Raw genomic sequence first — 72089 nt, forward strand, 5'->3', positions numbered from 1 at the left:
CTGACAGGGCTAGGGGCCAGGACTCTACTATTCGGGTTCTTGGGGTATGTTGCTAACTCTGGGTCCGATAACAGGCACCACACCCGCAGTAGATGTGCTCGGTGTGAGGTCTTGCAGCAAGCTATCAAATACGGTGCATTTCTCGGCTTTTAAAAAAACGCTATGCATCGCCAGGTGTTTCATCAGATTCGAGGTGTTACCTCCTTTGCACAGTATCACCTTAAAGCACTTGTTGCAGGCTGCTGAGTTTGCATCTTTTGCTGTGAAGTACAGCAAGACTTTTGATCGCTTGGCCTTGGGCATTTTTAATCTGTAGCTCTGCTCTAAAAGAACGTACGTACCTGGGCCCGCCTACTATCCTTGGAAAGGTAAAACGATTGGCTAGAATCCAAAGTGTATGACATCTCAAGAAAAAAAAAGCACCGAAATAAAGCACTGAAATGTGCGCTGCTTTTTGTTACTACCGTTTATGTCAGAACCAATACCGGTACCCATCTCTAGTCTTATTTTATCATTTCCACATCTGGGTTTGTTCTGCACCGGCACGTTTTCAACTACTGAGAGCACACTTGTTGCCACTTGTTGCAGTGGTCTGATTGGTCATATCTGCATGTGAAAAATAAAGCTTGACCCAAAAAAAGCTGCTGAGCCACTGCCGAACTGCTAGCTCGGTAGCGCCGTAGCGGTATCCTTTGCTGCGACTGGTTCTAACTTTGGTTGCTCACATTGTAATTGCGAATCATTTAACTTGCCCATCGTCTTCTCAATGTTGATGATTGTTTTGGTTAAAATCCCTTTTTAACAGTAACCCTGCATGTTCAGAAGAAATGCTTGTCCAGTGTTTAAATGTGACACCAATGGATTTTTTTAAATTTTTTACAAGCATCCATATGTGATGAGTTGGGAATGAGACCTATTTCAGTATTGCCATCACTTGGCATGCCAAAAACATCAGTTAAATGAGGCAGCAGTGGCTTTTACAAAATGCACTATTAGGGAATCAGTACAGGCTGTCATCTCTGTTTAAAGATGGTCCAACATAAATGTCTCATTTGATGTCTGTGATGACTTTAACCCATTTTCAGGCAGGCCTCTAATATGAGACATTAAGAGTAAAAGTTCTGGACCTCACTAATTTCTAAACCCTGGTTAAAGGTGTAGGACCTGTTCTCCTGCAGTGAATAGAAAAGGCTACACTTCTGAAGAGACTGAGTTTTAATTTAATACAATCAAATAGAGAAATTTTGAAAACTGTAAAGGACTTTAAAATTCACTCTTTTGTCGGATCAACTGTGTATCTAGAAATATGGTAGATGTATGTTGTTAAAGATGGGGTTAAAAAAAGTAATCTATTAAACTTTACTCATTACTAAGTAATGCAGTAATACATACTGATCAGAGAAAGAAATTTGTTACACTACTTATTGGATTACTTTCACATTACTATGTAAAATAACCTGAAATGCATTGTCACATAATCAGCGAACTATATAAACCTATTATTACTACTACTCATTGGAAGGTTGGAGGTTTGATTGCTGACTGCTTCAGTCTGCAGTTATCCTTTGGCAAGATGCTAACCCCAAGTTTCTCTCCAACGCTTCCATTGGAGTGTGAATGTTAGATAGAAAGCACTTCAGCACAGAAAAGGTGCTGGTATGAATGAGTAAATGAGGCAAGTTGTATAAAGTGCTTTGAATGCTCAGGTAGAGTATAAAAGAGCTATTTAAGAACCATTTCATATATATATATATATATATATATATATATATATATATATATATATATATATATATATATATATATATATATATATATATATAACACAAAACTGACAACAAAAAGTAAAGATCAAAACCAGCACAAAAGGAGTTTAAGGCGATGATTACTCCAATTCTGCTCATTATTTCCTGTTGAAGTTCATGTTTATGGGTTCTTCGTTAGCGTTAGCATGCTGTCTGTGCAGATGTTTGCTGAGAGCCGAAGTTGCGTTAGCAGCATAATGGACGCAGCTTGTCCTTTGTGCAATAAAAATAAAAGTAATGTCCATATCTCCACTCCATAAAAGCTGGAGCCCCCTCCACCATTTCCCTTCTCCTGGTATGCAGACATTTGAAGAATCTTTGTAGTACAAGTAACGATTTTATTTTAACAGTGATGTAATTACTGAATTTTATAGAGCAATGTGTTACATTAGCACATTACTAGAAAATGCAATTTGATGACAGTAACACATTCCAAACATTGCTTGTGTTTATAAAAAAATGAAACAAAGCAACACCATCCATCCATTCTGCTTATCCGAGACTGGTTTGCATGGGTGGGTCCCCAGTCACCGAATACAGGTTATCCAAGGCGTTCCTGAACCTCTTTCTAGTAGGACATGCCAAGAACACCTCACTCAGGACACTAAGGAAGCAGATCCCCCAAACCACCTCAACTGGCTCCTTTCATATGGTGGAGAAGTGGCTCTACTCCGATTTCCTCTCAAATGACTGAACTCCTCATCCTATTTCTAAAGGAGAGGCCAGCCACCCTTCAAAAAAAGCTAATTTCTGCTGCTAGTATCCTCAATCTCATTCTTTTTGTCACTACCCAAAGCTTGTGACCATAGCTCATGGTATGAGGACTTAGGTCGACTAGTAAATTGATAATTTCGCGTTTATGCCCTCTCCACAAATTGCTACCTTACATGGAATATGGCCCCGCCCACCTGGAGGAGGCGCTATAGGCGATGCAATGAGTGTGAGGCGCTGCTCTCAGACTGTCCAGGCCCCAGTTATCCGGAACAAAATTAAACACCACAGAATTATTCTTTAGTGTTATTCTTTACTACTGTTGTCACCATAGTGACCTCATAGCTGGTTATGGCCATGTTTCCAGGGAAAGTGATTGACATATTTAAATGAACTGTTTCTTCTCCTGGATTTATAAGCAGGGGTGCACATAAGTGGTCCGCAGGTATGCATTTGCTGTCAAAATAAAAGACGCGCACCAGATAAGAAGTTGCAACACGTTTGCGTACATAAGATTTTCTGGAGGAGGACAGACATTTCTTTAGAACTCTTAAAGATGTCGAAGAAGCTCCTTTAAGCAATTACTTTGGTGTTCCTCCACCTCCAAAGAAATGTCAGAAGGAGTCCGAACCGCAAAAGAAGCGCGTATTCTCGGAAAAGTGGTTGCAGGAGGTGAGCTGGCTTCAAACAAATGATGAACGCACAGAGATGTGGTGCAGAATATGCCATGAAAATCCCACTCTAGCGGACAAACACAGTGCCTTTTATATGTACGCAAACGCACGTTGCAACTTCTTATCTGGTGCGCGTCTTTTATTTTGACAGCGAATGCGCACCTGCGGACCACTTATGTGCAGCCCTGTTTATAAGTGCCTGCTTGCTCCACACGTCGTGTCGTTCTCATGTCCATGTCCTACTGTGCTGCCAGGCCTGGCCTGTCATGAAACTGCAGCCTTGGACCCAGCTGTTGCTTTATATCAATAAACATTGTTCGTTCCCATTTAAGGTGGTCCTTCTTATTGGAAGAGAAAGGATGGTACTTATATCTTTATACTTCCTTTATTTAGATACATCTGGAAAGCTTTTTAGTAAACTTAAATAAATATGGAAACAATAAAAACTAAAAATCCACACGTTAAACTAATATTTTGTCAATCTTTTTTATTTATTTTCTTTATTGCATTCAGAGGGACACACACAGTTTCCTGTTATTGCACAGAAAATCTAGAAACGCTCTAAATACATTCTGCTTGGGAACATTGACGTCCAATATTTAGCCCCAGGGAGCTTCACTGGTGTCGGTTGTCACTGTAGGGACAGAAGCTGCAGCCAGCATCTGGTTTTCTTTGCAAAGCATCGAGATTCAATGCAGGATTAGCCTTGCTGTCCGTGATAATGAAATCGGTGCAACAACCCTCCAAAGATCAATACTAACACTTCATTTTTCAAATATTTTTGCACAGCCCTCTGTTGTAGAAGGGGATAATTATGGTTATTTAAACAGTGGACACAGCTAGTGTATGCAGTATATTGTGTGAAACAATGACCACCGGTGCTGTCATTGTTTATTCACACAAACAAAAAGTCACCTGTCAGGAAAATATAACCATGAGTCATTTTAAACATTTGAACAAACCAAAGCTGCTGTTGTTCTAATGAGGACTTTGACTTTATGTACAAAAGCGCGCACACAAACACACACACTGGTTAAACAAACAAACAAACAGTGTGCCAATCGAGCCTGATTCCCTGCACACTCGCTTAGATCAGAATAGAGCCATGCTCACACCTACAGACACCCTGCGTTACTGTGTGCTATCAAAGCGATGACGAATGGCGTGTATGATAGCAACACGCTCTCCTCTCTGTCTAACCTTTCTGAAATACTCGTGACATTCTCCCTGCGGCGCACCTTGTCTGCCTCCCTCACAGGCATTGTGCTGAATTAGCCAGCCATGGAAAACGGCTAGTCTGTTGTCAAATGATTCACACGAATGAGCTGCAAAAAAACAAAAGTCTGGGCTAATTGGTATTCAAGAAGACACCGTGCTACCTGTTTCAGAGAGTCTTCCTGTTTGAGAGGCTCACAGTGCCTCCGGGGAAAGTTTGAATGCAGTTGCAGCTGATGAATAGCTAATAACTTCTATTAGCTCATTTAATTACCTCTTTGCTTTTATCACAAGGCTGATTTATTTTCTCAACGCACACACGGGCTGCAGCAATTGCGCATCATTTTAAAGGTGCAGCACACGACCCTGTAAGAGATTTTGGAAGATTAAATGTGTAAATGCCTTCGGAAGCGAGGGTTTAACGCGGATGTTCGACTCTGAGCTCGCGAAGAGACAACCAAACTGATCTTGTCAGTTGAAAAGGGGCTTTTCTTTCTAAACAAAAATCAAAGCAAAAGACGGAGCGAGAGAGACACGCAGGGAACAGGCCAGTTAAAAGTGGGTCTGATAACTCCAGCTGTGCAGCATCACACATTTGAAGCACAGCAGGAGGCACCAAAAAGAGGTTTTCTTCTCCCTGTCTCGTCTAACCTTGCACACTAATTAACAAACTATTATAGTGACAGAAACGTCTGCTGAGCGCATTCTATGAAAATGTCTAAAAACAGTTGACTGGCAGCTCCAATCACCACTCATCTCCCACTGTTTTTTCCTCTCTCTATTGTTTAGTGTACACAAATTAGGAGAAAATCACAGTGGTACCATTTTGGGGGAAAAGTGCAGCAGGAAAGAACGTTTTAAATGAAAGACTCTCTGCCAGATAAATGGATCCCACTGAGCGAGCCTGTTCACACAGTCACTTAGTCACCCAGTCAGTCAATCAGTCAAATGAACATGCAGATTGTTCAACACCTACCGGAATGAAGAGAACATCCACGTACTGAAGCAACAGCCCAGAACACACACCAGATGGGGGAACCTATTAATTTATCAAATATTTATAAGATGCAAATGTGGGGGGGGGGGAAATGATGCCGTCGTTGTCCCTGAACACCTGTTTCCCTGCCGGCTTACTGAGCTCTTGTTTACCACCTGTCTTTGTACATACTTCCTCCCTTCCTGAGCACCAGCAGGCCTGTGACTTTACCTCATGTCTCATTGCTTAAAGATTCTACAGCTTGTTGGCTAGCAGTGTAGTGCGCTACAATTATCCAGTAAACAGGCATGTTTACCCTTTCCTTTACCATCTGTATTCATTTAATCGCCTACATATTACATCCCTGTTCACTGCTCCGTGTCTTTTTGCATACCTTGGTACACTAATGTCAAAAGATTATGATCTAATTGGCTTTTTGTATGCTAATGGCTATAATGGACTGTATATAACAGTGAACATAGGCTCGCCTTTAGCATGTGGACTGACCGTATTTGCATGACAAGTTGGAGCGCTACATTTTCATCTACATACATGTGACAGGAAACAATAACGTTAATCGCTAATTAGTGCTAAGAAACAATAAAATACAAAAGAAAATTGAATTTCCCTGAGCAAAGATCTGTGCTGCACAGCATTGTTAGATAATCCAAAACAAACATGCTAAAAGGTCCAGTTTGGGGACTTGGAATCTTGTCAGATGCCTGAAATTGCTGTTACAGGCAACTGAGCTCCTCACTCCATCTCAAAAGGCGAGCCCAGACACCTCATTTCTGTTCCTGTATCCACCCAGAGCTGGTGGCCGTAGGTGAGGGCAGGAACGTAAATGAACCAATAAATCGACAGCTTCACTTTCACGCTCTACCACAACAGGCCGGTACAGCATGCGCACTACTGCAATCCATCCGTCAATCTCCCACTCCATTCTCAGTGGGCACTCTACCTTTCCAGTGGGAGAAGTTAGCGTTTACATCATAGTGCAGTGGCAACTACTGTACTGCAGAGATCGCTTGAAGTATTTTCATAGGTGTTTGTATGTCTGTGAACAGATTTTGTCAATAACGTCACAGCTGGTGGATTTTGTGCAGCCCAGTTTTGCAGCAAAACGTGACACAGTCACAAAAAAGTCTATTAGATTGAGTACATGGACACAAATGTCCCGTTTTTTCTTATTTTCGGTACAAATCTCATCTTAAAACATATTTCTGCTTCCACCTCTAATGTCATTTGTAAGGATGCCTAACCTGAAGTGAAAAGCAATACCAAAATTATTGTAAATTATTGCTATTTAGGACACAATACTTTGTGTACATGAACAGAAATAAGTAGTTTTCATGAAAACGTGGTAATAATAAGAGAATGTGTTTGTGGTCATTTTACAGAGAAACACGAAAATGATGCAACAAATTACTTTCTCCTTTGAATTTAAGTAACATACCGCATCACTCTTAGGAACATTTTCCTGTGTAAAATATGTAATATAAGTACACTTTTAAAAAAAAAATTAATGACCCCAACACTGATCACAGCAAAGTGCGGAAATACCTCCACAAACACTTGACCACACAGCCTGCAGTTATTATTGCACTTGCTTAGCGATGTGACTCTTAGGCAGAGCCAATGAGAACCCAGTGAGACTCGATAAGAGAACTGATAAGTGATATCGATAATGGAATTGTTAAAAAATTATCAGTTTCCATCTCCAATCATGTGAGACTGTGTTGCTTGGTATGAATAGCTTCTATTCGCAGAGTATGTCATGATATTTCTTTTTTAAAAATTCTTTCCACACAAAAGCAAAACAGGTGTAGTCGATGGAGTTCTGACAAATGCCTCACTGCCTGGATATCTGAGAATCCTGATCTGTAATGTATGGAAAATGTAAATGAAGGAAAAACAAGGCTTTTGAGCACTTGAATTTGCAGAAAAATAATGAGCTCAGTCTGTGTTTCTAACTTGTCGCTATCAGAGAAAATGTCAGTGTACATGTTGAGTGTCACGTAAGCCGTGTGCTTAAGGTTTCCTTGAAGCAGGAAGTCATATAACATAAATGAAAGTGCACCGGCTCATCCACAGGGGATCGGTGTCAGAGGTGGGGATACGCTTCACAGCTTCATGACAGAAGGGCACAAAGAAGGAGCAGGAGTTCGTTGTTCTTGTCTTTAAAGGGTTAGCGCAGCTGAGGGAGGCTGACAGGAGTGCCAAAACTCGCAAGTGTCTTTTCTTAAAGAACAAAAGCACAAGTATGAAAGGTTTTTGAATTGCGCCAGAGGAGGCTTTGTTAGCAATCAAAAGGATTTTAACTGAGATTTCCAACCCTTTTCTTTTAATAACTTTTTGTGCTTTGAGGGGAAAAAAACAATAAAAATGCTCTTGACATGTTGGTGCCTGGTGGTTAATTTATTCTTTGTTGCAGACAAAGATTTAGAACCTGTGATTCAATGATTCACTGCTTTAATAACTACATGAACCTTTTCTTTTAGACAACAGAAATTAATTATATTAGTGGAAAGTTTTTTAGAAAGAGATATAGAGCTGTAGATGGCAAATTAAATTAAACAGGAATACCGAAGCAAGAAATAGAGATGGAGCTACAAACACCAGCAGGACAAAAGCCTGGCTGTAAGCAATGAAAGGAAAAGAACGTCTTTGATTACTGCAGCTGCCACTAAATGTTAGGTGGCACAATTGTACATCATGTGTTCTTGGGTGATACACCACGTTTGGTGTCAAGATGATAGTTTCTGACATTGCTGCTGATTTGATTGGTTGTAACAGACAAAGACTACGTAGGAGGGGAAATACCTTCATGGAGGTTCTACAAGACTTGGTCTGAGAGAGCTTGACACTGGGGACCTACCACAGGACTGCAAGGCTGAAGGCGGTGTGCATGTTTGAATACAGCAGTGATACCAAGTGTTTAAGTGCCTATTTATTTATTTGTGCTTCCTGAAAAAGGGCTCGCGAGCCTCTGGGCTGGGCATCCTCTGTCCTCTATTCTTCATTCATCCAGAAATCAATCACAGTAAGCCAACTAGAAGGATGTCATGATCCTCTCTTCTGAAGATGTGCTTTAGGAAGAAGAGGGAAAAGCCTGATGAAGGAACTATAGGATATTGTATTATTATCGTCCTGCTATCTGGAAACCTTTCTGCAGCCATTGGTATAGGTTTAATTTGAGCTGCGGAAGAGTGGAACTTAGATGATCATTACATGGGAAATCTTGACTAGTAACCACTTTAATTCAGACCTTTTCAGTCCCCTTTTTTTGTTGGTCTCACTTTAGATGTGAGAGCTTGATTTTAGACTGCTTTTGTGTATCTTTTAAATTTTTTTAACTTGGAATAGCAACTTGATTAAATGTTCCTGAAGTAAACTTTTCCGATCAGTTATTTTAATTCATAAGCTTGTGGTTTGACTGTTGCTCATTTGTGTTGCATTAATATTTCTCCTTTTTTGCTGTACTCATTCAAAAAGTCACAAATGTGTTTTGGAAAGATCTTTAGGATTCATGGATTTCTCAGCTGTGTTACTGAGTCTAACTGAAAACAAGAAGGTGGTTATTTCGCACTTTTTCGAAACCTAAGAATAAATAAAGTGAGTCACAACTTCGTTTTTGAGGAAATAACACTTGTTTAGTAGGGGAATGTCAAATGCATGTGTTCTAATTACTGGAGGACGGGCTCTGTATTAACCAACTCTAGTGTATCTTTAAACTGGCAAATTTAAGATTCTTCTTAGCGCCAGCTGTGAGACTCTCCGCTGTTAGACGGTTTGGCCACACACACACACACACACACACACACACACACACACACACACACACACACACACACACACACACACACACACACACACACACACACACACACACACACACACACACACACACACACACACACACACTCACTCCAAGAGTTCTTATTAACTTTGAAGGCTGGGTTTCATGCTGTTGCATGTAGTAGAATAAGAAAAGCTATATTTAGCAGGTACTGCTGCCTTTTGGGGTTTCCATTTGCATGTGTTGATTTCTATATGCGACAGTGTGCCTGAGTTATTAGTTTAATTCTCCCCCTTTAAGTGACTGTGAATGAGTGCTGTTTAAAAAGAAAAGCCCATTAAAAGTGCCTTTTTGTTGGGATTGTGAGTCCCAACACAAACACTTGTGAGTCCAGATAAGTTCTGACTCACTTTTAAAGTGGAGCGAGCTAAAGCAGAGGGACACATAGAAGTCCATCGGTCTGAAAACTGACCAGAGATCAGACACTCACTCACCCACACTCATCCAATGATCCACTTCAGCCAGCTTTGCAGACAATTCATTTGATTTCTTTTTCAAACTGTGGTAAAAAAAAACATTAAAGGGACTAATTTTCAAATGATACATCATTTCTAATAAATCAGTTTTGGAAAGCCTTTGCTGTGTGACATAGATAAGCATTTTTTTTTTTTTCCAAATCCAGTGATTATAAATCCAGTAATGGGACCAAAGTGTCTTTAAAAATCCCATTTGAGCAGTTTTCATGAAGGCATTGTGTTGTGAATTATTCATAGGGTCTCATTCCGGGTTGTTACTGATCAAAATTTCATGGTTAGCATCAAAAAATCAGGTTTAATAAAAGATATATACCTGTGTCATCCATCCGATTAGAGGCCATCCACAGGGATCGGTAACATTTACCTCCAGAAAAATGACGCATGAAGGGTAAATTTAAGGGCGTGAGATTTCCAATATATACAGGCATTAAAACACGAATTAATAGCATGCTAGTCTTTGCACTCCTCACTCCAGTAATGATTGTGGAATCATTTTCAAAATATTTTGCAGCATCCTTTTTTCCTCACAGCAGAAATATTGCATTAAACTAATGGAGTTTTTTTTTTTTACCTTGCACTTTCATCTTCTTGATAAATTATTTTTTAAAAATAACCTGCCATCTTTGTTGGCAGCTCAAAACTATCAGGATGGAAGTGCAGATATTTGGCTTTATTCAAACTCAAATTAGTCAAGGTTTTCTAAAGAAACATTTCAGCTGTGCTTTTTGACTGCTCGCTGTTTATTTATTGTTTACTGTTTGGAACGGGATACTAAATCATTTCAATGAAACTTGTTTTCTGGCAGACATTGAAAAAGTCATTCCGGGTTACTGCACGAGGTTTCAAATGTTCTGCATGTTTTCACAGTTTTCGCCTCATGGAGCGTTTGCATTAGTGGCATAGAGTATACAGAGATTCCTGAGCTGGCGAAGCTTATTGGCTCACCTGAAAATGATAAAATATCATTTTATCTCATTCAGTGGAGCAGTATTATATATGATTGAAGCTGCAAATAATTTCCAAATCTTATTGTGCAAAAGGAACCAGATTTCAAGAATAATAATAGAATTTTTTTTAAAAACTAATTTTTTTTGTAGGTTGTAGCTGTCTGTGAAGAAAAGCACTCAGAATATAGAATACAAAGCTTAGTCATAAGTCAAAAACTACGCATTATTATCTACTCTTAAAGAAAAAGTTTTGACAGGGGCAAATCCATCTTTGAAATAAACTGTAAGAACTCTTGCAAGTCACGAGAACATCATATTAGTATGCTGGTGGCACGACAGAGGGTGGATATTGAATACAGATTCATTAGGACAGTCCTGTTTGTGAGGTCTTGTGCAAGATTAATCATTTGCAAGAAACCATCTTGTGAGCAGTGTTGGGTGCAACATGTCTCACAGAAATGCATTATTGCAATCACATTACATTTTTGTTACTCAATATTATAATGCCTTAGTTTATAAATTCAATAGTCATATCACAATTATCTGCATGATGGGTGGATAAAAAAATGTGCTTGATTTTTGTGCACTTCCACAGTACTCAATAATATAAAAAAGGTAGAGGTATTACTTATATTTTATTGCACAAAGTATGGAGGCAAAGAGCAAACTGTTCCTAGAAAAATCACTCCATCAATGCAAACTTGTCTTTAAAGCTCTTCAAACAACCTGCTGATCTCTGTTAGCCACTCTGTGATGCCAAAATGAAACTAGCAGCAAAGGTTATACTGCAGTCACACAAATGTAATACATCACTTTGAAAAGGGAGTAAAGAATGTAAGTCATTAGTTATTTTTTAGAAAGAGTAATATGTACTATGTTACTATTTTTAAGTCAACACCCAGCTTGAAGTTTCACAGAAGTTTGCATCACGCTTGCTGTTCCCATCGTTTATATACAGTCTGTGGTTGATCCATGGCTGATAGCTAATAACACAAATGGTTTTCCTCTGTCCAGTCTCTTAGCAGCTGAAAGATAAAACTATATGTTTAAATAATATCTATAAAGTCTTTGTTCTCCTACATGATCATAAAAAAAGTAAACCATGACTTGTTCATATTCCTAAATTCATCCTATATCAAAGGATGAATAAATATTTCCCTAGATGTACTTTTGTTTTTGTCTCCTTTAGTCTGCCTTCTTACTTTTCTCTCTCGTATCATAGCACAGCAGTATTAGCATATGAGTCTGTACAAGTGGGGCAACACCTGCGCTAACATTTAGTCTCCATGCAAAAAGAACAGCGCAGAGAACGATGGCTCACTGACATGTCAGGTATCGTTTACCTCCAAATCTGCTCAGAGTGGCTTTGTAGATGTAGGGTGAAGCACCGTATGTGTGTCTGTTTAACCCCGGGACCCAAGCAGATGCTTCACTTAACACGCCGGTGAGCGCTGCTCCTTCCTTCATTATTTTTAAATGTCATGTTGTCTTTGTTTTTTTTTTTCCATACACAACACTGTACACCGCAAATGTCACAGTCTCAGCCCAGTGTCTGTCTTCTGTTATTCCCACCAGTGTTTATTTTATTTCTACACAAAACTCAATAGAAAATTCAGACAGGATGGTAAATGAGCGCCTTTGTCCCTAAGCAGGTACCGCTAGGGTGCCTCTAGTTGAGAGATTCAAGCCCTTATTTTTGCCACTAAGCTGTTAGAAAACTGAATTGTGCAGCTCGCTACTTTCAATCTAACCATGTGAAATTGATGCCTCACTGAAATTAGCATGAACCACATGTTTTATCCTCACTTTGGTTTTTGGTTCCCATGCACATCTCCTCACGTGCCCTACCAGTCAGTGGAGCATGTGTGTACAAAGTGCACCAGTCTTGTATACTTAAAGGGCATGTTGTGCTTCAGTTAATATAACCTCTGCAGGGAAAATGTCTTGAATGATTAAATTAGCAGCATGTGAGCTCAAGCACACATAATTTCACCACCTGAAGCTTAGTGACTAATTGATTGTTTTTGAGCAAGTAGCAGCAGCTGGTAATGGGTTCAAGGTGCACACAACCTTAACCTGTGATGGCATTATGTGACCTTGTTGGCCTCATTTCAAATCAAAAATAGTTTATAGTTTTTTTTATCATGAAGGAAGCAATTTAACTACATGGATATCCCCTTTATGTCCCGATAAACGTCCAAGGAAGACAGAAGTGTAAGGGCCAAGGGGTGCCACACTTTACACTCCTGTCCCTCATTCTTTCCTGAGGGCACTGCATATTATTTTAAGAACCAATGGGTTTTGCACCTGAGAATAAATTCTCACAGTTGGAAAGTTGTGCAGACAAAAAATAAATAGAAAAAAAAAAAATCCACCCACAAACATATCCCTATGCTATCATTGTAAATACCGTCCACTGAATGGGCCGCCATTATGATAAGACCACTGCTGTTTTCATCCTCTCCTCTGCTGTTTGTTGCACAGTGTGTGACCAGCCCCACCGGTAGTGACGAGCAGAAAAACACCTGAGGAGACTTGCACTGAGCTTAAACGAAACAAGTTTGAATGGCTCAATAAAATGAATGCACTCTTTTTAACTATTTGGATTTATGGGAACTGTTTGTACTGTGTACTCTCTGTGCAGCCAGTTCCAGCAAGTTAAAGTAGGATGTGAACAACAGCTCCGTTATTCAAGTGTTTAAAAATATTAAAAAAAACTTTGCTCTTTCACACTTCTCAATCAATCAATCATCATGTTGACTGACTGATTTGAAATCTACCGTGGTAGTGAGGTGAAACTGAAAAAAAAGCCTCTGTCTTGAATACACTACCCAAATCTTTCTCTTTCCTCCTTTCTTTACCATTCTTGTGACGAGAGGGGACAGCTGACTTATTGCTGCAATTTTAAATTTTGCATTATTGAACGGTGACTTTGTTTCAGTTTGACTTCTAAATCAAGCAAACCAATTTTAGAGAGAAATGTAATGTCACATTAATTTATTTTAAGCTTTTTTTTAATGTGTTGTTTCAGTAGTTTTAATCCCCATTTCAAATTTAATTACCAATACTGATAAGTAAAAATATCTTCTTGCAAACATTAGCCAGTCTTTAACCTGCCAGCTCCTTTCCAAAGCCTAGGTAATAACAGAGTGTGCTTTTGTGCGTTCAGAGCTACTGAGTGGGCGCGGGTACTGCCTCCTGCACACTCTATCCAGGCAGCTCCTTCGCATAAACCACTGTGTAATCCCAGGAGTGCAGAACTGTTCGACGTGGAACGCATCCTGCTGTGTGCTTCCCGTGAGAAAGTGGAACATATCCAAACCCGATTCTTTCAAAATTATCTGAGGTGTGATGGCTTCAGTTTTACAAGCTTCATTTTTTAATTTAATAAAGCAGAGTTTGATATTTCATTATTTTTACTGTCTGGTCTGTTACAGAGTTACAGCTTTTGATTTTCTACTGTTGCTATGTCTATTTTGGTGTATGGCATATGGCTAGTGGTTGGTAAAGATTGTGGTCACTAATGTATTGATGCGTACTCAATAATCCAGGTAAAGAAATCCCAGAAAGCTGATTCTGTTCATCTTCATTTTCAGTGGGAGACACCTTTTGTTACTCATCCAAGTGACTTCTTCAGTCTCAGGTGACTGCAGGTTTCCCCACCTATTACCAGTGGGTCATGAGAAGAGTTTCATGTTCATTAATATGCAATTTGTCATGACTGGTGATCAATGCCCATAAATATTATTCAAAGAGGTGGGGAATAGCTGCAATCACAGCATTGTAAGATGGTGAAAGATGAACCTTTAGGCCCCCTCCTCGATTTTCACCTAAATGGCCTCAAACCAGCGTGTGCCTCCATGTCCAGGATGTATACATTCACAGCAGTAAAGGAGTGGTCACTGGTCTGTAAATATAAAATGACAGTGGAGTTCTGCCCTGACGAGCTAGCTCTTCTGTGTTGAGCCATCTGCTTAGCCAGAGGTTGAGTTCCCTGATGTATAAATCACAACAATCATCCTGGTAATTAATAGGATACACTGTATCATTCTGTTTCTGCCAGGGGACCCAATCCTTAGGGTGGGCACATTTTTGGCTTAGTGTGTTTTGGGGTTTGAAATCCACAGAGATATGGTGTTTTGAGAATACTCGGATACTCCTGACACATAAGAGATCACTAAAAGTTTCAGTTTACAGTGACTGAAGCATTCTTGAGGTGCCTTAAATACATCTATAAATATCCTTCAAAACAAAACAAAACAAAACAGGGAGAGCTGCAAAATTGTGCTATTCAATACATCATTTTCAGTAATACAGTTATGGACCTTTTGCCTTTCTGTGCTACAAATGTGCTTCTGTTGGGAATAAAAGTGGCCTGAGAGAAAAAGTAAAATACTTTGTGCAAAACACAAGTTTCTTGGACAGTTTTAGGATTATTTTATGGTTTTACTGGTTTATTGCACTTTATAGAGTAACAGTAAGATTAGCATGAGAGTGTTTAAGACATGAGACATGAATCATGAGCTGCTGTCAGAGTCGTTCAGAGTTTTATAGTACTACAGGTTTCTAAGGATGCTGTGCCTCATGGGACAGTTTTATATCCTCATGAGACAGGCTTGTGCAAAACACTTCTCTTGATGCATTCATTTGGCATGAAACTGATGCTTAACCGTTACTCAGATTCTCTTTTTTCCTGCTTTAGTCTAAAGAGAAGTGAAGTACCTGGCAACTACTTGGAATGTATTCAGTGCATAATAAAATACATTTGGCCAATATTTGCATTTAGCAAACTCAAATGGTTTAAAAAAGTATAATATAATGTTTGATTGTAGCAGTTTTAGCAGCTCATTATACAGACTTAACATTATGGAATAGCGAAAGGAAGACATTTGCATTTGGTCTCAGGCTTAGCATGATTTGAGCGCGTTGTTTTCCTTCCCCAATTTTTTCTTTTTTTCTTTCCTTCACTTAACACCTCCTTTGTAGTCAGCATCCATAAGTTTGTCATAAGCAGCTGTGAACTGCAGACCTCAACGCAGGATGCTGAACACAAAAATTAAGCTAAAAATCAGCCTTAAATATTGTTTGCTTCAAAGCAGTAAACAAAGCCAAAAGATAGATATATATTCACATATATGCAATATTCAACAATCGTCAGTAATTGAATCGTTGGTGAACACAGAGCAAAAAGCCACACAGCAACAACAAAGTTTAGACAAAAACTGAGGGTTTAAATACACAAAGGCTGATTAGTGGAATGGGTAACAGGTGGGTAAACAACACAGGTACAACCAATCTAGGGAAACCAGATTAAGGAAGTAAAACTAAAAGCACGAGAGACTACCAAAATAAAACAGGAACATGAGAACAGCTAACATAAAACAGACTTAACAAGAAACACAAGGAAGCCAGGAACAGAGTCACACTCAAGTAATGCAATAAAAACAAAACTATACCCAGAAACTTGAGATTAAATACACTAAGGAAACAACACGAAGAAAATGTAAACATTAGTACCAATTATATTTATATTATATTACTATAGATAGATATAGATATATAAATATATATAAATATAATATAGATATATTTATATATCTATATCAATTATATATGGAGTGTTGCATACATTTCTGTTACAATGATCATTTTTAGACGCTTTTAAAATGTCATTAAGATTTTAATGAATCCACTGGTAATCATTAACCTAGTTAGCTACATAAACTTGGTGAATTTGTCAGTTGTTTATGTGTTTGACGGCATCTGGTGTTTAAAAATAAGATTAAATACATTTAATTCAACATAATTTCAACGAAACTCTGACAAATGTTAATGTCTGCTGAAACGCCATTGAAGTCGTGTTGATTTTTAGTTGTAATGTCATTTCTGTTTCAATATTAACCCAAGGGTAAATTTCTGGTTTAACACTTGGGTTGTACTAATGTTTTGACCTGCAGAAGACTAATGGCAGGGTTAACAAGCAGATGTGAATGGATCAGGAGTTTACAGGAGGTCAGTATCACTTTCAAGTTGAAGTCATTGCTCCTAAGGTATATGTAGTTTCACACATAGATAGTGTCCCTCCAGATGGTTCACAAGTAAGAGCGAATGGTCAACAGCTTTAGTATTATTGGAGTTAAATGATGCAGCAAGATGTTATAGCTGCTCTCCATTTTTAAAGGTGTGTTACAAGTCAGAGATGCTCATTTTATGGAACATTTAGTTCTGTACAGTTGCTCTAACTGTACTAACTGACCAGTGGATAGCTTGCATTTGCAGTATCACAGTATGCATAGTATTTAGGCATTTCTCAGACAGTCAAATGAAAAGTTAATAAAGAATTACAGTCTTGGACTAAAGTAAAATCTCTTTTTGGGCAAATGTGTAACTACAGTATCTAAATTTTTCTCATTCTTATGACATTTTAAATGAAAACGATGTGGCAAACACTAAAACATGCAGGTATGTGAGAGTCATCAAATAAACAAAAAGCTAAAGACATCAACATTTATTTAGTCTTATGTTAGCTAATATTAGCAACCATAACATTGTGACTTCACCAGACTGAGTGTCTGAGGAAGACAAAATGCATTTCGTCTCTTACTGATACTTTAAAATGGAAGAAGTGGAATGTGTTTCTTCTTAAAAAAAATGAGCACTTTAATATCTCAAAGAAACGTCTATAAAATGTTTTGCAAACTGTTCATAGGCAGCGCATAGCTTTATGATGGGATTTCACAGGCATTCTTTTTATGCCATTCAATCACAAGCATTTTGTTGGACTGACAGCTGAATTCCCTTTTAATCTCATCCCAGCTTTCTATCTAGCAGGAAGGCAGGCACAGTTCTGAAATGTGTTTGTTGCCAGCTAAAGAAACCAATAAAGTTACACTTTCCTGTGTATTCTGTTGCTTTCCTCGAGTGGGATAGCACTGATGGGATAACATTTATGTAATCATAGCATGCAAAATGGAAAATACCAAACATGCATGTACGTAAAATTGTGCATCCGTGAAAAGAATCTCCCGTAGTCTCAGGAAAATGTGCATCTTTAGCGTTTCAAAGGTTAGGCTTAGTTTTTATTGTTTTAAAATGAAACTAGAAAATTCATATAAGAACCCTTCTATGAGGAAAATTCTGTGGGAATGGTAGCAGTTGTCATTGTCTATACTAGAAAGAAAAGAAAGAAAAAGGCCCATTTACCTGGAAATAACTACAGTTAAGTCCTATCAGTGAATCCTGTTGCAGATCCAGTGGTTTGCCTGCAACTGGCCCTCAGATGGACCATCTGTCCACACAGACATACAGGTGGCCAGATGGTCTAACATATTTGCTGGCCCCTGGGCCCCACAGACAGAGACAAGAGAAAAATTGGAGGCTTTCCACATCTGCCTTCTGCAAAATAAAACATATAAACAGACTCTCTCTGTCACAGATGTGCACACAGAAGCGAGAACATAGAATGAAATGCGACTCTTTGACCACAAAGAGGTATCATCAAAAACAAATGCTTGAAAAGAAGTGTCTTCAGAAAAACCACACAGTGTATGTGTGTTTCAACAAATAGTTGTGACTGTAGACTGAATGATACTGTGAGTTTAGTCTGCATGAATTGAAAGAAAATGGTATGTAAGTTATTAGCAGGTGATTACTCCCCGAAACTGCACTGAGTGCTTACTTTTCTCTGGACAAGTGTGCTGTAATCCAGCTCAAAGGTAATCTAACGATTTCTACTCAGCATCTGAAAACAATCCAGAGCTTACAGGAACTGTAGTTTTGTACATTTGGTCGGGACCATGGAAGAGAAAATGATACGTTGACTACACATAGACAAAATATGTCTAATGAAGGAAAGGAAAAAACCCCAACAAAATTTAAATAAATAACAGGTGGCATTATGTTAATGAATCTTGAGGCAAATGACTAATAATTCTGTACTGCTGTTTAACCCAGTTCCAACAGAGGGCCTTCACTTATGTGTGCTATGACTGTCTCATTATTTATTATTAATGGATTCATGTATAAGATAATGTGTTAAATAAATAGCAAATATGAGCATCTTGGCCATCTTCCTAAAAGGTATTTATGTCTGAACTCACTGGTCAAAGGTATTAAAGGCATTTCTTTATATTTTGTTAGAAAAATGGAAAACATGTACAACAATTTATTGAAAAATATGAGCATATTCATGGAAATACTACTACCTTAATTCTTCAACACATCCTAAATTCTCAGCCAAGCTTTCGTATAATTTTTTTAAAAATAGGTCTTTTTGAATAGTTCTCCAGGCTTCTTGAAGGATATTCAAAGCTCTTCTTTGGATTTTGGCTGCCTTTTATTCTGTTCTCTGTCAAGATGATCCCACACTGCTTCAAAGACGTTGAGATCCGGGTTCTGGGGAGGCCAATCCATGACTGATAGTGCTCCATTGGTATTGCAGATGGTACTCCAGATGGTATTGCACAGTAGATAAAAATGGTGCAAGACTCTTGCACAGCACTATATATCCAGAAAGAAACAACAAAAAAACAGTATGGTTTAGAAAATGATTTGTGAAATGTGAAGCATCAGCAAATGTATAATAATGTATATAGTGAAGTATAAAAGCAGTATTGCATTGAAACTGATTTCATATGTTAACCCATTTTCTAGAAATAAAAGTCCAGAGCAAGCACTTTGGCTTGGTTTTAAAGTAGTATTGAAAAAATCGCCCCCCAAAAAATAGATTGTCTGAAGATTGCACTTGCACTAGAAAACCAATTTAACAGAACAATTTCATGTCTCATATTGTTTTGTGCTTTTGACATAGGCTCACTGCCTTACATCCCTCTGCTCAAGCCGGCCTCCTCTCAGTCCTCTGGCCTTTGCTCGGTCTGCTTCACTTTCTTTTTAAAGCTCCTGAACTCCACTCTACTTATCTCCCAAGTCATTTTACTTTCAGTGATTTTGTAATCAGCTCCTCATCATGACTGTCTGCAGCTTACTTCTAATAGGTTTTCCTGTGGCTAATATCAGCTCCTTGTCTCTGTATGCTATTAGCCTCTTTAATGAAAGCGTGACCCCTATCTGTGGCCCTGCCTCAGTCTGCCTCTCAGCCCATCCAGAGCTTTAGACGTTGCAACAGTGAAGTGATGGAAAATGTCACTTCTTGTCCATATTCAATTTGATCTTAGCTATTATGGCTCTGTGGGGCTCAAACACAGCTAAGGCTACAGCTCGAGGCTGAAAGGGGAGTCTGTTGGTTCTTTGTGATATTTGTCCACATGATGGGATCATTGTGGAAGCTCAACATAGCATGCAGAACCCAGATTTTGATCTCAGCAGCTGTTTCTGCAGCCATGTTCTTGAAGTGGTTGTACAACAAAGACAGACAAAGGAAATATGAACAGCAGAGAAAGCGCTTCTCACAGTAAGACAGACACATAAGACATTTCAGCGTATTTTCTAAATGCTGATTTTCTAAATATTGTTTTAAAAATATATAATGATTTGGAGTGGCTAGCTGATCCTTTTTGCCCTGTTAAATAGCACTTGGCTGTGACACTATATAATGAGTTTTAATGTTGTATATATAATTTATAAATTTAACCCTGTTTGCTTTTGAGAAAAGTATGGGTTAAAGGTGCCTACATGCTATGTGATTTGGCAATTACAAACTATTCTATATGACATGGACATAATAAACTTGGTAGGACCAAAGTTTTGATGCATGAGGACTATATGATGGTATCCTATTGAATTAGTGCACAACATGGCATGGTATTATTCTTCTGCCACAGGTTTACACAGGTTTACATGCCATGTCCTTCTTTGCTTTGCTGTCCAGCTTGTGTTGCACAATGCTGGAGGAAGGATACAGTTAATTCTTTCCTATTGGTCAGCTTTTCTTGGGGACAGTCCCACATTACACGGGGGGGGGGTATGTAAATCGTACAGATGTTTATGCAGAATATCAAAGTCCATTAAATCACCTTTCTCTTGTTTGAACTTCAGCAGGTTCTCTCAACAATGCCTACATGCCTAAATGCATTGACATGCATGCAATGTGATTATTTGATGAGATATTTGTGTTCGCAAGCACTTGAAAAGATGTCCCTATTGAAGTGGATGAATGTGGTACGTTCAGTATAAATGTGGCTTATAGTGTAGAATGTTGTCAGTTGTTTCTTGGACTAGAACAGTAACTATACAAATGCAGTCAATATGAGGAATGAGAAGAAAAATAGCAGAAACTCTGAATGAGGGAGAGGTGCAGACAGAACAGTGTGTTATATTAAAGTACATTGATAGACAGCATGTTGGACCAGTTTTCTTTCCACCTTACTCATAGTAATAACTGTGATAAGTGTGATATATCAGTAAACAACGACAAAAAAGCCAATACATTGCCAGCTGAGTATCTTTAAGAATCTAATTTTATTCATAAAACACCATTTTGCAACAACAATTTGTTTCAGGGTACCTGTTGTTATAAGGTAACCATCGCCTGTGAGCAGGATTTGCTGACAGTGAGGAAGAAGAACTCCCTTTGAACAGGAAGAGACCTCATGCAGAATAAGCAAAACACAGACTAACCAAACAAAAACAAAGGTTAATGCCAGGCACTTATAAAAATAGCAAAATAGCTATTAATCAAATTATAGGTTTAAATATCCACAAGCTAACAGGCTGAAATACACAAAGTGTAAGCCCTGACTGTGGTGGCTGTACAAATCTACCAAGAGGCAGCATAGCTATATGAGCAGGACCTTGGCAACTGTTAAAGGGAGTAAGATATGTCTGGGAGCTGCTGTTGTTAGCAGCTGAGCTATGTTAGGTTGTGTCAAGGGGACAGGTTTGCAGTATGTTAAACGATCTCAACAGAAAGAATGAAGGACAACCTGTTAGCTGCCGCATGCGCTGCTAAAGAGCAAGCTAAACTTTGTGAGGTTGTGATGCTTCCTTTTCTAAGGCTGGCAGTTTGTGTGATGTTACATAAATGCTGTGTAGGCAGGAGAAGGTGAGAGAGCTTTTGTCGGTGTCAGATTCAAGAGTGTGAAGCTGCGACTGCTTCCTAGAATCTTTGCAGACCCAAAATCAAAAACTGTGTAAGTTTTTCTTTTTTGCTGAAATCTCCATAAGAGACCTATGGTCACATTCCCATCTGAGCCGTTTGCATTGAAATTGCACTGCTGTTAAATCAAAGAAAGAACAAGAAATATGTGATATCTGCACGAAGCTCTTAAGGCACATTTGACCACTTCCTTGGAACCAGTAAGGTTTTATCCGAGTCAGGAAATTTTGCACATGTGATAAGACAAAGGCAGATTTTCTGCATATACACGAGTGCCCTGTTACTACTGAAGAGTCTTTTTTCCTCCCTTTAACAAAGAGGAAACGTTGAGTGGGCTATTGACATGAGAACAAACATGTTGGTTAGATTTTCATTCAGGTGGATCTTTGAATAATTGAACATACCTGCTTCAGTTTGGCTCCGGGGGTAGCTAGAAGTGAAGGATATGTAACTCATTTCATTACTGGTAATAAAACTGACAAGCCAGATGATGCTGTAAAAGCACAGCACTGTCAACACAGCCTCGACTTTTGGGATAATGTCGTCTAAAAATGGGAGGCAGTGGTATTAATGTTGACAGTAAATCAAATATCAGGATAAAGGTATCGCTGTGAATATATTTTGAAGAACGCGTTCCAAAAATAGATAGCATGCAGTAAAAGTTGTTCCTGAAACTGTGCTCAGTTCAGGCTTGATGAAGTCTGTAAAGCCATTTATTTGCTTGAAACCTGTCCTCCCAGCTGCATCATTACTTCCTTGTTCCTTCAGAGATGGAGTCAGGGGGACTTCAATAATTAATGACAAACTGTTCCTCAAAGTGCTGCTCTGGAACTTGGGTTCCACCCACATGACTTTATTACCAAATGTGGCCTACCCGCCACTTAAAAGAGCCCCGCCAGCAGTGGTTATTCCAATAAATGTGTAGTCGAAACACGTTCCTGGGAATTACACCTCTTCAACATGTCGCTCCTGTGGGTCTCTCCAGGTTTAGGATTAGCCTTTATCCTTTGTTTTCCTGCTCCAAAGAAGATTTTGCTACATTGTACCAAGTTTTTTCCCCTGCAGACCATTACTGAGCAGAATTTATTTATTGTGTGCACTCAGGGACCCCCAAAAACCTCAGGGGCTGAGGGAGCTGAGACATTATCCAATGGATTCATTTGTTTTTGCTGTTGTTAAAATAAATAAATAAATATAACTTCCTCAGTGTTGTTTTGAACTTTCTAAAAGACAAAAACATGGAGGCTCTTAATAAAGCAATCTTTCAGTGTCAGAGCTCCTCTGACACCCTGCACCCTCTCTCTCCCGACTCTTCCTGATCAGTGTGTCACACAGCTTCAATCCAGTTCCAGTCACTGATCTCCAGAAGACTTAACAGTGCTTGCCATAGATTTAAACTCTTTAGATATGGTAAAGGTTTCTGAAAAGTATGTCTATGCATGCATCAGTGGTGCCAGTACATCGCACTCCCATTTGATGGACCTCATGCTTAATTAATCAATACAGCTGTCACAGGCTGGTATTTTTGTACTTCTGTCTGTTTTGCTCCATTTTATTTTAGAAAGCCACAGCGTTTGTGAGCACTGCCAAAATGTGTGTGACGTGCAGCTAAAGCTGAAGCTGCTGACATGCTTCTTTCAGAAAACTTCCTCAGTAGACAGCGATGGCACGACGGTCTAACACTGTTAGACATGTAAATGTCAACATCCTAGTGTTTGAAGGACTCGTGATACTTTTACCTACACGTTTTCTGATTTATATGTTTGATGTCACAAGTTCTGTCATGACTAATGGAGAAAGCCTGATGGCAGATGGGCTTGTACTCATTCTCGCTTGGGCGTCTTAGTCATTGGTAATCACGCTCTCATTCCTGCCACCCTTTTTCTTTTTTTACTGTTCTTTGTTATTTAAACCCTCTCCTTTTCAACATGCTACTATCTGGGGAAACCTAAGGAGGGTTTAGTCCCAGTGGAGCCTTACAATGAACTCTGTCTACTGATAGAGCTCTGCAATGGGAAAAATGACAGGACAGAATGTGGAGAGGTGATGTGGGAGAGAGTTTAACGATCTCTGTCTCGATGACTATGCCTGCTGTTACGTGTTCACTCGTCCTTGATGAGTTCAATCCATGTTTTATACCATTTGCATGTCCCCTAAACATTTTTTCTGCATGGTCTCATCATAAATTTCATACCTCTGACTGAATATGCTGGCTGTAAGCATTGCTACAATATGAGTAACTGTAATGTAAAAGAATAATATTTCTGAAATGTTAAATGTTGTGAGCGTTTCATGTGTGCAGCTCTGCTGTGGCTCTAGAAATGAATTCTAATGTATGTTGTTCCATGACCAGGAAATGCTTATTATTATAGAGCGAGCAATGTACTCGCTCTAAAGAACATCAGGCAGTTAAAACACTAATGTTAATATACCTGCATTCCAGAAATGTTGATGTGAAATGCATTTTATGGTTGACAAACATCTGAATTATTATTTTTTAACATAGCACTTTTTTTATTCAATTTTTTAACATTGAATCCTTTACTTCAGTTTGTGTTGCATCAGATCACAACAAAAGCAACAGGACAGAAACGATAAAGAGTGACACCGACACAGCAGGTGGTCTTCATGTTAGTGTCCCCGAGAAACAAAAGTGAATTTGCTCTAACTCATCCCTTTATCTCACCACCCACATCAAAATGCACACCTTCCTTCATCCTCCTCCAATCCTGCCTTTCATCTTTTCCACTTTCTCTTCCTCCTTCCCTGCTGATCCTCATATGGCGCACTAATAATCAGCTCAGTAAATCAATATCCGAACCAATAACCATTACCTCAAATTAGAACTGCTTGCTCTAGTGAAGGAAAGCAGCTGACACCTTTGTAAAAGCACCCATCATTAGCGTCCATCGACCTGACCGAGCTAGCACAGAACCTGCGGGACGACTCGCACAGCATGAGGCAAAAACAACAGGAAGGAATAGAGAAAAGGGAAGACAGAGACTGGGTTTTCTTTCTCTAGCAGTCAAAGTTGTTTCCAGTAAATAAATCTCAGCCACAGATAAATTCACTCTGCCAGAATTTATCCTCCTTTAACAGATGGGATTTGGTTCACTGCTTCTGAGGCAGAATTACTCTGTGTGTGCTCGTTTTGAGGCAGAATGGGATTGGAGGATACATAAAATGGCAGCCTCCCTGTATCCCTCCTTCCATCTCTTTTCACTCCTCCTCGATCTGCTGGAAGCATCGATGTGGGTCACATGTAAATCAGTGCAGTGGGTCGAGCTGGTGCTACGGGATCCCCCAACTGAGACATCATACATCATCTCAGCTTGCTTATTGTAAGGCAGGCGCTCACACTGTTGGTTTATAGATCACTTATGTAAGCGAGGTGTTGGGGCGGTTTTTATTTATTTATTAATTTTGGGCTGGTGTTCACTCACTGGCCCACAGATGGCAGTGTGGGATAAACGATTTCAGCTGCCAGCGTTGGTCATCACTGTCCAGTCACCTGCTACCCTGAATCAGAAGAACAGGTAGATTCAGGTAAACATGCCAAACACACACACACACACACACACACACACACACACACTATATCACTCTCACTGTGTGTGCTCTCTCACCAGGTGTGAATGATGAATCTTATAGAAAAAAAATACTACAGACAAATAGTTGAATTGAGTTGGTGGGGAATTAATGATAAAACAGTAACACCAGAACAAAAGGTCCACATCACCTTTAAAGCACATGCTCTTGTCACAACCTCCTATTCTGCTAGTGAGAACTGTGATTCTCACTCATGGGTTAAATAGGCCTGTAAACACCACTGAAAAATAAAGCATTTAATCATAACCACAAATGACAAAATGGCAATAAATAGCAAAAAGTTAGGGATTGCAACTATATTTTATTTCCCTAAACCCCAGTCATAGGATTGTAAAAATAGATAGATCAAATTAAATAAAAAAAAACAAAAACATAATTGGAATACATTATTAAGAGCATCAGCCTGGTGATTTCGGAGGTTAACTCTTAAGAGTAAATGGAAATGTTCATTAACAAACTGGTAACGACAAAGTTCAGCTGATCATCAGAAGATATTAAATTGATCCACAATCTCTGATTCATCAGCAAGATGATCGACTGAGGATTGTCCTGTAGGCTGCTAGAATGTCCACAACAAATTATATGAAATCTTGCTAGTAGATATTCAGATATGGTGGAACTAAATTATCACTAAAGCTTATTTCAACATATTTTAGTTTAAGCAATCTGAGAAGAAACTGCACTTTTGTACATCCTTCTGATTCTGTTGTTGGGTTACATGCACTTATGTCAATTAGATGTCTTTTTGGAGGCAGGTTGCTACTATTAGCTAGTCTACTGTTTCAGATTTGAATTAACATCCCTTCAAATTTTGGATTAATCTATCCTGCAACAAGCAACAAGAACTGGCTAAACTGCCTTGCAACCCCATTCAATGGCTGTCCTCTAAGCCTTCAGCATAAGACATTGGTGTGCATCTTTCTGTCCTATGACTGCTTAGATCAAAAGTTTAAGATGTGTGATAAGTATGATATGAAATACATTGTAATGTGTACAGGTGATTCCTGCAGGTTACAGATTATGATACAGAGCTGCTTTTGAACTATAATCTTATGTCTTGACTGTATGTTATGCGTTTTATAGCATCTTAGTGATTGCTGGTCATTTTCCTTTAAGGATATGCACTAGGCATGGTTTCGATGTTCTCTTCCTCCCTGGCCACACACCGCCTTTAATGATCCAGGCCCAAGTGTGCATCACTTTGTCTCAGCATCTGTCTCTCTTTCATGTTCTTTTGAAAAGCACTCTTGCAGAGCACAGGTTTAATGATTTTATGTATTCTTGGGCTTAATTGGGGAAGGAGAGACAAACACAAATTGGTTCATTTCTAAAAGCAGTTTTTATGGAGGCAGCTGTGGTTGAGGAAGCACTGAAGACCTATAGTAATCACACTATATGCGTACCTTGCCCAAGTACAACCGAAACAAGCCTAGGCCTGCATTTTTAAGCGGGCCACAGTACGCAGCAATCACGTTATTCAAACTAACTGAACTCTGGGGATCAAATGCATCTGGGCACAGTACGAATCATGTGAGCACACCCCAACTGTTTGTCTTGATGATGTTGGAGACCGCTGGTGTTAGCAGTGACTGTCAGGCCCTAACTTTAAAGCACGCGCCCTTGTCACAGCCACATCTTCAGTAAGGGAGAATTCTGACTCCAAGGGTTAAACAGGCTGCAAACACCACAGAAAAGTGAAGCAGCGGTTAGTACTGTTCCTCACGATAAGAATGCTCTCAGTTCAAACAGCATGCTTGTTAGGTTAAATGGTGATTCTAATCTAGTCACATCTGAGAAGGCAGTGGGGAATAGCTGTATATCCTGCTTCTCACCAACAGACTTCCACCAACTATGAACCTGAACGGCAGGTAAGTAGGAGACAAATATGATGTGGTTCAACTCATGGCTAAAGCTGTTGCTGATTCATTTGAACATTTAAATTTAAGTAGTCAGAAACTTGACTCGCTGCTTATGTTACACACATGATTGTGACTTTTTTGGGAGTAGGCTGTATTTTCAGTTTTTTCCCCTGATTTTCCACATTCTGCATACTCTCGTTTTACAGCCTACCAGTAATGCGGTAAAAATGTGAATGACAGTGAGTTACACACTATGTGCCATAGTTATTTTAAAAGATTCAGTGAAAATAAAATCAAACATTGTTAACATGCACAATGCAATACATTCACTATCAGGTAATGCACAGAGTAAATGTTATGGTGAGAAAACTTTATTCTCCCATTTCAGGATTCATTTTTCTTGCCGTTCTTTATAACAGTGATTTAATACCAAATTTCACACTTGATTATTTCTAAGGCAGGGGAAAATGTGATTTGTTAAATAAGCCACTTTAGAAACAAAATACTGCAAATGAGCTAATTTTAAGGTGCATTAGAGATGTAAGAAGATATCCTTTATAATATCCCAGTTTCCCTCCGATTAGGCTGTAGGCTCAGATAAATGTGATTTCACTTCTCCAAGGTGAAATAAAACTGATTTAAAAAGGATACATGATGAAAGTATTGATAGCAGATCTTATTGTCGGTGCCCCAACGTACCATGTAATTCTTTGGCACCACTTTTCCGTCTGTATCAGGTTTTGATGAAATCAACGACTCCCAACAATTTGCACCTGCAGATAACACTGAACCGTATCAACGTGACAAAACCCATTAATTAACATTTTCTGCAATTACTTGGAAACTTGCAAAGCAGACTTTACTTGGTCAAACATTGTAAATACAAGTGTTGACAAAGAAGACAGACAGAGACAGGCTTTGGGCTTTGGCAGGCAAGCTAAAGCAAAAGAACACACACAGGCTGACAGGGAGGACAGAAATAGATGGAGAAACTTTAATCTGGCAAAGGGGCGAGTGCTGGTTGGTAGGTATATATACTGGGCAGATGACTAAACAGGAGCAGCTGTGTAAAGAGGAGGCTGACCAGTATGAAAGTGGTATGACTTATTTTGCTGAAGCTTCAGGGCTGAAAGACATGGTTCCTTGAAACAGTGTTCAACAGGCTTTGGGGTAAATTTCCTCTTTGTCAAAAGCTTGTATAACAAAAGAGGGTGTTTAACACACCACTCTTTCTGTTTAAATCAACACTTTCAGCACAGCCCAGGTGACAGAGAAACAAAGGACAACTGGTGGGCAGGTGCAGAATGGCAAAATCTGAAGTGATTGGATCCCACTGGGCACAGCTGTGTTACATTCAAGATCTGACATATCTGCCAGAGCTGATTGTCACCACTCAAGACACTGCAGATTATTGGCAACACATCTGTTAGAATCTGGTGGTTAAAATTCAACCATCCACACTCTGAGTCAAGTTTATTCTTGAATAAAAGCTGCAGATGAATGAGACAGGACGTCAGACACAGGAATGGCATAGAGCCTCCAGCCAATTTTCAAAACAAAAGACAGTGTTTCGACTCACGGCTCTGCTGCTGAAACTCTCCCAGAGTGATTTGAAGCCACGAGAAAGATGAAAGAAAATCTGAGATACAATGTCATCAAAAGCTAATGTCTTAAATGAATATATGATAAAAAATGCATGTCTGCTTTCTTCCTGAGAGTGAGATGTGAAGATCATTGCAAAAACGAGGACGTGACCTGCTTAGTGTAGTCTAAAAGTATATTCTCAGACAGATATTACTAGCTTAGCTGTGCCTAAGTACCCAATAACACAGGTGACCCACAACAAGCTGACCTGTTGTGGCGAGCTCTTTTATCATGAGCTGTGGTGTAGCCAAAGCAAGGGCAACCTCAAGCTGACCAAACTAAATAAAAACTGCAAATTATTTCATTTAGGAAATAGGTTAAAACTGTGGTCAAAAGTAGAGTAGCAAAGCCAGGTCAACCAATATGCACTGACCTGTTTGCACAGACAGCAAATCTGCTTTTTCTTCCCATTTTCAAAGCATATACACCATCATTTATCCCCTTGTATCTCTTTCCTTCCTTTCAACAGTTTTTTCCTCTTCTCTTCAGTGTAGTGCCAACCATTCATCTTAATTTAAGCTGCTAAATTATAATGTTAAACATAACTCAAGTCTCTGTAATGGAAGGGACGACCCAGTTCCCCACTGATTGGCAGGCTACCAGTAACTTCAGCTCATCACATCTTCCCACCAACTGGCTTTTCTGTCCCCTGCCTGTCTCACAGCTAATTTTATTGATGGTGCCATCTTACACAAGACAGGCAAGTGAGTCACTTCGATTTTCTGCAGCAATCTTGTGCAATTTTTACACCTTTCTCTTCTCTTAGGGCAGTTAAAGTTAGCAGTTAGTATATCATAATTACAGGGAAATTGGCAATATTCGAGCAAAGTTTGAAAAAGGGTATTAAAATTGCTGTCAGATGAGCTACACAAATCAGGCACAATCAATGAAAATACCAGGGACAGAGAGGCTTCTCTTGTTTGAACAGAAACTTTGGATGAATGGTGCTATCAAAAGAGGACAATCATTTCATAACATCGCCTTTTACTCGGTGCAGGTGGCTGCTCTGGATGAGTGATTTCTGAGAGGAAATGGAAAGCAAAGCACAAGTGAAGGTGGAAGTAGGAGAAATAAGAACTGGACGACAGTATCAGCAGTGAAATGCTTAAAGTCAAGCTTTACGTTACTTACGTGTGTCTTTCCCAGTGTGATTTGAAGGTTTTTCATACATTCAATCCAATAAATTGACTCTCAGTCATTCACAGCATTTTCTATGACTCTTTAGATGGTGATCTAAATTGATTTTACCGTTGTACTCAACTGCATATAACCTGTTAAAACATGGTGGTTCATTTTAGATCAGGTCCAAATTATAAGTCTCTGTCATCTTCTGGTTTACATTTAGTCAGCATTTAACTGCTCATTGACTTGCATGATTGTGACTGACACTGCAGGTCTGATAATGTCAGGAACAAAAAAGATTTAATTTTTTATATTTCTAATGGGTGAAGTCACATCTTGTATTGCTCAGTAGCAGTTTTTATTCATATATACCCTTTATTTATTTTTTTTTACCTTAATTTATATTTATTCAATTCAATTTTATTTATATTGCGCCAAATCACAACAACAGTCACCTCAAGACACTTTATATTGTAAGGTAGACCCTACAATAATACATACAATATTTATATAGGTTTTATCTAATAAAACTGGCATTACCATACTTCACTACGATTCCATCCATTCGTCTGAGTATCAGAGGTAGGGAGTTCACTGAGGCATTCTCCAGTGTTTCCTGGCTGTGCACCAGTCTCCTCCTGCCCAAAATACTTCACCTAGTAGGCTTCCAGTAGACACCTAATAAGACATCTGAATCATCTCAACTGGCTCGTTTTGATGTGGAGAAGGAGCCTCTAGTCTGAGACCCTTCTGATTAACTGAGTTTCATATGTCTAAGAGAGACTCAAAAATAACTCTACAACAGTGCCATCTGGATTGAGTGGTGGTCAGTGATGGAGACCTTGTTTTCTTTTAATAAAATTCCTAAATGAAATGTTGGAGATGGCTATAAATATTCAGTCTGTCAGATTTCTCGATGATGATACCAGTGCACTACACACAGCTCATACCTTTCTCTCTCTTGCTGCCCAGCTGTGGCTGTTTCTTTTCCTGCAAATCCCATCCAAGCTTTTCAAACACATCGTGACTGTGAGCACACAACAGGTCTGGCAAATCATTAGACAGTGAGGGGCTGAACAAGTTTTTATGGAGTATTTATTCACTTGGTAATGCATAACACAAGCAGTCACAGATGCACAGCAGATGGGTTCTTTTAATGCCTTGATTTAAGCCTACATCGCAAGGAAAACTAAATAAGGGCTCAATTAAGATTAAATACTTCAAGTCAAATAATGGGATCTCAGCTGACCCATGACGCTTTTTCAGTCACTGTTATTGTGCAATAAATTAACAACAGCAGGATAACACTCCTGGCATGCAACCCTTACTCCACACAGTAAGTTCTCTTTATTTATTATTGTTTTCGATTGTAGGAGTGCATTATCTGTGGACTGATTACCTTAGATAGCTAAATGCTTCTTTTCCCCTTTTCTTTTTTCTGCAGTTCACACTTTAACAAGCTTGACTTGCTATAAGCTTTGAAATGTGCAATATGGTACACTAAACACATCATGGCTCAAACAGTCACATGAAAAATTAATGTATTTTTTTTTTATTTTATGTGCATGTATTGCCATTCTGAAGTGCATTAAGTAACTTTATTCATTTATTCAAATGATATTCCTTCTTTTGGAATAATTTCTAGTCCAATGTACAGGCGGTTTAAAAGTCCTTGTGTGTGTGTGTGTGTGTGTGTGTGTGTGTGTGTGTGTGTGTGTGATATTTCCAGCTAGAATAGACACAAGCTGCCACTTACTAAAGGTTGTGCTGGTTGGATGGCAACATGTGCATGTTGTGCAATTGACGAGACAGCATTAGACCAGTGAAGTTAACTGTCAGGTTGCAGTTGGTGATATTTAGGTTGGCATGTCCTTGAGTGCACTGCTGACCTCTCTTGTTCCTGCTGACAGTACTCTGACCTCATATATGCCTTATATAAAGTATAAAATACACCATATATTGGTTTTTATAAATAAACTTTACAAAAAACGAGAAAGCCAAGTAATCAAACCACGTGTACTTTTTCCCCCAAGGAGGTTAAAGTCATGCAAAAAAACCCAACCCAAAAAACAAAAAAACCCCTGAAACCTGAAAAACATGAAGCTGTATTGTTATGAGGCAGTATATGAGATAAAAAGTCATAATTAACATTTTGGATGAGGGAAACCAAGCCTCGACTCATAAAAAAATATGGATGGGAAGGATCATGCAATAATGGAGATAGATATGTCTCAACAATCAATAGTTGTTAAGATATGTCGCTTAAAACCAGATCAGGTGGAACAAAAGCCATTTATTTATTTAGGTAAATGTTTTTCATTCAATTGAAAAGAGAGTGTAGTGTTTTCCATCAATGCAAAAAGGCTTTATTGAGTCAAATGCTTTAGACACTCAACACTTGCCCATTTACAACACATCCATCACAGGATTCCTAACTGTGCACTAAAAGGCATTATTGACATGAATGTAAAACCTTTGCATAGGTTTCCTTGAAATGACCAAGGCTACTGGTGTTGGCTTTTCAAACTGCAAGCATGACAAAGTGCGAAGTTTATTTGTGAACACACAGAAAAGTCATCATCAGATGGTGTTATCCAACAGCCAAGTGGATGAGTGCATATCTAACTGAAAAAACTGAAATCACAAACTTAGGTGTTCATATAGAATAAACTCATATGTTATCATTTTAGAAAAGAAAATCATGCTGCTGCATCTTTGCCAGATCAGCAAAATGCTCATGAAGTGATTCAGGCATAATGAGTTATTTATATAGATAAATACACAAGACTACTACGATTATCCCCATAAAGAATGCTGAAACTCCACTTTTGCTGTCAAATATTATTGGTGGTTCAGGAGTTTAAGGCAGTTTATCTGTACAGTGACATACAGGATTAAATGCGGGACCTTGAGCTGACCAACGACTCGGAGCTTTTCGGTCTGCAAGCACATTGCAAATTTATTAAGCATTTTAATCAGGTTTTCATTTACTCTTTCTTCAGCTACAATTCCTGCTAAAGGATTGCTTCTTAGCAAGCTTTGCTGTCAGCCAAATGGTCTTGTGGTGAAATGGACAGAAGGGTGAAAAAAGCAGCAGGATATGAGGCTAAGTCCCTATTCTCTCCCTCTCTCTCGCTTTATCCACAGTAATCCCCGGGAGCCCTGAATGATAATGGGTAATGGATCTCCAGTCCAATCCCTCCCCCTGTAGAAACACACACACACTAATGTTTCTGTCACTTTAGAGGACATTGCATTGACTTACAATCATTTCCTGGAGACTTGCATAGCTCTTAACCCTTACCTAACCTTAGCCTTACTCTAATCCTTGCCTTGACCATTAACCATTATGCTTCCATGGTACATTTTGGTGATATTGCTTATGCTGTCTTGGTCTTTGTCCCTAAACTGTTAAATCCCCACAATGGTTTGGTCTAGACAACATTATCTATAAAACTGTGCATGGTCTCCTGCCTAGTCAATGCTAACGATGCAGGTTGCTATGACTAACACACTGCATCTGCAGGTCTCCATTTCTCCATCCATTCCATCCTATATTATTGTTTCCTCCCTCCTTTGGTGGCAGCTTAACATCCCTTTCCATAGGTATTTGGGAAGAATTTAAATGTAATAAACAAAGTACTTGAACAACATTTTCTGGAAATAAGTGAGCAGAAAATGAGTGAGTCATGCATATTTGACACACACATATACATATTGATGTGTGACAAAATATCACATGTGTACAACCAAATGGAGCCAGTGTATTTTACACACTTTTTGTATGATACAAAAAGTGCAACTAAAAATCAATGCTTCTTTAAAAAGAAAAAGAGAGATTATAGGGTTGATTTCCAAAACAGGAAACGGGTAATTCTAATTCTTTTGTTTTTTCGAACTACTGCTATTAAAGATTGAACTACTACCCAAAACATTCAACAACTTTCTGGAGGAGTCTGGTGCCAGAGGAAGGCTAGTAAACGGATAAAAGGTAGCGCTGCTGTGTTTCTGCATTGACCCAACCTGGTGGTCGATATCCTAACCCAGACAAATCAAACGCCCCCCCTATGTCCAGTAGCCAGAGGCCATTTAACACATTTCAAAGTGCTTGGATCTCAAACCTTTGCAGAGCCATGAGCCACTTCTTTTAACTGATGCCCAGCAGCAACAACCCACAGAGCTGCAGATTAATTTTCCTCATCTATAGTGCTGCTACGCCTTCTATTAGGCATCACGTTCTTAGGTTCATAACCTGTTGATTCATATTTCCCAGGTCTCCCACTGCCTTTTGCTAGCATGCTCAGAAGAGAAGAACAAAGTATGCCTTGTTAAACTCACCCACTGCTGACAAGGAAACTTTGAAGTAGAAAATGACTTAACTTTGGATTTCTGAAGTAGGCTTCATACATCCATGTGGTGCTAGGAACAAAAAAAACAAAACAAAAACAAAAAGAGTGAAATCTCCCCCAATAATGCTGTTGTCTACAACACAGTAGAGTTTTGGCACATGCAATTTGAATAAAGAACATAAATTGTTATCAATTATTAAAGGCTAAAAACTGTAACAGGATAGATCATTTCATCTGTGTAATTAACTGATAACTGCATTAACACATTGCTTCATGAGGAAAATAAATGCTCTAACAATACTCAATGTTTAGTCATTCGAGTAGGTTTCATAAAAAGGTATAAATTACTTTGCCATGTAATTAAATGAAATTAGTTGTAACTTGTAAATTATAGCATTGATAATTGTGTTTTAATCCACTAAACACGTCAGATAGACATGCAGATCATATCTATATTGGGTTCATCAGTCCATGACCAATTCTGCGTCTATATGATGTCCAAATTTGGTCCACAGTTTTGACATTCAACATTTGAACTCCGGACAAGGTAATTTTTTTGGACATCACGTGGACGTGTATGACTGGTGTGGGAAATTTACATGACTCATAAATGTATTTTTTTATTTGCTAATATCAACATTGCTGTTATCAACATTATGCATAGGAATATTATATATAATATATATATATTATATACCCTGTGGAAACATGGGACTACAGAAGCTATATGTGTAGAAGCATTATAAAAACAACATCTAAAATGTTTGACACTGAAAAGACGTCCACAACTACCACAGTTGGACTATAAATAGCCCATACACGGAGGGCCTGTGGAGGTCAACATTCAGTAAATGTAAAAAAAAAAAAAAAGATGTCGCCTGGTGTTACAAAACAACCCCTTCAGTGAACCAAAATTGTACTCCAAAAAATGACTTATAAAATAGGCCACTTTGCACAGTGGGTAAGGGTTTGATATAGAATATTTGTTAAAGGTGGGGTAGAAGTAAATTGCAATGCAGTGTCCCCAAACTAACCTACAAAAACTGATACTGTACTAATATATATAAAAATAATGCACGATGCTAGTACTCTAGCAAGCACTCTAACCAAATGATAATATCTTTTGTGTTTTCCAACTGTCTGAAACAATCCAATTTCCCCTACTGATAGACAAAGATGGCCTAAGGAGTAACACACACTCAACTTTCAGTCAGTAGAAGTTTCATGCTCATCAGACACCACCTTTCTTAATACGAGCCATTTGGGTAAATCTAAGCACAACAACTATGCATTTAGGTTTAGGCAAAGAAAGTACCTTAGGTTAGGTGAGGAAAAGCTAAAAATCACTCTTTTACAACAATGTTACACAGTATATATTCCATCCATCCATTCGCTTCCGCTTATCCTTCTCAGGGTCGCGGGGGGCGCTGGAGCCTATCCCAGCTGTCACAGGGCGAGAGGCGGGGTACACCCTGGACAGGTCGCCAGTCTGTCGCAGGGCCCAGTATATATTTTATAAGTAATTATTTAATGAGCAGCTTAAAATGTAACTAGAGCTTATGGTAATAGCATGCACAGACCACTTATACTGTCATTTTCTATGGGAGGGTCGTCTTAACGTGACAAGTGTACACTGCATTCACGTAACATATTCACATAATTCGATGTTACTTTAACATACAGCTCATGAAGTTATTTTAAAACAGCTATCTGGCAAATAAATGGCATCCATCTGGGGATGAAAGAAAGAGATTGTTTCTGGGCTGCTTTGGAAAGGAGAGCAAAGGTACGTTCAGCTTCAGTACAGCTGCTAGTTTCCCAGCAGCTCAGGAGATTATATAACTTGGAAAGCAATTGAAATGGTGAATACCTGAAAGACCTGTTGATTAAAATATCAGAGAAACTGTTCTCATATTTAAAAGACGTTGCAGAAGCCTCCACCAAGGTAGCCTACTGTCTGGTCAGTCTTACTTTTTAGGGAATGTTATTATATTTTGTACATGTTCGTTTTGGCTTATTTATGCTTTTTAAACGTACTTTAATTATGTTTAAAAATAGAGCAGTAAAAATCAGATGGCTACCCTTCTCTGACAGATGTTTACTTCACTAAAAGTATGCAGGAGTAGGCCCTGGACATATAATACTCAATAACTTGAGCTTATATAATATCATACTGCAGTATATTTCTAACTAACTAGGCAGCTCATTCTCTTTCTCCTGGCAATCCTTTCTTTAAAGATATAAAACACTGTGGGCTCAACTTGAAAGGAAAGCAGGTGTGAAATGTAAATGTAAGATCAGGGTGACATTCATGGAACCTTAATAGTCCCCCATTCCCTCTGTGTTGGTTTAAACACTGGCAGTCAGAAATATAGTTTTAACTAGCTCTGTACACCTGTAGCATTATTATCACTTTGACCTTCAGATTAATGATTGAAGGAGAGGTTAGAGGTTAAATGTGACATGATATTTTAAATGATGACAGAGTTCATAACACACTTGTAAGAATCATAGTTTCTAAGTTATAGGACTTAATCAATAAATCATTAAGTTGACCTTGAAGACCCTTTTGGATGTAAGGCAAATTTTAATGGATCGTTAACATGAACCTGCTCTACATGCCTACACAGATTTATCAGAACTCATTCAAAACCTTTCGAGCTATCGTGTTTACAAACAGAATGACACAGAAGCAAATGCTACAAAAAATATAGCCTCCTTAAGTGGTGGTAGTGGTGGTGATGGTGGTGGAGGGGGAAAACAGATGATTTAAAATATTAAATATATGCTTTTATTCTGCAAATACCATCAAAGGCAGGGCCATGAAATTAGAAACAAATATTAACAGCAAATTGAGGACATCGTTTCAGCTCCAGCATACTCAATTGCCTGTGATGAGTCAGTGGACATGAATGATACTGAGCAGACAGTGCTGATGTAAGTAGGCGAACCTAGCTGTGCTGCAGTTGATACATTTGCGAGGCTATTGTGAGCTATTTAAAAGCCAAAAGAATAAATTCCAGCCACATTGTGTCCGTAGCTACAGACAGAACATTCAGTGAAAGGAACACAGACTGGTTTTATGACTTTGCTGCAGAGCTTCTTGGATCGAAACCTACTTACTTTTAATTTCATCTTGGACCATGAAACACTTTCCACTAAAACATTATTTCCAGAATTTATGGAAATGATGAACCTTGTCATCCAAATAGCAAACAGAATAACTGAAAAAGGTTGAGGTGCATAACAAAGTTTGGTGGCTGTACAAAATGATTTGCCACCTGATGTGTGAAATGTAAAAACTTCACTGCAAAGCAAAGCCCTGACCTATTAACAGCTGGAAAATACCAGTTGGCTGGAAAAGTTACATTTTATGGCGGGGATGACAAGTTATCCAAATGTGTCTAGAGGAAGAGAAGAATGACCGTACAGAGGCACACACTCATAAGAGTTTAATTAGGGACACATCAGCTGTGAATCTTTACAAATTGTGATTATTGGAAACTGCATTTGTAGAAAGAATTGGTGTTTTTCTCTGTCACACCATTATCCCACTATTCCAACACCTTTCTTGTTCAAAAACACAAATTGGTCACTACAGAAAAACTCCAAGTATCAGATAAATCTATGTTTGGATGCAAATATAAATCCTGACAAATATATGAACATAAAGATTTTTTTGCATGCCTGTGCACCTTTGGATCAATGTACTGATGCAAGTATGTTTTCTCAAGCATGAACTACCGGAAATTCAAATATCGCTCTGCCCTCACAGATGACAGACTGCAGTTTTGTTTGAAGACTTACAGACACCAATATCCTTTAATTTATGTCAAACTATCTGTTGTAAGTTGTATTTTGCTAATAAATTGAATGACTGTTAGCAGTTATCGCTAATCATAAATAATCGAGACTAGTTACTTGTGGGTAACATTTTTTTTTACACATATTAATAGGGATAGGAATCAAATTCCCAGTAATACAAATGTTAGTCTGTCTATTGATCCCTCAAGTGTCTTTCTGCTGGTTTTCGTTTTTACTTTGTCCTGTAGGTTTTGTATTCATACCTAAATACTGAGAATACTCATGTGTGTCCTCATTAGGATAGGGATTTGTGTTGGTGTGTGGGTCTTTAGCCTGGTTTATATTGTTAAATGGTAATTATGAGACAGTGTGCTTCAACTATTTTATAGAGTAACATGAAAGTAATGTAATGAGTAGTATAATTAATTACTTTCTCCAACACACTGCATTACTTTTCAGAAAAGTGTTCTGTGTAATATGTGTAATAAATTTTGAGTAATGACCCCAAAATTAAAAACAACAAAGACAGAAAATACATCCCTTCTGCTTTTGGAAACTCCATGAGCTACAGGTAAGCCTGCAGTCCGATGTTACTGCAATCGTTATAATGACCACGTGGGACTCACAATCCTTTGAATAAAGTATTCACTCACTGTGTCTGTACTGTTTCGCTAGCTTAGCTTAGCTCGTAGCCGACTCGCTAGCAGCATGGCCTCTTCATCTATCCCTCCTGCACTTTCCTGCTCATTGTGTCAGATGTTTAGTTACTCCTCGGCCTCCTTTAGCACTAATGATACTTGTAACAAATGTAGCATATTTGCAGCTCTGGAGGCCATAAGGTCAATTATGGAGTTCCACAGGGTTCAGTGCTAGGACCAATTCTGTTTACATTATACATGCTTCCCTTAGGCAGCATGATTAGAAGACATAGTACACATTTTCACTGCTATGCTGATGACACCCAGCTCTATCTATCCATGAAGCCAGATAACACACACCAATTAGTTAAACTGCAGGAATGTCTTAAAGACATAAAGACCTGGATGGCCGTTAACTTTCTGCTTCTTAATTCAGATAAAACTGAGGTTATTTTACTCGGCCCTGAAAATCTTAGAAACATGGTATCTAACCAGATTCTTACTCTGGATGGCATTACCTTGGCCTCCAGTAACACTGTGAGGTACCTTGGAGTCATTTTTGACCAAGACATGTCCTTCAATGCACATATTAAACAAATATGTAAGACTGCTTTCTTCCATTTGCGCAACATCTCTAAAATTAGAAATATCCTGTCTCAGAGTGATGCTGAAAAACTAGTTCATGCATTTATTACTTCTAGGCTAGGCTACTGTAGTTCATTATTATCAGGATGTCCAAAAAACTCGCTGAAAAGCCTTCAGTTAATCCAAAATGCTGCAGCAAGAGTACTGACAGGGACTAGAAAGAGAGAGCAGATTTCTCCTGTTTTGGCTTCCCTTCATTGGCTTCCTGTTAAATCCAGAATTGAATTTGAAATCCTGCTCCCCACATACAAGGTCTTAAATAATCAGGCCCCATCACATCTTAATGACCTTGTAGTACCATATCACCCTATTAGAGCACTTCGCTCTCACACTGCAGGCTTACTTGTTGTTCCTAGAGTATTTAAAAGTAGAATGGGAGGCAGAGCCTTCAGTTTTCAGGCCCCTCTTCTGTGGAACCAGCTTCCAGTTTGGATTCGGGAGACAGACACTATCTCTACTTTTAAGATTAGGCTTAAAACTTTCCTTTTTGCTAAAGCATATAGTTAGGGCTGGACCAGGTGACCCTGAATCCTCCCTTAGTTATGCTGCAATAGATGTAGGCTGCCGGGGGATTCCCATGATGCATTGAGTTTTCCTTTCCAGTCACCTTTCTCACTCACTATATGTGTTAATAGACCTCTCTGCATTGAATCATATCTGTTATTGATCTCTCTCTCTCTTCCACAGCATGTCTTTATCCTGTTTTCGTTCTCTCACCCCAACCGGTCGCAGCAGATGGCCCCGCCCCTCCCTGAGCCTGGTTCTGCCGGAGGTTTCTTCCTGTTAAAAGGGAGTTTTTCCTTCCCACTGTCGCCAAAGTGCTTGCTCATAGGGGGTCATATGATTGTTGGGTTTTTCTCTGTATCTGTTATTATAGAGTATACTGTACAATATAAAGCGCCTTGAGGCGACTTTTGTTGTCATTTGGCACTATATAAATAAAATTGAATTGAATTGAATTGAATTGAATTTAGAAGTCCATGGGAAAATGGCCCACAACCTCTGTAGACACTTTCCTGTCATTCGGTTTGAGCCAAATTCATTAAAGCAGTATGTCTACTTTGCATGGTTTGGTGTCACTATAAAGTATGATTATTCATTGTATCAGCTAAGGCAGACCTTCCCAAAGTGTGGGGCCCGCAGAGCCATTGCAGGGGGGGCGCGGTATGAAAAGGAAAAAACAAAACAAAAAAAACAAATGCTTGGACACTGCTAGCACGAGGCGCTTCCACAAACGCAAATCAGGAGATGAAGCATTGCTGAATGTTTCCAAACCAACTTCATTCTAAGCCAAAGACTAGAAAATATGGTGAAGCATATGTTCCCTTTGGTTTCACCTGCACAAGTGCCAAGGTAGGTCTCCCCTGCAGAATTGGTTTTCCCTTCGTCGGGAGCAGCGCTGGGCTCTTCAAATCACGGACAAACAGTATCCCACATTCTTGATTTTTAGTTCACAAACACTTTGTCAGCTGGTGATCAGCTGATCACGGGGCCGGGTTTAAAAGAGAGACGCCACCCACCTGTTCGCCGCTCAGACATCGTTCTCTTCATGTCAGGAGCTCCGAAACCTTGCCGACGTTAGTCTCCGCCTGATTCAGCAACCGTGAGTGTTTTTCCTCTCGATTCTTTTTCTCATCCCGGCTCCGCTCGCTCTCCGTCTGTAACGCCAGTTCCGAAGCCACGCTTCGTGCACTGATCGTTACTAGAATAACTGCGTGTCTGTTCCAACCCACTGCTAGCCTTCGCCGCGTTTGGGTCTAGCCAGCACGCCACACAGGCACGCAGTCGACCCGTCTGTCACTTTGCCTCCCAATTTCGTACCCTGGCCGCTAAGCTAAAGTGGGGAGATGCTTCTCTACGCTCCATTTTTCTGGAGGGACTGGCTGATTACATCCGAGATGAGATGACCGGCCGTGAGGCCCCTAAAACCCTGGATGAGGCCGTGGACCTCGCCCTGAAGATCGACCAATGAGTGATGTCGCGGCCTCGCCACACCCCTCGGGCCTTCAAACCCTTCCAGCCTCAGAGGGCCACGTCTTCGCAGCCTCCTCCCCCCTCTGAAGGAGCCGCTGCTAGCCCAAGCAGTACATCCAGCGAGGAGCCCATGCAGCTGGGCAGACTCTCCAAAGAGGAGAGAGAGACGCTGGCATGAGGGTCTCTGCGCCTACTGTGGATCAGCTCAACACCGTCGTCCCCAGTGCCCGCTACGTCCGGGAAACGACGACGCCAGGTAGACTGCGGGGGTGTCCCACCTGGCCTTTCGCACTCCTCTGACCCCTCTCGCTTTCTGTTACCAGTAATATTTCACCTGAAACGCCAACAGTTCTCATCTGAAGCCCTCCTGGACACCGGAGCCACCGAGAACTTCATCGACCAAAAACTAGCCTCCCGACTTCGCATTCCGTTAACTCCTGTGGATCGATTCCTCCCAGTGACCTCAGTAGATGGGCGACCCCTCCAACCCTACCCGATCCAGTTCCAGACCCAGCCGGTTCGCGTGTCTATCGGGGATCATCAGGAGGAGATCCGGTTTCTAATAGTCTCGGCCACTTCCTCACCTCTCATACTTGGATACCCCTGGTTCCTTCAACACGACCCCCACATCTCCTGGTCTTCCTGCCAAATCCTGGGTTGGGGTCCCCAGTGTCCACGCCGCTGCCTTCTCTCTCGGACCCAAAAGAACTCAAAGTCAGAAGAGGCCTCTCCCCCGGAGCCCATTGATCTGGATAAGATCCCTCCGGTTTACCACGACCTATCTGAGGTCTTTAGTAAGAGGCGAGCCTCTACTCTACCTCCTCATCGCCCCTACGACATGGCCATTGAGCTCCTCCCGGGAGCGGTCCCTCCTCGTGGTCGCCTGTTTTCTCTGTCTCCGCAGAGAATAAGGCCATGGAGGAGCACGTTGCTGAGGCTCTCCAACAGGGCTTTATTCGCCCTCTACCTCTCCTGCTGCTGCTGGATTCTTCTTTGTCAAGAAGAAAGACGGCGGGCTCCGCCCCTGTATAGACTATCGGGGCTTGAATAAAGTCACTATGAAGAACCGCCATCCTCTTCCTCTGCTATCCACCGCACTCGATTCCCTCTCCCAGGCCTGCATCTTCACCAAACTAGACCTACGCAGCGCCTATAATTTGGTGCGCATTAGGGAAGGGGATGAATGGAAGACGGCCTTCATCACCCCTAACGGGCACTGGGAGTACCTGGTGATGCCCTTCGGCCTCTGCAACAGCCCTGCTGTCTTCCAACATCTGATCAACGATGTCTTGCGGGATATGCTAGGCCGGTGGGTGTTTGCTTATCTCGACGACATCTTGATCTACTCCCGCACCGAAGTGGACCATGTTCACCATGTGAGGGCCGTGCTGAGCAGGCTGCTCGAGTACCAGCTGTTCTGTAAACTGGAGAAGTGTGCTTTCCATCAGCAGTCCACCACCTTCCTGGGCTTCACCATCTACTCCGATGGCCTGACCATGGATCCGCAAAAGGTCCAAGCGGTGACCCAGTGGCCTCAGCCCTCCAGCCTTAAGCAGCTACAGAGCTTCCTGGGCTTTGCCAATTTCTATCGGCATTTTATCCGTAATTTCAGCACTGTTGTCGCCCCATTGACATCCCTCACCAAACCAGCTAACCTGCCTAAGCCCTTCTACCTCTCCCCGGGTGCAAAACAGGCATTCCGAGACCTTATCCACCGGTTCACTACGGCCCCCGTCCTGCTCCACCCTGATCCTGCCAGAGACTTTGTGGTGGAGGTGGATGCCTCCAATGTTGGCGCTGGCGCCATCCTTTCTCAACACGGCCCGGATGGAAAACTTCACCCATGCTGCTATTTCTCAAGGAAATTTTCTCCCACGCAGCAATGGTATGGTGTTGGAGACCGAGAACTCCTGGCCATTAAGTGGGCCTTAGAAGAGTGGCGGCATTGGCTCCTGGGAGCGAAAGACCCTTTTCTGATCTGGACTGATCATCAGAACCTGATCCATATTCGTTCTGCCAAGCAGCTCAACCCAAGGCAGGCCCGTTGGGCCTTATTCTTTGAGCCTTACAACTTCCACCTCGCCTACCGCCCTGGTTCCAAGAACGCTAAGGCAGACGCCCTCTCCAGACAGTTCGCCCAGGACGACCTCACGTCAGACCCTGGACCTATCCTACCTTCTCATTGCTTCGCTGCCCCCCTTCAGTGGCCCCTGGAGGACTCTATCCGGGATGCCCTGACCGCCGAACCACCTCCGCCTGACACCCCTGCTGGGAGACTCTATGTACCATCCCGGTGCCGTCAGGAGGCCTTGCTCTGGGCTCACTCCTCCCCGCTCTCTGGTCACCCGGGGCCTGACAGGACCCTCCAGCTCCTCCGTCGTGCCTTCTGGTGGCCCTCCATGACTTGGGACGTCCGTGAATTCGTTTCCGCCTGTGACACCTGTGCTCGGGCTAAGTCCTCCACTCAGCCTCCCGCTGGCGACCTTCGCCCTCTCCCTGTGCCGGGACGTCCCTGGTCCCATGTCGGCCTTGACTTTGTTACCGGCCTCCCATCCGTGGACGGTCTTGACACCATCCTCACCTTTGTAGACCGGTTTTCAAAGGCAGTGCACCTGGTCGCCCTGGCCGGCCTCCCTTCCGCCAAACGGACAGCTGAGCTCTTCTTAGACCATGTCGTCCGGCTTCACGGGTTCCCCAAGGACATAGTCTCCGACAGGGGGCCCCAGTTGACCGCCAGGTTCTGGAAAGCCTTTTGCCGCCTGATTGGAGCATCTCCCAGCCTCTCGTCCGGCTATCACCCTCAGACCAATGGGCAGGTTGAACGGACCAATCAACAACTGGGGCGCTTCTTGAGGTGCTTCGTCTCCGCCCAACCGTCGCTTTGGCCTCGTTACCTGTTGTGGGCTGAGCTGTCTCATAACCTTCACGTCTCTTCTGCCACTGGTCTCTCGCCCTTTGAAGTCTGTCATGGCTTTCATCCTCCTATCTTCAGCCACCAGGAGGCGGAGGTCGACGAGCCTGCTGCTGAACGGATGGTCCGCCACTGTCGTCAGGCCTGGATCAAGGCGCAGGCTGCCATTTCCCGAGCCAACGCTCTGTACGCCAAGCAGCATCGTCGCCGCCACCGCCCGGCTCATCCTCTTCAGCCGGGGGATCGCGTCTGGCTCTCCACAAGGCACCTGTGGCTCCGCACCGAGTCCAAGAAGCTCACTCCCAGGTTCGTTGGCCCATACGAGGTCACTGCCCGGCTCAACCCCGTGACTTATCGTCTCCGGCTTCCGCCCGCCATGAAGGTCCATCCGGTTTTCCACGTCTCGCAGCTTAAACGGCGCGTTACTTCCTCGCTGGCGCCCCCCTCCCCGGCCCCGCCCAGGTTCGTCGATGGGGGTCCTGTCTACACTGTCCGGCGGATCTTGGACTCCCATCCCCGGTGTCGGGGGGTCCAGTATTTGGTGGACTGGGCTGGCTATGGTCCGGAGGAGCGCTCCTGGGTGCCGTCCCCGCTCGTCTTGGATCCCTCCTCATCTCGGATTTCCGCCGCCGTCCTGGACCGTCGGTGCCGGTCTTCGGGGGTCCTGTCAGCTGGTGATCAGCTGATCACGGGGCCGGGTTTAAAAGAGAGACGCCACCCACCTGTTCGCCGCTCAGACATCGTTCTCTTCATGTCAGGAGCTCCGAAACCTTGTCGACGTCAGTCTCCGCCTGATTCAGCGACCGTGAGTGTTTTTCCTCTCGATTCTTTTTCTCATCCCGGCTCCGCTCGCTCTCCGTCTGTAACGCCAGTTCCGAAGCCACGCTTGCGGCACTGATCGTTACTAGAATAACTGCGTGTCTGTTCCAACCCACCGCTAGCCTTCGCCGCGTTTGGGTCTAGCCAGCACGCCACACAGGCACGCCGAATTACTGTGTGTAATTCGCCTGATCATGACACACTTGTTGTAATGACTAACTACTCCTGGCATTTTGGACATGTTGGCTCTTTATACAGTAAAGTGACAGTGGGATACAAATAACATCAGGCTGATCCTGCCACGATTTGTTCCCCCTGTTCAAATCACGGACAAACAGCATCCCACAGTTGTTTATGTTTTTGAACCCATTTTGCAGAGGGATTGAAAAATGTATAGATAGCGATGTTGAATATTATTACACAGGAAAAAAACAACTACATGTAAAATAATTACACCATGACGCCTCTGCCTTTCTAATTAGAGGGACAGTAGCTGTGTGTGTAAGCGTGTAAAACCTGCAGATAGTCAGATTAACAGTATATTGTCTCTATCTGCTATTCTGCAATTCATCTCATGTAAACAATGCGTGACGTGAAAAAAGGCACATCCCTTTGATGTGACGAACTCTGTATTCCTTGTCCACACATAAACGCAAAAAAGGAGTTTTAAAAAAATCTCAGTTTTCGGTGATTCGAAATGCCGTTTACGTGTTGACGAAAAGCCCAAACGCATAGAAACAGCTGCGTTTTCAAAAATACCCCTGTTGGTGCAGACGTAGCATAAAAGAGTTAGTAGTTTATTTTCTTACTACCTGTAATTTGTTGCAGATTACTTGTATTTGCTTGTTTACTAAATGTTTGAGGTGTGAAATAAACCACAATGGAGCAAAATATGGGTGTGTGTGTTTGGAGGCTGTGTTTGTGCGTGCGCGAACATTTTTCTTGTAAAACAAAGGGGGGCCCAGCAAAAAAAGTTTGGGAACCACTGAGCTAAGGATTGGTGACTGTATGATTTCCTTTGCATTCTGCCCAAACTACCATGAGGAAACATCAAGGTTTTATCCATGAGAAAAGCAATATTTTCTTTTACAGTATTCACTACTGAGAATCGGGCTTTGGCTGTTTCCAGTTGGAGTTTTCTAAAAGCACACAGATAAAAGTAAAATGCCGAAGGTGAGCGATTTAACACTAAAACAAATGATGCAGAAAGGTTCTTCAGAATCAGGCAATAATTTTCTATAGGCTGATAACCGATAAGGCTCCTTTCACAAATATATAGCCACTTAATTCATTTTATATAATATAAAAAGCTCATTATAGCAGTTTTATGGAACCTAATTTCTATTCTGGGCATAGTGACAACGCATTCACTGAACCGTCCCTCTGTGCACAGACCCCTTTTAAAGCTGAGAGAACTAAGTGAGAAGTGATAGACGTAGCCAGGCGAGGCAGAAAAATAACTGAGCCTAAAGGTGTCATTCATAACTGCCCCATACCTCCCACATGACTGTGTAGGAGAGAACATCTTAGATATCTATGGATCATAAGATGACAAATTCACCAACAACCCACACTGCTGTTGCGGTATCGACACTGCTGGCACCACATATGATCATAGATTGATGAGTTAAAGTTAAACTGATCTATACATCTGACATAATACACCAGCAGATTTTTTTTTTTTTTGGGTACACAGTCCTGCTTGCTTATTATGAATCAGCAGCCTGCTTTCTTATCTGTTCTGGGACAAATCATGCGGAGAAAATCTTGGCTTCACAGAAACCAGTATAATGAGCATGACATTTCCCTGACAGTAATTAGTACTTCCCTCATGTAACAGGAATTAATTGTGGCATTATTCTCTAATGTCTACTATGAACAAATAAACTGTGATTTAAAATAAGATTATTTCTTTGTTCTGTTAGCTCTGCTGAAGATAAATTTATACATAATTTATATATTTTATATATAATAACTACTTTTTTGTGGAGACTGTTGTTAAGAAAGCTCACAGGGTACAACTGATTTCTGCAGAATGTTTTCCAGAAAATTTTTATCATTAGAAGATCTGTTGCTCAAAAAATACCTCCTTCGTATCGGTCATATTCCAACACATCAATTCCATTTGAATGTTACCACAATATATTTTTTTTGTCACACTTGATTTCTATCTGAAAGAACAGTTGATAACTTGATTGGGGACTTATGCAATCATTTGTTTCTTATTCTTTTTGGATAAATACAGCAATTTAAGCCATCACGGTAATCAGTGGTTCCATTGTATGGTAAGTGACACGTCGTTCAGGTTTGCTTGCTTGTGTAAGAGCTGAAAATAATGAATTATGCTTGACTGAGTGCCACAAACTGTCAGGACTTTTAGTGGTTTTTGTCTCAGTCACTGAGGATGTGTCGTTTAATAGCTACATCACAGAATAGCAATGTTAAACAAGGGTGTGTGTCTGTGTGTGTGTGTGGGGGGGGGGGATTCAACAGCAAAGTTTTTAAAAACACAAGAAAAAAAAGGAAAGCGATACATTGAGAAGCTGAGACTCAACATTAAAGTTCACAATTTCATATCTCCTACACAACACATTTCTCTTTGGTTATCTCTCTTTGGTAGTATTGTAGTTTCTACAGTGTAAACTGCTTTGAGAATGAGACTGATGTTAACTCCTGGTATATAAATAAAATTAAATGAAAGCTACTGCTATTTTTAAATGTTACATTAATATCTCTCAATCCATTTTTACGTTTTATATCCAGATCTGTGTAGGCAGCAGCTTAAGCAGAGATGCCCAGATTTCCCTCTCCCCAGCCACCTCATCCAGCTCTTCTGTTGGGATACTGAGATGTTTCCAAGACATCTGAGAAACGTTATCTCTCCAAGACAGTTCTGTGCCAAATCTTAAGCCAGGCCCATCTTTTAAATATTTTCTTCCAAGGAGCCAGTCTTTCTTGTAATTTTTAAAAGTAGCCTTGAGACATAGTCCTCCAGGATTTCTGAAGGTCTTTTGAAGTTTTTCTTTGGACATTGGTTGCTTTTTTTCTCGTTTTCACTTGCACCTGACCATTTTCAGAGGATTTATTTTTATTTTCTAAGTCACCTAACAGTGATGTATGACTCACTAAAGCATAAAATAGCACACAACAAGGAATGAGTCAGTGTTTTGTCTGCACATAGCAGACGACTTAGCAAAGAACCAGTTTTAAATCTGTAATTTGACAGGCATAAATAAATGGGGGAAGAAGGCAGCCAAAAGGCCTCTGGAAGTCAATTCCTGAAGACTTCTGAAAAAATATACAAGAATGTTTCCTAACAGAGTTCAGGCTGTGATGACAAATAAAGGTGGTCATACGAAATATTGACTGACTATTGACTACACTGCTCTAGAGTCCAATGGCAGTGTTCTTTACACCACTGACACTTTGTATTCATGTGACACTTGGATTCAGCTGCTCAGCCAGGGAAACCCATTCCATGAAGCTCTTTACACACTGCTCTTGAGCTACTCTGAAGGCCACATTATGATTTGAAAGAATGGGTCTGCATGTCTTGGTGCTTGACTTTGTGCACCTGTGGCCATGGAAGTGATTTGAACACCTGAATTCAATGATTATGGTGGACGAGTGAATATTTATACGTGTCAAAATACAAAAATCTAGCTCCCAAAAATATCTCTTTTCTTTAACAGACTAGAGTATTAGCTTTTCTTCTTACTAGGTTTTGTGGGCAGCTACAAGAAAGATGATTATACTGGTGCAGACATTGTGATTAAGATGAGTTCAAACTGTGAAGACCAGTGTGACAGAAATACTGGAAATTACACTCAACACAATGTAGTGTATGCTGTACAGTGTAGCAAGGAATGCCCAGACCTCTACAATGGAGAGACCAAACAGCCACTTCATAAACGCATGGCTCAGCATAGAAGAGCCACCTCGACGGGACAAGACTCGGCTGTCAATCTGCATCTAAAGGACAAAGGTCATTCTTTCAAGGATGCCAATGTTCACATTTTGAACAGAGAAGTGGAGTGAGGAGTGAGGAGTGAAAGAAGCATCTATGTCCACTGTGAACGACCATCCTTGAACAGGGGTGGTGGCTTACGACACCAACTGTCTGCCATCTATAATCCAGTTTGGAGATCCCTTCCCAGACGCCTTAACGCCCACTCACATCCTGGGCCTTCTGACCTCAGTAAATCACATGATAGGCTGGGGCTAGTGCTCACAATCGGTTCACCCGAAATCTTGGCTGATTGTGACCCACACCCGTTTTCACACCTTGGCTCGCGTGATTAGGCAGAGAATCAATTGGACGGTCCATGACCCTCCTGGGGGGACACTCCCATAGGGCTTAACATCTGGGACTCTCCACCAGTTGCTGTTAGTACTGAAGAAGCTTCCCAGATGAGAGGCGAAACGACTACAAGGAAACCTAAAGAGGTCCAGACGCTTTTCTTTCCAAGCTCCTTTGACTGTACTCAGAATAGGAAATTCAGCTACGGAAAACAAAATATAATAGCAAAGTATTGTAACCAAGAATGAGTCTGCACGAATTATTACTTCCTTCTCATCTGTTTTTCCATTAATAATGCTTATCTGGTTTGACAAGTAAAAGGAAAATGAAACAGATTTTTAAATATTCATACTGATCTTGATCACTTGCATTTTTTCAAATATAACAAAAGAAGGCAGTTGTATCTTTTGGTCACAAAGTTGACTGAAAAAAAAGAAATTATCGTTTTAAGATAAAAAAAAAAGTGATTAAAACAAAACAGAAAATCCTCCTGAATGAGCTTTTCCCCCACTTGTTTTTCATTTCTCATGCTTCAACTGGATTCTATGCACTCTTTTAATTCTCTTTGTCTGTATCACAGTTGCTGGTCATTAACTATAGCTTGAACTGGTCAGCACATGTCTGTGGTACTCTGTTCCCCAGTGGCTTAAATGTGCTGAGCGGAACACACTTTTACTGCAGAATTGGCGCAGCACATTACCTTTTTTTCTTTGGGGCTTTATCATTGTAGTGAAGCTCACTGTGCACCTTCCTTTGTTCACAACATTCACCAGAATACAGTGTTGGCATTGTATATTTCTCGAAACCAAAAGCATACTTTAAACAATAATGGGTGTCGTATGTTTAGATACTATATGTTACTTTTCCTTGGGTTTATTCATTGGCATCTGACAATGAATTAAATAACATTATTTTAAATGTTCTTTATTTGAAACAATAACATAACAGTTTCATTAGAATTCTCTATTTAACAATTTCTAATAAAGCTTTTATTTCCAGCCTGTTCATTTTCTTTTGTATATTAATTTAGGTTATTTCATAACCAGCCAAATCATTCTTTCAACAATGTTAACACTTAAAGCACTCATGCTAACACAGAAATATTCAGTGTTTTCATAAAAAAAGTATGTATAAATCCACCCTTTATTATAATGTTTGCCTTGTTGTTAAAAATATGTCCAAATCTAGTTCTTATTTTCAGTCACATGGTCCAGTATCATGCGACTCAATGTCTTAAATCCTGTGCATTTAAGACATTGTGTTCTATCACTTTAACCAAAGGAGTGGTGCTTAGTGAAGTCGCTTGTTAATACACATAAAGTCTGCATTAGTAAGAGCTTAAAGGGAGATTTATTGTAGATGTGAGTCTGGCAGTCAAGTGTGCATTGGTGTGACCACATCAAAGTAAAAATGTAAAATGAAGGCTTTTGGGGCTCAGCAGAAATGAAGATAATCTGAATTTGAAAGGTTTTTCCTAATCCAGAGCAGCCTAATTTATTACATTAACAGAAAAACAAATCCTTCAAATCCTTCATCATACTGAGGAAAAACCACTTTGTCAACAATTAGGACTGATTTGTGAGGCGTTTTCAGACACACTTTCTGCACTTATCCTGTGTGCAGCCTCATTAATGCTCTGAAACATAAGGTATGCACAAGAAACCAAATTCTCGTTCCCAGGGTGTCAGATATAAGTAATTTATCAAAGTCGGTGGTATCTCAGGGATATGCACCAGGTGTGCTTTGGTGTTGCCCCTCAGGAGCTGAAAAATGAACAAATCAAGTAACTCAAGCAAATGCCAAAAACTGCTGTTCTTGGAGTGGCCAGTTGAGGCTGACATTGAAAGTGACGTAATCCCCATGCTTCTGGGTGTCGAAACACCCAAAGAAATACTAAAGTCCATAGTGGGTGATTTAAAAAAAAAATTACCATCCATCTGGTGATGCTTTAAATGAGAGATGTGCTGACACATGCAGCTATTGTCAGGTGGTGTGATATGGAGAGAGAGACAAGTGGACCCAAATGCAGGACTCGCAGGCAGATTGAGGATGTGGATGGTATTTATTATACAGACAGGACAGACAGAACATAAGCTGAGTGAGACTGAATGACTGGCTGACTGGACTAAACTGAACCAGGAAACACACACAGAGATTAGACAATGAACTGGAGGAAACTAAGCACTTAAATACACAGGAGTGATGATGATGATGATGATAAGAGACAGGTGAGTACACACAGCTGAACTAAATCTAGCTAATGACACAGGAACTGGAACAGAACATAATGCACACAGACCGAGGCTAACACAATAAAACAGGAAGGAAATGGAAAATAAACAGAGAACATGGACAAACTGAAAACACTGGGTCAATGACCCAGGACCCCTAACAGCTATAGCCAATGGATGTATGATAGGGCTAATCCAAGTTAGTGAACTGAACCAATCAACCATGTTTGTGGTGTTGGTGGATATTTAATTGAATGATCATCAAAACGTATCCGCAAATTGTTATTGTAACAATCTGTTACTTAGCACTTAGTATGCACACTGCACAACGACAGTATGTATGGAGCTGACTAACTAAGCTTGCTAGTATTAGTTGATAACAGTACACCCCCTCAATCAACATGGTCACTCCTGTCCCAGCCCAACATCAGTAGACACGAGGGGTTGGATTCAAAATGGCCAATCCCATCTATAATTTGATCTTTTATTCAATAACCAATTCTTTAAACTCCCAATGGCTAGAGCAATTGTTTTGTCCAGATAAGGAGACATGAGTGACCTAAATCACAAGTTTGGTTTGGCTGTTTTGTGTTTTTGCATATAGCTTCACTGTCGTTTCCCCGGCTGCAGATTATTGCCTTTGTTTGCTGTTTGGTGATTACCAAGCACCAAAGCAACTTGGCTGACTTGACTGAAAAAACTGTTTTTAAATTCAATAAGATATTGATACAATGTTACATTAACCCTTTTTCCCAGCGATTTATGCAATCATTTAAAGTAAAAAAGAAAAATGTAGAAATTTTCAAGGTCGCTGGTTGTTAACCTTGAATATAAACTGAAGAAGTGGTTGCAGTATCCCTCCAGCAGGCATTGGTAAAGCTGAAAGCACTGATGCAGCCAAAGGTGTGTGTATTTGTGTGTGATTAAAGAGAGTGTTTAATGATTTGAGAAGCTGCACAGCAAAAGGTAGCCTTTGATGTGCAGAGGGTTGCTCTCAGAGTGGAAACGCAGGTGCTGGTAGACCTCTGGCTTTCGGTCAAGCAACTTGGAATGAAAACACAATTCTGTACATATATGCAAATATATGCATATGCAAACCCACTCACTGAAAAAAGAACATCCCACATCACACAATACCACCCGCACACTTGTCCACTACCTCTCGTGACTTGTTGGAATAAGATGACTGCATCTGACATATCAGTTTGACCCTTGCTTGACAAGGGTCAGAAGTGTGGCAGCTACAAATGTGTGCATATTTGTGTGTGTTGCACGTGGTGTCAGAACTAATGTGGCGTGCGGTGACATTCTGATAAATCTCCAGGCGGCCTGTGCTCTGCCCTTTCACAGCTGCTGACTATGTTAATGGAGAGTGGAGATGCAGGGTCTGCTGGGTCTCTCTGTCATTCCACCCCCTCTGGAGACACTTACAGTAGAGATGGATTCGATATTTAAGTCGATACAGCTTGCAGTCCTACCTGAAGGTGGAAGACTTGAATTTAGTTTAAATGCATCCTGATAGAAAACAAAATTGGCGAATGGATATTCTGCCCAAAAGTATCAGCAATCGTGCAGCAGGGCACTCGCCACTGCTCAGAGGCTAAAATGCCTCAGGAAAGAAGGCCATTTGCCACCAGTAAAATATAGCTTCAGTGTGCCATCTGTCTGTTGCTGCAAAATACAATTCACAAGTCAGTTTAGCTTGTTTAGAGTTGGTCCAGAGAGCAGCAGTATGGTTTCATGCTGAGAAAGAGCAATAAAGATGAGATGTTTGCTTTGAGAGTGTTGATGGAGAAATATAGAGAAGATTAGAAGGAGTTGCACTGTGTATTTGTGGCTCTAGAGAAAACAAATGATAGGATGCCAAGAGAGGAGGTGTGGTGCTGCATGAGGAAGTCAGGAGTGGCAGAGAAGTATGTGAGTCTGGTGTAGGAAATGTATGAGGACAGAGATAGAATGGAGAGGTGTGCAGAAGGAGTGACAGATGCGTTCAAGGTGGAGGTCCATCAGGGATCTTCCCTGGGCCTCCTCTTGTTTGCAATGATGATGGAATGGTTGACAGATGAGGTCTGACAGGAGTCGTAGTTCATGGACTATAATGTTTTCAGATAACACTGTCAACAGCGAGGATGCAACGAGTAAAAGTAGTGAAAATCTAAGAGTTTAAAAACCTTCCAAAGCATAGACGGTGAACAAGAGAGGTGAAGCAGAGAGTACGGGCAGGCTGGAGTGGGTGGAGATGTGTGACAGAAGGATAGCAGCAACAATGAAAGGAACTGAGACTTACAATGACGTATGATTCAAAGACAGTGCCACTGACAAAAAGACAGGAGGCTGAGCTGAAGGTGGCAGAGATGAAGATGCCAGATTTTCACTAGGAGTGACCAGGATGGGTCAGGATTACTACTGTGTACGTGTGAGGGACAGCTCACACTGAGCAGTTTGGAGACAAAGATAGAGAAGCGAGGTTGAGATGGTTTTGACATATGCAGAGGAGGGATAGTGGATATGTTAGATAAAGGGTACCATATTCAGTACAGATACTAAATATTATGAAAGTTTCCTGTAGATGTCTTTACATGCAAGCCAACAGTCCTTTCATCATCCTTTAAATCTCTCTAAATGTCAAATATCTTTTCTCTTCTCAGATTCTCTTTTTTGTCAGCTCTCCAGGTCTTTTCCCCCCCTTTATTTAAATATTCATCTTTATAAGCTGGTCTTTGATTTCAAAGAGCAAATACACAGCACACTTTAAATTTTGTGGAAGCGTTGATACAGGTATTACTAGTTAAACAATCTGACTCTAGCCATATTGCAAGATCATCGTCAGTCAGTAAAACAAGAAATCCCACACCTCCAAGTGAAGTAGAAATCACTTTTTTCTTATGTATTATAAATGTATTCAAGTCACATATCTCATATAGCTCAGCATCTGTTTAGTGAAATATAAATAACCTCTCTACAGCCTCAGCTCCAGTTTGTCCTCCTGATGCATTTAGCATACATTTGATCACAGGCTGAATCCAGCTTGTCTGCCAAGACTGTTAACAAGAATGATTTAAAGGGATGTTAGGAACCGTTAAAAACTGTTATGCTGTCATTTGTCATTGATTGATTTTAAGAAAGCGGGTTACTAGCCTGTCAGACGGAAGACACAGGAGAGAGGAGTAGAGGACGAAGGCCAAGGTCCAACCATCCAGTTGAGTGAGTTAGGCTGGAGGGGACAAATTAAGCAAGTTTGAGGAGGGTTAAAAGATGCTGGATATCCATTGTTTCTATCTTGTTGACTTAATGTTAAATATGTTATTAATTTAGTTTTCCATGTATGACATGATGAAACATTGATAGATAAACACAAGATTTCCTTTGTTTCCTGGTCACAATTAAAAATCTCTGTCCTTTTGTTCAACTCAACCCAAAACACATGAGAAAATAGCTGCATGTATTTAACATTATTAAATTAGGAAAGCGGGGGGCGACCCACTCTCTAAGCAACACTGATGTGTCACTAATGAAAAATTGTTGACAAATTAATTAGTCAGTGCCCAGCATTGAGTGAGAGAAAAACAAGTGTAGGGGAATATAAAAATAAATGTGATAACATTTGTGGACACAGTAAAAGGGGAAAAAGACGAGGCAAAAGAATGTGAAATAGGATAAAAAGTAGAGAAAGGGGGGGAAATATGGCAGTTAATGGAAAGACAAAGGGGAAGTCAGGATGAAGGAAAATGAGATGAGGCAGAGCTGAAGAGGGAAAGAGACTGGAAGAAGAAGCAAAAAATACAAGCAGAGGTTCAGAGGAAAGATGAGGCATTATTAACATTCATTATCATATAATTTCACATAGTAAATATGAAATTTCTTTGCAAATCCTCGAGGGTTATTCCAAGCATGCTCTTGATGTTCTTTTGACCCACAGTCAGTCTTAAAATAGAGTACTTTTCTTCAGGCGCTGTGGATTGTGATAATTATTCCCGCGTGTGAGCAAACATATCTGTGACAATGCACAGCTTACATTTTGCTGTGCTGAATAGTTTGCAGAAAATAAAAACTTTATAACTCCCTTGATTGTTAACTTTCTGTCATTTTAGTTATTTAAGGAAATGTGGAAATAATGACAGATTGCTTCTGTGTTCGGTGCTGCAATACAGAAAAAAAAGAGCACAAAGAAAGCACCTAAACGAAAAGTTGAGCAGATGATGGGGAAAAAAAGGAAATTGCTTTATAATGATATTGATTCAGGAATCTTTGTAAAGCATGAAAAATTGCACAAATCTGAGCTGTACTTCAGTCACGGTATGCAAGTCAATTAGAATTGAGTAGATGTACTTAAAAAGTATTGCCACTTCATTCATTTAATGCAGATCATTTTGTCATTTTCTTTGTCTGGATGCCTTTTTTGCTTTAAATAGAAACATTACGTTACAACTGCTTTGCAGTGTTTTACAGTTCTGGCACTTGGGAGTTTGGCTGGAATCACAAAATATGAGTTTGATTAACGTCTAATTTTTCAAAACTGATTAACTTGAGAAAAATGGCAACACAGGTCTGAATTTAAATGCTTAATGTATGTCACACTTTTTAAATAAGACACATTACTAAGTTAATTATAGTCTCAAAAGTTTTCATTTTCTTAAGAATATGAATGCCACTTTTAAGATCTCAATCTCAAAAACATTAATACTTTTTTAACTCCTAATGTACTTAATTTGTTATTTTAATGTCAACACCATATCCAGATGTATTCATTTATTTCTATGTGCCCACAGTGCTTGGTGAAGAAAAAACATGATTTAAATCCCAGTTTTTCTTCTAATCTTAACCAAATTAGTCTTGAGCTCTTGAGAAGAAGTGAACTTGACCTCTTTGGTTTATAAAGATGTTTCACCTGCCATCCAAGAGGCTTCACTAGTTCTGAAACTGGTGACGGAGAGTCCCAGTGGGATTGTCCCCTTGGAGATGGTCTTGAGGGTCACTGACCCACTATTAATGCTGTGAGTTGTCACATGAGCCAAGGTGTGAAACAAACTATGAGTCATTACCAACACAGGGGCCAAGGGGTGAATCCTCTATGAGACACACCCCACCATCATGTGAGCTATTGAGTCAAGGTGTCGGTGGGGAGTTGGAACTGCTTGGACAGGTACCTCGAGACTGCATTGCACTGTAGGTGGCTCATAGCTGCTGTCATTAGCTTAACCAAAGCACTTTTATAGCCCAAGTCTTGTGAAGTTCAGGAGGCAATTGCAGGAATGTAACAGAACAACACAACACAACAAATGTAAGGCAGAACAAGAAACACACCAAGGTGTGGCTAGTGGAGGAGAAACAGCTATTTAACAGATGAGGTGATGAACTGAAATTAAATGCAAGACACACGAGACGATAAACTATCAGAGTAGAACAGGAAATAAACAACAACCATAACAGAAACGTGAGAATGTGGGAACATGAATATATTTGACAAAAAAATGGAAAGACACAGGAGGATGAAACAGAGGGAAAGCCAGGGGCAAGTAATAAAACTCCATAAATACAAACAGTAATAAGAGCAAAAATCAGAGGCTCAGAAATCCAAGGAATAAATTTAAAAAAATCTAAACCAGAGAACCAAAGCAACTGAAAAGAGAACATCTAAAAATAAACTCAAGTACCCAGGAACAGACCAGGGATCATGACATATAGATGTATATATAACTAATACCAAGAATAGGTCTGTGACATACCTAAAATCTGTGCCTGATCAATTTATTTATTTGTTTCAAAATTGTAGTACATCATATTATGGTAAATCTGTAGGAAGGGAACGCTTCCTATGGATGAAATAAACTTATAGATACACAAGAAACCTTCATTTTAACACTTAATAAAAAATTCTTAATTTGGTTTCTATGAAAAGATAATATGATTTTATCCTGTTCGCATATCAAGTCACCAACTTGAGTGCCAGTCTCCATTTCACACCCCACTAATCAAATAGTGGCTCTCAGACTTTATGAAATACTTTTACTGGCAGCTGAGGTACAAGAACACATCAATTGCTTTGCCCATAATAGCTATATTACTTTTCTTTTATTTGATTATTCAAATTCTGCCTGTCCCATGACTGAAAACTTCTTCCTGCAAAAGCACACCATAGTGCCAGTAAAGCAACACTATGGCTGCCAGTACATTGGTTGTATAATTAATAAGCTTCTCTGAAACAATAAATCAAGTTAAAATATTGTTTTGCAGGTGATATTGCACATGTAAGACTCTTATTGTATGCAAAGAGGATGGCTTTGTGTTGAGAAACTACAATAAAGAAAAAGCATCATATATATATTGAACCTTGAACCTTTTATTGATCTGCAGCCAAACAGGAAGCTGCAGAACAGCTGCCCTTGGAGATGAGTTTACCTGTAAGGCATATGGATGCGTGTATCTGCGTGACATCAGTGTGTTCACGTGGGTGTCACAAACATGCTTGTTCCTATATGCTTCTGTTCTTGTCACGTGCACCTTGTGCAGTTGAGCAACTCAAATGTTCCAGCTTTCTCACGTTCTTTGGATCTAAAAGGCTGAACAATGCACCCCAACACGTCGTTCCTGCTATTACTAGATAATGGCCAATCATCACTCTTTCCAGGAAGGCAGGGAATAAAAGGTTATTTTTACTTCTTCCCCTTCTTTGTATTCCTTGCTTATACCATCTATATTTCATTTCCATTCTTTAAAACTCTTGCCCTCTGACTTCTATTGTTATGCTTGATTAAACACACATTCGTCAGTGACAAAACTATTCAGCCTGAATAAAACTCCGCAAACTCTTGCGTTGGTTATTATTTGCATTTTATTTATTGTTGTTGTTCTGTGCCTTCTTTGTCAGGAGTAGAGTTCCTCAAAGGCAAACACTCCAGACTCTGGTGTTCAAACACCTCCGACTTTTTATGGCTTTGTAGAAACAACTCCTTCACACAGCTTAGTGAAAAATTTATGGAGTGTGTTTTCACCTACGTATTTTTGTCTCTGTGAAAGCATCTTCCTTTCACCTTGATCTCACCTCACTTCAACTTGGTATGTAGCAGTGACTGTCAATGCTTCTGTGTCTGCATTTGTGTACATACCCTTTTGATAATTTAGCAGCGTGCACACACACACAGACACACAAACATCTTTGTAAAAGTGAGTGGAACCACTGTGTAGGTGGCACTTTTTTTCCTGCAATAGCTTTTACAACTGCTGAGAAAATTACAATGCAACATCCTACATTTCTTTGAGCTCCAACCTTTAAATCTGTGATCAGATATGGTCTCTGAGATACAAAATAAGTCTTAACATAAAGGTCAGAAAAGGCACAGAAATTGAGTCATTTTACTTTTCCATATTCTTAGCTGTTTTTGTTCCCCACACTGAGTTACATTTGGTCAGGACATTTCACCTTTCAGAACTTACCAAATGCATATTTGCACATGCCACAGCGTTTTATATGCACAACTATCTTCACCAGCTAGCTGCTGCTGATGTCTTTCTGCTGTTTGCTGCTTAACATAGATGGCGTTGATATTGAAGGTGTGAAGTTGTTGAAACGGATTGCAGATCAGAGGGGAACAGAAGTGCAAGGTTTTAATTTACTGTGTTCACATTGTTATGAGCAACAGGATGTAGGAAATAACCAAGTAAGTAATACGAAGGAGACAATAATAAGAAAAAATAAAAGTCAAAAAGCTAATAATAAAACTTGACATGAGGGACTTATTACATATTATTACATATATATGACATATTACATTGACAAAAGGATAATAGGGCCAAAAGGAATAACAAGGGAGGGAAAAGAACAAAAGCAGGAAGTGAAAGTTGTAGGAGAAAAAAAGCTACTTTCAAAATGAAGCAGGAAGTAGCTAAAAGAGAGACAAAGCATGAATAAAAATGTAAGAAATAAATAATAATTAAACTGATTTTATGTTGTATATATATATATAACTTTTCTTTTGCCTTCCATTTTCACCAGTGTTTTTTTTTTTGTTTTTGTTAACCTCATATTTATTATGTGCAGGGTTGACTTGGGGAAAAAGAGTAAACGATAGAAACACTGGCAGTCTTGCCTTCAGCTTGCTGTTTATTATGGAGCTAAATGAAACTAGGTGGCAGATGGGTGAGAGGCTTCACTGCTCTGAGATCCAGCACCATTCATCTGCATTAGGACCACTTATTATAAAGGCAGCAATTTATTTTCTTGGGCACTTTTTGCTGTGAGGCTGAATACTGTAAGTGGGAGAAAAGGAGGAAAAGCAATGGAAAGAGCGAATTGATTTTGCAGGATGAATGGAGCGAATGCAGTATAATATTTATCTCCACTAGATTAACTGGGAAAAAAGGGAAGCTTAATTGAACATTTCCAGCATCCCTCTTTTTCTGGCTGTCATCAGCTCACTGTGTGCCCTTTTCTTGCTTTTTTCTTTTCATTTGCCCTCCTGCCAGGGCTCCAGAAGAACAGATGACAAGGACTGCAGTCATTCATCGACGGAGGAGAGAATAAAGAGAAGACAAATCGTGGCCGCTGAAAAATGTGGCATTTTTATTAGGACCGGTGCCGTTTCTACGTTGATTTGCATCTGGATCGTTTTCAAACTCCAATGAAGACGCACAAGAGCACACACACGATGACAGATTGTCAGGGATACAAACTGACACATGCAACACACTCGCATTTGCACGATAAAAGTTGCTCTAATGAGACAGGCAGCAGCCCCACAATAGTGTTTGAGGAGCTCCACTCCTGCTACTAAACCTCAGGCCCTTTATACATACACCTACACACTACAACCTACCATTAGCATTCAACAAGCTGCCTGAGTGCATTTTGCAGCAGTTATTTTAAGCACAGAGTATGATCATGCACAAATGATCAGAAACATGCTAGTGGAAACATGTTTAAGTATTATACAGTCCAACTGAAGTTTGAATCATCACAAATGGAGGTTATTGAGCAACTAGGCTGTGGTTTTCTGAGATGGCATACGTTCTTTTGCTTCTTTTTACATGTTCCCTCTCTATTAACCACTATGACTATGACTATGACTATGCTAGGTCTAAGCAGTGCTTCATGCAGAATATAATACAAATATAAAGCATGACGATCACTTCACATTTAGGGTTCCATACAGCAGAGCAGGTCATTTACTATTCAGAAGATAGTCAGCTTGTTATCGCTCAGATGCTGAAAAAATAAAAAGTATGTTGCACTTTTTCATTTATTGTTACGTTTGAAACGATCCATAAGATTCTGATTTTCATGTTTGTGTGAGCTTAAAGTAATTTTCACCAAAATTAAATCAGCTTGAGCTGTTATTGGTATCTAGCATCACACAAAGTAAGAAAATGATATCTTGAACCAACACAAGCGTCACACTCGGATCTACGCCTCGCTCATCACATCCGATTTCAAAAGACTGACTACGAAGGCGCCAAACTTGAGTTTTCAAAACAGGACTGGGGACATTACAGAGGTTAGTGGTGGCTATGCCTGTCTTTTATATATCTGTGCTCTATGGATAAAAGCTAACATGAGCCAGAAGCAGCCAGATATGTATACTGGAAGGAAAGCTACATTAGATATGGCACATGATGCCTAAGATTCTGTCAACTGAGAAGGAAATAGTCTGTTAGTTTTTCATTATTTAGTCTTTGATTTGTGTTCATTTAAGTCAGCAGAAGTGTTGTTGAATAAACATTTTAGTAAAATATTTGTATTGTACATAAATCTCCATAAGTTTACATTGCATATTTTTACTTTTCAGTTTTTACATCTTCTAAATATTTTCAGTTTCATCACATCCTCTAAAGTGTTGTTAGAGGACACGGTTGATAAATGCACATTTTCCAAACTCTCACTGTCTGAACAAAACGGTTCTCTCTCTCCACCAGTCCTCCTCACTCAGCATTAGTGTTACTGCAGCTACCTGCTCTCCAAACTGAACATCAGCATGTCAGTCAGGGGGTGATTCACTCACTTGTTCATTATAATCCTGTCTGATGGCGCCATTTAATCCCCAGGGAACAGAGTATTTCCAGGAACAACTTTCATCATTATTCCATCCAGCCAATCACAGCAGCTCACCTGCAGCCTTGAGACACAGCTCCATTAGTTTAGTGGAGTAAGGTAAAAATGGCCTGCTTACAAGAGAAAGATGATCTCAATTAGAGTGTAGCACCTGTCCAGTTTCACGTTGCTTAGACTCTATTGCACTCTATTTCTGTAGTAGTTTAACTGCACAGAGGTGCAGAGTGTGCAGAGGGTGCAACTTTAATAAAATTCTGAATTATCAAACACAGACAATTAGATCTCTGTGTTTTACAGGTCCTGTCGTCTATTTTAGTTTCCATAGTGCTTCATCAGAACTTCCAGCAGTGGTGGGAAACCCCGCAGTTACCATGTCAGGTTGTATTTGTGTGTCTGTGTGTGTGCCTCTGCTTTTATCATCAGAACATCTAGGAAGGTTGTTGGAGGGAGCAGCTACATACCCTCCAGCGTGAGGCACTCTCTCATACACAAAAACACACACACACAAAAACACAGATTTGCTCTCATAATTTGATATCTGTGAGCACCAATAAGAGTTTTCACTCTGCAGACTGGTACGTTTTAGAGACTGAGGACAATCCCGGTTCCTGGTTTGAGAGCTGGTTGCTGGTTAAATTACATTCCACATGTTGTATTTCTCAGTGTTTAACTATATGCACTACGTTACCGTACTTCAAAGAGGAGCTTCAAGTAGTACACACAGTAGTAAGGCACAAACTTAAAACCGCAACTATGGGCTAAAGAATGAATTATTAATACACAAAAGCTAACTCAGAGTTTACCACATTGTCTTCAAAACATCTATGATATATATGCTCTAATGTGAAATGCAAGCACTCTCGTCCCAGAACCATAGGTGTAGTGTTGCTGGAGTGCAACCAGAGCAACACTCCTTTACTTTCTTTCTTTATAGCTTACATATTTTATTAATGCAATTTGCACTACTCTCTTGCACCATCTCAATCTTACTTTTTAACCTCATTTTTGTTCTTTATTTATTATAGAGTGCATTGGTTTTATTCTTCATCCTGCTGCTTTAACACAGTAATTTCCCCTGTGGTATCTATAAATTATCTATCCATCTATTAGTCTATGAAGACTAACACTGGAGATGACAGAGATGGGCAGTAATAGAAACATAAGACAAAGGCAGGAGCTATTATTACTACTACTAATGAAAATGAGAACATGATCCAACACATTACATGACAAAACTGAAACTCTTCACTAGTCTAGCCATAAAGTGACATGAGAAATCAAAGACTCAAAATGACATGAATTCACATCATAAAAAAAAGTAAAATTCAAACTCAAAACATAACAAAGAATGCAAAACTCTGTGGGACCGTCACGTAAAGCGTCCTTGGTGTAAGCTGAAAGCAATCTTTTCTTCTTGTAAATTCTGTTTTCTTCTTTGTCTTCCTTACACAATGATGATGATGACGACACTGGGACAGAGCAGCGGGCCACAAGGTGCCTTTTTCTTTGCCGTTGTCCCTTAAGCAAATGAGAAGCAGCGCTTGCATCATCCTTTCGTCTCTCCTCCCACTCTCTGCCCCGCTGGATATACTTTGATCAGGCATAATGAGTGTTGCACTTATGAGCAAAACGTATACACTTGGCTACATTCGCTTTAAGAAGTCTTTGTTCTGACTCTGGTATAAACATGATTTTGTTGTTGTAATTACTTCATTTCATGCTGCTCAGGACCTTTTGAAATGCAAGACCTTACAACGTGGTCTCAACAGAATTGTGTTAAGGTGAATTTCAGAGGGAGTGATCTTAGAATATAAAAGGTAATAGAAAGTCTATATTAGGGACCTTTGTTAAGCTCTTAAGCACAAAGAACACTGCAAAACGAAGTGCTCTCAGGGTGTGATGATAGATTTTTGTCACAGGAACTGTGGTCATGACACACGACATGTCTTTTCCTTTTCCCAGCTAAATTGCATTTCTATTTTTATTTGTCCAATAAAGTGAAAAAATGTCAAAAAAGAGGCAAAAATGGGTTATAGTTTTGAAGAACTTGTTGGAGAGTCTATGATACACACAGCTGTTAAAAGTGCTTACCCAGCACATGTGCCAAAAAAGTTTCTTCTCCTTAAACCAACTGGGCCATATCGTCTCTATTTCTGGACCTAACTTGTCATGAACTTTTAGCTTCGTATTAAAATTCACTTTCAAGGCTTAAATACAAAATGACACAAATAATGTTATCATACAAAGAACTGTCTCTGTGTTCTGTTTGAGGAGTCCTATTAAATGTTTTTTCTGGAAATTTTTGTTCATAAAAGAGGTGAATTCAAATAATGAGAATGCAGTCTGGATGGCCAGTCATTGCTATCCTTTTTTTTCTCAGAAAATGCTGTCCACTCATATCCACTCCACATGTAAAACTCATTGCAAACATAAACCAGAAAGCTTTCAGTGCTGATAATCTTGTCACTTTCCTAAATATGCTGCATATTCCTATGCAGATGTGTTCATAGTCTGTGACTCAGAAAGGCCTGAAATGGATGGATGGGTGGATAAGAGCTGAGAAGAGTGGATCTGTGCCTACATTAATGCCTTTTTCTCTTTTTACTTCAATTAAACCTTAGCTTTTCGAAACCCTGAACTATTTCATTGAAGAAAAAAAGCTCTCATCTTTTATAGCAATCATGTCTCCTGGCTTTCTTTCATAGGAATAAGTGCAAAGTCTATTTACTTGATATATATATATATATATATATATATATTTTTTTTTTTTTCTTTTGGAAATTGATATGTGAAAAGGAAAGCCAAATTCACCGTGAAATATGAAAAGGAAAGGGTGAGAAGGTCAGCGTTAATGTGTCTTTTCTGAGCTAAATGGTGGTATGTAGTGATACAGGTGGATGATACACAGAGTGTACTTTCCCAAATAGAAGTCTAATGGAAGGTCCTTAAAGGCCATCCCAAAGCAAATACTTTAAATCAATCATTCTGTCTTTGCAATGTCTCATCAGCTGTGAACCAGTAATGCAAAAAAAACATAATTGAATCAAACTGATGTGGAGCTTCATATATATATATATATATATATATATATATATATATATATATATATATATATATATATATATATATATATATATGTACCTTACACTTTTATTATTTCCTCTTAGGCTGAGTTGGCTGAGCTATCAACACCAAGATGCTTCATTTAAGGCTTCAGTGTTGGACTTTATTCACCAATATGGCTCCTATCTCCATCTTTCATACTATACTGTCTGCAAAAAATAACCAACTACTAAATTGCCCTTGGTGGTGCACTAATATTTTTAAATCTAAATGGAGCCCTGCAGCAATCCATGTTACTTAATTAGCTCAGTAATGGTGCACAGTCTTTTCTGACATTTGCTTATGTTATGATGCCAAACTTTTAGATAATGTAATTTATTCATGTTCCACTAATACCACCCTCTGGGCATGGATGACCATGCGATCAGGTGCTCACTCTCAACAAAACACTCATTTTTACGCAATTGGCATCAGTGCAAATCAGCTGTGTCGAGACTGTACGCTCACAGGAACAGCCGGGTAAGCTGTATAGAAAATAATAACATGTAAACTTTGTTTTTCTGCTTGAGTTTTAGTGCACTGACTGTCACTGGAAACGTGAAGAAAACAGTAACTGCATTTCCATGTCTTGCTACCTTTGTTGAAAACAAATCAGGATGTCTAGACTGATAATCTGGCTGTTGTTTGATGTCCCGCGTGAAAGACTGTTAAGGTCACTGCTGACATTTCTGTGGGTTAATTGCTATGCAGGCCTTTTTTGAGGACGAGGGCGTGGGTTAGGGTTAGTGTTAACATTTTCAGCATTTTCAGATGTGAGATGTGAAGACTTCTCACTCAAACAGTCAGAACATGTAGACAGACAATACCTTCCAGTCACATATTGACTTGATGGGAAACATCAGAATGCCCTTAGAGATTAATATCATTTTCAAAGTATGCCCTGTGGCTGTAAAAGAAAGTTTAATGTTGGAAGTACAGAGTATGATGTGAGAAAAGTAACCTTATTTCTCCTTGAGTTAAATACTTTAGTTTTCCTCTAGTGTTGCTCTGCACAAAGACTTTAAATACCCCTAAATGTTCATGTTGGAGCATATATACAACTGCCTCCTCTCAGTATCCCTTTGTACATGATCTGTTTAGTAAGCATCATTAAAAATACTGTGCTGAGGATTAGTGTTTTCTTTGGGTGTTGTGCTAAAAGCACATCCAAGGGGAAAAACAAGACAACATATTAGTCTTAAGAAATTTCTTTAATTAAGGCACAACATCACATGGCAGCATTATTTTAATTTCACATACACTGCATGGATTGCAAAATTCATCCATGAATGATCATACCACTGTTTTTGAGCTGTACTCAATTACAGTTGGTGTACTTTGGTCTTTACACAACCAAATACTATGTATCTGAAAACTGTTTGCCAAAACAGAGTACACAGCCTTGTTTAGTGCAATACTGTAGTACAATGTTAACATTTAGCTTTTGAATGAATTAGATAGTCCAGTCGACAACATCTCAAAACAATATGCGACTGACAATATAAGTTAGCTTGATGTTCACTGTGAAAATATTTCAAGTGAGGCTGTGGAAGGTAGAAGCTATGCAAGAGAACAAACACATAAAAATGAACTTATGAAATAAATGCATAAAAGAGTTTCACATGATTTTGCCATTTCAGTTAGATTTTTTTAAATTTCAGTTAGCATTTGATAAAACCTCTTGACAATTCTACTTATTGTAAAACACTCAGCAACAACACAAGAAAAGGGCTTCGCAAAAGCAGATTTTAGTTTTCGTTATTCTATCAAAAACAGCAAAATTGAGGCACAACCTGCACCTGCAATGCACATGGCTATAGCTAGGGTAACCTTGTTGAGAGCAAGGAACTACATTCATTAAGCTACTGTTCTTCACAGTGTACATGGAACTGCATTACTAGCTGATAGCCTTCCCTTCCTCCTGAATATCACTGTGTAGCGGTATTTTGTAAATTTTCTTTCATATCAGAGCAAAACTGGTTTTTTTTATTATTGTCATTATTGATAATTATTCAATAGCAAATATCAGATTGTTTGCCTGTGAATAAGAATGCAGGTATTTTGTACAAGTGGGATTGAATGGTTCATGGACTGGTTCGTATACACCACGTTTCTACTCTACCTGAGCGCTTTATAAAACTTGCCTCATTCACACAAGCACTTTTGTCAGTGTGTAAGTGCTTTCTATCTAACATTCATCCTACATCAGAGATCAACTTGGGGTTAGTAGCTTGCCCAAGGATATTTGGCATGCAGACTGGAGCAGCTGGGATCAAACCATCAACCTTCTGAGTGGTTGGTAACCTGCTCTACCTGCATCCTGACTTCATGGGTTAGTGTCTGATTGTTAAATATGTGTGTGGCCTATATTTGATGTATATTTGTCTCAGATAATTGTCCTTGAAAAGAGTGATATTGCATTTTTATCATATATGAAAATGTGCATAAGCACTGCACATTTAACAGTATATAGGAGATTTTCTTTTTTATTACTGCGAGTGAAACTTTCACAGTATGCTGTCCTATAATAGCACCCACAAGATGAAATAAATCACGTAGCTGTGGAATTCACCACACCTCCTTTTCTTTCTTTCTTCTTTCTTAAATAAAACCTAAAGATGCTTGAAAGAAAACAAACAAACAAAAAAAATGTCGACCTAATGTTATTGTATGCTGGTATTTTTATACATTTGGTTTACAATTTATCTATTAGTAACCACCAGGAGCAAACAGTGTGATAACCAATGAACATTTTATCTGTCAGTTCGTCTGTCGACAACACTTTCTCTTTACATTCAAGACAGGCTGCAAACTTTTCTTCTAGAGCTGAATCAGAGAAAACTGAACCATCCCTTAGATTTCTGTTTGTTTTGTTTGTTTGTCTTGTTTGACCTAAGTGCTGGGAGACTTGAATATGTCTTCATAAAGCACCACTGCATTCTCCCTTCTCTCTTCCATACTGTATGTTTTGGCCCAGTTTACTATGCTCTCCTTTTTTTCTTTCTTTTGAGCACTGATGTTTGCACATGATATAGCAATAAAAAATCATACGTCTCTGTTGCCTTCAAGGCTGTTGACCTTGACCCTTTTCTCTATCCATTTATGTCTGTCTCCTCCTCCCAACCTCCATCCCTTCATGGCCTCCTCCATTTCTATCTATATGCCACAGCAGGTGGCCAGAGGTATAAACATTTCATGTGGTGTGTATTTGCAGGGCTACGCATCTTCCTTACTGGAATCCTGTCGCTGCTGTCCTCTGGCCTTAAACCCTCCCCCTCTCTCAGCACTACAGCAGTTTACACCACTATTGATAGACTCATCCACCATTATCATCACCAGACCAAGCCAGGGCTGCTTCCAATTGTTGGTCTTGGTAAGGCAACAGAGACCTTGAAGGGAATGGGTGGACAGCGTTAGCTGATATGCAGTATGCATGGCAGAGCTACTGATTGGCTTTTGTGGTGAAAAGCGTTATCAGCTGAATGGCTACAATAATTCAAGCTGTTCAAAATGAGATGTGTTATACATTACGTTAACTTGTGAACTTGTACCATCTCCTCACATCATCACACCAGCTTTTATTGTTTTTTTCTGTAGATAGAATAACATTTTGAACTAATTTCAGCATGATTGATAACAACACGAATAAAGCCAGTTACTCTGAAATATTTCCAGTTCACTTGATGGCTTCTTTTAACATTACAGCTTGAAGTTATAAGTAAGCATCATTTGTTTGAACTTTGTGGAAATAGTACCATGACATAATGACTGTTCGTTTCAGAATTGCTGCACTAGTAGTTTTTAAATTACCTATCAACTGTATGCTGTCATAAATCTTACTGTATGCAATATATATTACCATCAGTACAATACATCAAACACTGAATCATAATGCATGTCGTAAGATTTTGCTCAAGTTATTTTCAGTATGAATGTTTTGACAAAAGGTAACAGTGCAAGACTTAAACATGACTCATAATGTGACTTCAGCTCATCGAGTGGTGGGTTAGAATTTAATAGTATGTTATCTCACCAGAATGTCATTTACAGGTTAAAGACTAGAGTCCATGTTAAGCTCACAATTTGTTTATTTTACTTTTTAATCCGATTCCCTACTTTCACCATGGCTTCTATTAGGCACACTAGTTTATTGGCTCTCAACATCATTATCCACACAAAACAGAATGTCAGTTGCCATCCTGTCATATCGTATTAATAGTGATGAAGAGACTGTGTCAACATAAGGCAAACACAGTCAAACTGCATATAGTGCCATAAAAAGAACATCTGACCACATCAGCTGGAGATTTCCTTGCTAATCAACCCATTTAGAATTAAATGTGACACAAAGCTGGAAACTTTCTGTCTAACTTGAAAATGCAGTTAAAAACAAAACTACTCTTAATGGGTCCCGGTGGCTTCACAGTCAATTTCAGTTTAGTTCCTTGCTTTAAATGAGCCTTGAGGCTGTGCTGCTTGGGCTTTGTGCTGCAACTGCTATCATACCACTACTAATGGTGTGCAAAGCTTTTGTGTAGATTGAGATTTTTAGTATTTTTTCTGTTTCTTTCTTCTTCTTCTTCTTCTTTTTTAAACAAAGATTACGGGCTGAATGTCTTTGAGTAAGGAGTGGGCTAATTTAAACCCGTTCATTTATCAACATTTTCCGTGAGTGAGGATCTCTATGACAGCTAGAAAGTGTGCACAAGTGATTAACTGCTCCAATAAAAACTATAAAAATGCTGTTGATGCTACTGTACTAAGGAAGATTATTAACTGCTATCATGAGATTCAAAATTCAGTGAGTTTAAAAAAAAAACTTTAATTGTGCTGGAATATTTGTTAAATTCAAGGTTCAGAAAATCTTTCAAAAGCCTGTCTTGGAAACCTCACTGTAATTTGTATTTCTCAGTACACAGAAAGGAATTCAGCCAAGGAAAGATTTAAGCTTAGGTTTAATTTGTATGTCTTTTTGATGGCTTGAAGAGGTAAAACAGACTTATGTGTTTGTATTATTGAAGGGTCTTTATCCTACAATATAAAGTGCCTGGAGGCAACTGTTGTTGTGTTTTGGAGCAACATAAATACAGTTGAATGAAACTGAACCAAAATTGAAATCACAAGCCACAAGCATATAAAGACACCACAATGCAGCAAAATTACACTATATTGGAATATCTATGGCTCAATAGCATCAAAAAATACAACAGTGTGTTTCCTTCCTATACATCCTCAGCATTATACCCACAAGCAGGATTCCACTTGAGAAAAAGAGCCATGTGAAGCATGAAATTAGTTCATGACAGCTGTGAAGACAAAGTCAATACGGACTAAAGAGAATCCTGCTCAGGCTGTGGGGCTCAGCCAGACAAATAGTCGTGTGTCATTGACTCCCTCTGTGCTGGGGTGATGTGAAGAAATCCAAGTCTACAATGCAGGCGAGAACACAAAATCAGGCAGTGGAAATTAACCAAATCCTTACAAATAAATAGGCACATTTGAGATGTTTTTTATGATGAGTATATATATCTTTTCAGCTTATGAGAGCTAAAATTGTTATGTTAAATGTTATGCAATGCTAACATGAACCTATCTGCATATGTGCAGAAGGGACAAGCTAATTACTCAAGGGACAAAGGCCAGGTTAAAAAGGACTACAATTTGCACCCATGTAGATATATTTGTAAGCGTCCATTTATCTGAGGGAGGAGTAACTTTTGTTTTCAAAGTTGGACAGATTTTCTTATTATTTTGTGAGTCACTGAAAGTTTGTTTTGTTACCCCTGCTGTTACAGTTATGCGACTTAGGCTGCAACTTTTTTGCTTCAGTTTAAATGACTGCTAAATGTAATTTTTCATCATTTTAACATAATCCTTTTTAATTATTAGAAAATGTTGTGCAGTTACTCTTTCATAGGTTTAACTCATCGCACTGCAGGGAGTTCAACCTTCTGGTTTTCTACCTCGGTTCAAAGACATGCAAGTCAGGTGGGGTGAATATTTTATAATTGCTCTAGTTTATAAATGTGATGTATTCCTTGCTTTTCGGTGTGGGCTCTGAGAGACTGCTGTTTTCATCACTGTTCTAGGGGAAACCTGCTCATGCTGTGCAAACGATGCCACTCACACCCTTGCCAGCAACACAGCATGAATAGAAGTTCAAAGTGGCAGGTTATTATGAAACTTAAATGTGAACATAACAATAAACACAAGTTAACGGATACAAGCTTCTAAACTTTCCTAACAAAAATCTAAACTTCCAAATTACCAAAAATGAAAATAAAATAACAAAAACAAAACAAAAATGATTCCTCACAGAAGTCAGAAATATCTTACTCTGCTCACTCACTCCCTCACACACTTGCTCTCTCTCTCTCTCTCTCTCTCTCTCTCTCTCACACACACACACACACACACACACACACACACACACACACACACACACACACACACACACACACACACAGAGTTAAATGCTGACTTCAATGGTAGGAAGTGGCAGAGGTTTAAGAGGGCAGGTTGCTTTCAACTGGGATTTAAATGGACTGATGTCATGACCTTGTCCAATCTAGAGGCAGCAATCCCTTCAAATGGATCTATCATGGTGCACCACCTGATGCCCGTCATCCTAGCACGCACATCCACATGCTCTTTGAAAAGAGGGAAGAGAAAGATCTGTAAATCCATTCTTCTTCAAATGAAGTTGTTACAGTATCTCTAAAATAATACATAGTCATTACATGACATTGTACACAACTTAGTGTAAGTTCATTATTATTTTAGTTAAACTGGAACATACAGTGATTTGCTATCTTTCTTTAGTCTAGATCAATTTCAACATGTCACCTTAGGGTCTTGGGAAATGTGATGACTATTTTGGGATGCTTATTGATTTGTTGTAAACAAAAAAAAGATCGTTAAAGCAGCGGCCACTTTTAGTGTTAACCGATAATGACATGCAAATATTAATTCTCTAAACTGGTCATGTTCCATTACATAACACCAGAATCCAATTAAACCTGTCAAAGGAGTCAGTAGCACTCCAATTTCTTCTTCTGCCCTTTACTCACAGCTAATAATCATCTGGCTTGGCCTAAAAATAGGAAAACTTTTACATATAACTGAATATTTTTCATTGTTGTGTGTAGTCTAGAAGTGTAGCACTGAGGGTGGAAGAGAAACAGCAAACGAAGAAAGTGGGCGGAGTTAGGAAAACTTAGAAATCTTGACATTGCAGTGCTTTCTCATCCCATGGCATCATAAATGGCTCCAAAAGGCACCAACAGCACAGATGTGGGGGACAGACCATGAACAGCTACAG

This window comes from Oreochromis aureus, linkage group 13 (assembly GCF_013358895.1).
Source record: "Oreochromis aureus strain Israel breed Guangdong linkage group 13, ZZ_aureus, whole genome shotgun sequence".
Taxonomy (NCBI): Eukaryota; Metazoa; Chordata; class Actinopteri; order Cichliformes; family Cichlidae; genus Oreochromis; species Oreochromis aureus.